Below are 69957 nucleotides of genomic sequence, written 5' to 3' on the forward strand. Positions count from 1 at the left end.
AGAACAGTGGGCCAGCTCAAAGGAGAACAATGTTGAACAGGGTTCCTTAGCCCACCTTTATACCCAGGGTACAAGGAGTGGGATAGGGGTCTTGTGGGTCATTTGCTGATTGGATGAGGCATGTATACTGGGAGGGGGAAGAATAGGGCAAATACCTTCTCCCTATGGGGTAGGAGAAGAGACAGATTATACAGTTTCATTAATAGTTACAACATGGGGGAGTGTCTGGTTTTTCTGTTCCTACATTCCAAGACCCTACTTGGTTTTATCTGCTCTTTCCTCCTTGGGTCTTCGCAGTTGGATGGCATCAGAGACTCAATGGACATGAGTTTGAGCAAGCTCTGGGAGATGGTGAAAGACAGATAAGCCTGGCGTGCTGCAGTCCACTGGGTCGCAAAGAGTCGGACACAACTGTGTGACTTAACAACAACAGGAAATGAGGTGGAGCCTGACTGCCGCCATCTTGGTCCGGTAACAGTTCCCTGCAACCCGCCAACGGAGCCATCCGGCCTTTCCGTCGATTTCCTGACAGCCCATTTAAAGATTATACCTCAACTGCCTGTTTGTGAATGATTTGGGCCATTCCTGGGTTTGGACGATTACGAGTGGGCTGGGCAGGCACGTACCGGCACTTCTGTTGGTGGGTTACAGGGTAGGATACCCCTTTAGAACCAAATCCTGAGACTTTCCCATAGAAAACGGGCGCGAGACACCGACCCCCCAAAAGCCGGGCCCCTCCCTGGTTTCAGGGACTCATTGCCCCACCTCATGGGTCGGGACCTCCTGTTTGTCACAGCCCCCAGCCGACGTGCCAGCAGGACGCCGGAAGTGGTCGCAGGCTGCTGACGTCCTACTGGTCCGCCTACCTGCGAAGTATTCTGGAAGAGCTGTCTCCTGTGGGGCAGAGTGACCTAGAGGGACGGGTGGTCTCTCGGCGATGCCGGCTGAGAAGGGCGATGTTTCTTTCCCCTACAGTGAGGGAAGGGGGTTTTGTGGGGATGAAGGAGCAGGAAGAAAGAAGCATCATCATGGCACCCAGTGCTGGGAAGATCAGCCAACTGCCCTCCTTAGCGCTTTCGGAGCCCTGGCCTCGGAGCCTGATTGGCCCGGTCGTCAGGAGATTTCTTGATTGACAGCTGAGAGCCCTGACAGAAGGACAATTCCTGAGGGCCATTGGTGGATCCGGGCCTTTGCCCAGTCCTGCGGTGCTTCCCCAACCTCCCGCTCTAGTTTAGGTCTCTGGTGCTAGAACCCTTGCGAGCACCCGCCCGGAGGGCCTCCCTCTTTAGTTGGGGGGCAGGCTTTGCATCTGCCGGCTTTCAATGTCAGTTGAAAACGAAAAGTGAGTAACTCGAGGGAATAAAAAATGCGACATCTGAGCAACAATAGCAGAGAACTGTATTCCATAGGGAACTATATTCAGTATCCTGGGACTAATCATAATGGAACAGAATGTTAAAAAAATGTGTATGTGTATCACTGAGTCACTTTGCAGTAGAGCAGTAATTAACACAACATTTTAAATAGTCTATATCCTGGTGGCTCAGACCATAAGGAATCTGCCTGCAATGTGGGAGATGGGGGTTTGATCCCTGGGTTGGGAAGATCTCCTGGAGGAGGAAATGGCAACCCACTCCAGTATTCTTGCCTGGACAAAACCATAGACAGAGGAGACTGGTGGGCTACAGTCCATGGGGTTGCAAAGAATCAGACACGACTTAGCAACTAACACTTTCACTTCATACAACTTAAAAAATTAAGAACAAAACAAAAAAGAAAAATAACAGTTACACCCCATTCCCCAACAATTACCAGGAGGACGGTATCCATTTCACACAGAACCAGAAACCCAGAGGGAGGGAAGGAAATCAGAATCTAAGAGAATTCCAGGCCGAAAGCATTTTCTGGTCCCTCAGTTATGAGGCTTGCCACCATCAGTCTGCATTCAGTAATACACCAGTTAACATTTGGACCCCAAATTGCCTCACAACCTCAGAATAACTAACCATCCTCCATATTCCCTTTGTAGATTAGTAGTCCTGAGGCAGCAGGCAGATGAACCCCCAGGGTAAAGCAATTGAAGATTCATTCCCTCTGGACTGAAACTCTAAGACAGGAATAGCAGGACAATTAAGAGAGGAGGCTGGGCCATGCCCAGACCACGTATCTCTCATTACCAAAATCCAGAGACCTCCCCAACCACAAGTGGGCAGAAAGCCTCAGGATTGCAGGCCAAAGGGGGAGCAATGTCAGGGAATACCCAGGTATGTTTGTGGTAGGATCCATTTTGGCTAAGAGAGATGTGTGCTCACATGGAAGGATCCTGAGACACACCAAATATAGACTGTGAACCAGGCAAATCAAAATTACTGGCCAAAGGAAAACTGGAAGAAATGTCCCATATAAGTGATTCAAACTGCCAAGAGGGTGCAACTCAGGGACTCTCCTTCTGAGTCTGCCCCTTGCCTATGCATGCATACTGTACTTTTTTTCCTCTTAGTAAACACTTTACTTGCTTCACTACTTTCTGTCTTTGTGGAAATTCTTTTCTGCAAAACCAAAGGGCCAGGGCACTTGTCCCTGATCACTGGTCAAGTGACTAGGATCTGGGGCTTTCACTGACGTGACACAGCCCAATCTCTGGTTGGGAACTCAAGCCTTACTCCAAGCCCTTGCAGGCTGAGGTCACTCAAGATCAGTCTTATGACTTCATATATCAGAATCTGAATTACAAGGGGGGAAATTAAGTATTCATAACCACAAGTTTATGATGATGCTTTCAAGTTTCATGTCTTAGGACTTCCCTGGTGGTTCAGTGGCTAAGACTCCATGCCCCCAATGCAGGGGGCCTGGGTTCCATCCCTGGTCAGGGAACTGGATCCCGCATGCCACAACTAAAGAATCCACATGTTGCAGTGAAGATCTTGTGTGCCACAAGACCCAGTGCAGCCAAATAAATATATTAAAAAATAAAGTTTTATGTCATAAACTTTCCTCAATAAAAGGTTATTAATAGGAGGGGGAGAAAGGATAAATAGGCAGAGCATAGAGAAATTTTAAGGCAGTAGAAATATATGATATTATAATCATGAATATACATCATTATATGTTTGTCCAAACACTCAGAATATAGAACAAGAGTGAACCCTCAAGTAAAGTGAGCACTTGGGGTGATTATGATGTGTCAGTGTTGCTTCACCCTTGGTAGAAAGTGTACCATCTGATGAGTGATGTTGATAATGCGGGAGGAAATGCATGTGTGGGCTCCCAGGTGGCTTAGTGGTAAAGAATCCACCTGCCAATGCAGGAGACGGAGGAGATGTGGGTTTGATTCCTGGGTTGGGAAGATCCCCTGGAAGAGGAAATGGCAACCCACACTCCATTATTCTTGCCCCGGAAATCCCATGGTCAGAGAAGCCTGGTGGGCTACAGTCCATGGGGTCACAAAGAGTTGACCATGACTGAGCCACTGAGCATGCAATGCATGTGTAGAGGCAGGAAGTGTATGGGAAATCTAGACTCCCAAACTGCAATTTTTCAAAAGTCATTAAAAAGAAAAGGTTTTTAACACTTAATTTGTGCCAAAAATGGTAAGGTAGAGAAAGACAGTTCCTGCCCTCAAGAACCTGCCAGTTGGACTTCCCTGCTGGTCCAGTGGTTAAGAATCCACCCGCCAATGTGGGAAGGGAAATGGGTTTGATCCCTGATCCAGGAAAATTCCACATGCCATGGAGCAACTAAGCCTGTGAGTCACAACTATTGAGCTCAAGGTCTAGAGCCTGTGAGCTGCAACTACAGAGCCCATGTGCCTCGACTACTGAAGACCATGCGCCTAGGGCCCGTGCTCCTGATATTCTGCAGTTAGCTGTTACTGTCCACAGTTGTGTCTTTCACATTTAGATCTACAATCTGTGGCGCCCTGTACCAGGTGCGAGGTCTTGTACCAAGGCCACAGATGCAGAACTCCACACCAAGGTCATCTCCGGAACTGAGTAAGTCCCACTGTAACCATTGCCAAGAACCCCCTAGTCTTTACTGGCCACCTCCCTGACCCCATATTAGGTAAAAATACCCACCCAGGTACTCACCTTATAGTGCCTTAACCAATCACCTAATGCAGGAATCCTTCCTAATGCACCTAATCCTTCCAGAGGAATTTTTCTCTTGAGACTATAAAAATTGGCTACAAACCCATGAAAGGGGCTTCCCAAGCCCAGTGGTAAAAAATCCGCCTGCCAATGCAGGAGACGCAGGAGATGCAGGTTCAATCCCTGGGTTGGGAAGATACCTTGGAGGAGGAAAGGGCACCCCACTTCAGTATTCTTGCCTGGAAAATTCCATGGACAGAGAAGCCTGGTGGGCTACAGTCCTTGGGGTCCCCTAGAGTTGGACATGACTAAGCACTACTAACCCATGAAAAGGGTCTTCTCTCCCAGATCTGTCAGGATGCTGGCCCGCTGTTCTAACAGGTCTCCTGCTCTAATAAACTCTATTCTCCTGTCATTCTGCCTCATGTCTGGAAATTATTTTCCAACCCTTGCACAGACCATGACACAACCCATTTTGGATTTATTTTCTTGCATGAAGTAGGGGTTCATCCCCCAACCCTGACAACCACATTCAACAGATCAAGCTCTTTTTCTTGCTAAGAACTTTCCTATTGCATTACTGTGACTCTTTTGTGAGAAAACACGTGACTACATAGCCTAGGGTCTGTTTCTGGCCTCTCTCTTCTTTCCCACTGATCTTTTTATTTATCTTTCAGTCAATATCACACGGCTTTAATCACTAAGCCTTTATACTACCTAGCATACATTCTCAAGACTTCCCAGGTGGCGCTAGTGGTAAAGAATACACCTGCCAATGCGAGAGATGCAAGAGAGACGACGACTCCATCCCTGGTCGGGAAGATCCCCTGGAGAAGGAACTGGCAACCCGCTCCAGTATTCTTGCCTGGAGAATCCCAAGGACAGAGGAGCCTGGCCGCGCTACAGTCCATAGGGTCGCGAAGAGTCGGACACGAGTAAGCCGACTGAGCACACACATTCCCCAACTCTGTGTTCCCTGCCCTCCCTTCTCCCCACGTCAGCAGAGTGCACGAAACTCACACCGTGACTTTCTTAATTTCCCCTCCGGAATGTGGAAGTAGGGCACGTACATCACAGGACAATGTTCAGACCGCCCCATCCCGCAGCTCCTCCCTGTGGCTTGAGGGGCGCACGTGCAGTCTCACGGCCGTGATTGGACGGAGCCGTACTACTGGGCGAGGGAAAAATACGTCACTGGCGGGCTGTTGGCGCTGACGCGTCATGGTCTCCGCAGCAACCAGGTAGGGCTGCAAGCCGGGGAACTTCGGTGGCTACTGGGGTCCCGCTGTGAACTGAGGCGCGCGGCGGATCCCGGTTAGAGCGCGTCCCGCCCTCTTGAGGGGAACGAAGCGGTGTGGAGGCTGAGAGAACCCGGAGGGGCGCCCGCGCCGGAGTTCGGGCTCGGCTGGTTTTTGGTGCAGAGCCGCGCCTTCGCTACTCTGAGTCTCGGTTTGAAAGTGAAAGTCGCACAGTCCGACTCTTTGCGACCCCATGGACTATACAGTCCACGGAATTCTCCAGGCCTGAATACTAGGGTGGGTAGCCTTTCCCTTCTCCAAGGGATCTTCCCAACCCAGGGATCAAACCCAGGCCTCCCGCATTGCAGGTGGCTTCTTTACCACTGAGCCGCAAAGGAGCCTCGATTGGCGCGGCCACAAGTGGGTGTAGGCGGGCGGCTGATCCAGTTTCCCAGGTTTCCCCGATTCCGCGCCAGGCATGGCCGAGGCTTGAGGCACCTGGCCCGTGCAGAGTTAGGGCAGCAGGTACCCTTGTGCAGAGGCAGAGCGGGGTGGTGCCTGCTGCGCGCCCGCGGGACGGCCACGGCGTCTTTGGCTTTTCCGGCCCTTTCTCTGCCGTCCCCAAGTTGTGCGGCTTGGACTTGTGTTCTGATGTGCAGAATGTCCACCCACGAGTTTGTCGAGAAGCGTGATGAGATTGCACGTGGACGGTACACGATCCAGGAAGTGCTTTTGATATCTCCAACCCGTGTGTGTGGAAAACAAAGAAAAGTCAGTTTTTCGATCTAAGGGAGGACGGAAACAAAGTTAAATGGGGTGTACTGAGGAAAGTGGAATGCCACAGGAAGGGTGAAGCTGGTGACCCTGGGCTGTAGAACTGGAGGACACCAGAGCAAAGGGACATTTTGTCGTTAAGGCCTGGAGTTTCCTACTAGGAAGGAATGGCAGTTGTCCTAAAAGCGAAAGCCGATTGTTCCAACTATATGTGACACAGAACAGGCTCAACAAATGGTACCGGTAGAACCCTATTTTTAGTTTGCTTTGCTATAGTAGTTTGAGTTGACAAGTTACTTTTGAAATAACTTTTGACCTTCATATACACATGTGTTTAGTGAGCATAATATTTGGTTCTCTTAATGGAATTACCAGGAAGTGCTTTTCACATCTTCCAACCTGTGTGTGGGGAAAACAGAGAAAGTCAGTTGTTAGAAAAGTGGCAGATAGAAAAAAGGATGCTCAGCGTGGTGATACAGGGATTGCTAAGTCGTGTCCGACTCTTCGTGACCCCATGAAGTGCAGCCGGCCAGGTTCCTCTGTCCATGGAATTTCCCAGGCAAGAATACTGGAGTGGGTTTCCATTTCCTTCTCCAGGGGTTCTTATGGACACAGGGATAGAACACATTTTGCCTCCTGCATGGCAGGTGGATTCTTTTCCATTGACCAGTAGGGAAGCTGTGATTCAGGGATAGAATTAGCAAAAATGATCTAATTCTTAAGAAGGATAGGCAGGGAACTAACTTTTTGAGAGCCTACCAGAATGGCTGTGTGCATATCTCTTACTCCTAAAGCAGGAGAGTGTAGTGAGTGGCATGACTGTACTTCCAGACCGTTTTGGGTGCTGAGAGCACCCAGAGCCAATAAATGAGGGAAGCAGGCTTTTAAAGTTAGGCTTCTGGACTTCCCTGGTGGTCCAGTGGTTAAGAATCCACCTGCCAATGTAGGAGACTTGGGTTTAATCCCTGGTCCAGGAAGATTCCACGTGCTGCAGAGCATCTAAGTCTGTGAGCCACAATTAAGCCCCTTCACCACAGCTGCTGAGCCCGAGTTTCTAGAGCCCATGTGCCCTAACTGGAGAGGCCACCGAAATGAGAAACCCACATAACACAACTAGAGAGTAGCCCCTGCTTGCGGCAACTAGAGGAAGTCTGCACACAGCAACAAAGACCCAGCACAGTCAAAAATAAATAAATAAAAATAATTAAAAAATAAGACTAGGCTTCTATATAAAACATACTCATTCCAGTATAGGCATTGCTTTTGAAGAGGTCTTTGCTCAAGAATTTATATTTAAAGGTAATCTGAATTGTTGCCGTGATATATCTTACCAACCAGATGGAGGTCCCCAACTTTTTCCTAAGGTAATGAGGCTTCCATTTTCTCCTGTGGCTTATGTTGGGTGGGAGTGAGATGGAAGGAAGGGGTAGGGTTGTGATTAGGCTTTGGTAAGGGGTGACCAGTGACACTGAGTGCTTCTTCTCGCTGGGATTCTCTTGGTGGCATTTTGCTATGCCCTGAAGCAACATGGTGAGATTTCCAGATTAACTGAAGTATATGTCATCCTAATAGGGCTTGCTTTAAAGGAAGGCATCCTAAAAATGGGTATACATGGAAATAGAGGACCATTTAGTTGAATCATTTTTCTTTGCAACATATGGAGATTCTTTGGGATTGTATATTTTATTCCAGTTCAGTTCAGTCACTCAGTTGTGTCCAACTCTTTGTGACCCCATGGACTGCAGCATGCCAGACTTCCGTGTTCATCACTAACTCCTGGAGCTTACTCAAACTCATGTCCATCGAGTCGGTGATGCCATCCAACCATCTCATCCTCTGTTGTCCCCTTCTCCTGCCATCAATCTCTCCCAGCATCAGGGTCTTTTCCAATAAGTCAGTTCTTCGCATCAGGTGGCCAGAGTTTCAGCTTCAGCATCAGTCCTTCCAATGAATATTCAGGACTGATATCCTTTAGGGTGGACTGGTTGGATCTCCTTGCAGTCCAAGGGACTCTCAAGAGTCTTCAACACCACAGTTCAAAAGCATCAATTCTTTGGCACTCAACTTTCTTTACGATTCAACTCTCACATCCATACATGACTACTGGAAAAACCGTAGCTTTGACTAGATGAACCTTTGTTGGCAGAATAACGTCTCTGCTCTTTAATATGCTGTCAGGTTGGTCATAGCTTTTCTTCAGGGAGCAAGCATCTTTAATTTCATGGCTGCAGTCACCATCTGCAGTGATTTTGGAGCCCAAGAAAATAAAGTCTGTCACTGTTTCCATTGTTTCCCCATCTATTTGCCATGAAGTGATGGGACCAGATGCCATGATCTTAGATTTCTGAATGTTGAGTTTTAAGTGAACATTTTCACTGCCCTCTTTCACTTTCATCAAGAGGCTCTTTAGTCCTTCTTCGCTTTCTGCCATAAGGGTGGTGTCATCTGCATATCTGAGGTTATTGATATTTCTCCCAGCAATCTTGATTCCAGCTTGTGCTTCATCCAGCCCAGCATTTTGCGTAATGTACTCTGCATATAAGTTAAATAAGCACAGTGACAGTATATAGCCTTGACATACTCCTTTCCCAATTCAGAATCAGTCCATTGTTCCATGTCCAGTTCTAACTGTTGCTTCTTGACCTGCATACAGATTTCTCAGAAGGCAGGTCAGGTGGTCTGGTATTCCCATCTCTTTCAGAACTTTCCACAGTTTCCTGTGATCCACAAAGTCAAAGGCTTTGGTGTAGTCAATAAAGCAGAAGTAGATGTTTTACTGGAACTTTCTTGCTTTGTTTGATGATCCAATGGATGCTGGCAATTTGATTTCTGGTTCCTCTCCCTTTTCTAAATCCAGCTTGAACATCTAGAAGTTCATGGTTCATGTACTGTTGAAGACTGGCTTGGAGAATTTTGAAAATTACTTTGCTGGCGTGTGAGTACAGTTGTGCGGTAGTTTGAATATCCTTTGGCATTGCCTTTCTTTAGGATTGGAATGAAAACACCTTTTCCAGTCCTGTGGCCACTGCTGAGTTTTCCAAATTTGCTGGCATGTTGAGTGCAGCACTTTAACAGCATCATCTTTATTCCAGTACATTAATTAATAGGGTGGGTGGGGTTTTTTTTAATTGTAAAAAACACAGACTCTGGGGAAAAAAAAAACATTTAAACCATCAGCAAGGATCTTTGTTGTGGTTTTTTCCTAGGTTGTAGATTGATTAGGGATCTGGTAGAGACACTAAAACAATATTGTTATGTACTAATGTGTAGCATATACCATGCCATGTGGTCAAAAAGAAAGTACATTTTTAGTTCCGTTTTTACAGATGAAGAAATTGAGACTTGGGGAAGTTAAATGGTGTGTCCAAAGAAGGAAGATCTAAGCGAGGACGGAAACAAAGTTAAATGGGGAGTACTGGGAGATGTAGAATGCCACAGGAAGGGGGAAGCAGGTGACCCTGGGTTGCTGGAGGACACTAGAGCGAAGGGCCATTTTGTCATTAAGGTATGGAGTTTCCTGCTAGAAAGGAAGAGCAGTTGTACTAAAGGCGAAAACCTGTTGTTCTAACTACATGTCCTGGACTGAAGTCAGCACTGCTGGACCAAGGTCCTTTAGGTTTTGAAGCCCAGGTTTGGAATTTCCTTCCCTGAAATAATGGATTCCTCATGTGCTCTGCTTTGAGAGAACCTGAGGCTATGCACAGAGTCCAGGAAGTAAATATGTGATCACCTTACATCCTCCAAGACACTTGGTTCTATACTGTTGCTATTTAGTTGCTAAGTTGTATTGGACTGTTTTCAAGCCCATGGACTATAGTTCCTCAGATCTATTTCATGATTCTTTTAGATGATACATTCCTGTAGTATCACCTAAAAATATTTTTTTATTCTGTAACTTCTCTGGTGGTCCAGTGGCTGGCTCTGCACTTCCAATGCAGGGGCCCCAGGTTTGACCCCTAGTCAGGGAACTAGATCGCACATGCTGCAACCAAGTTCTCACACTGCAACTAAGGATTCTGCATGCAGCAATGGAAGATCAAAGATCCTGTGAGCTGCAACTAATACCTGGTGCAGCCAAATAAATAAAAATAAAGAAATATTCAAAAAGTATTTTTTATTCAGACTTGCAGCTATATGTTTGCATTAGGGAGCTATATTTGTGCCTGAGTCTAGAGCATGGAATGTGTCTTTCCTACCACATACATTCCTCTTTTTCTCCATTTTCTAAGAAAATAATAATAGTTAATAGTCACTGAGAGTCTTAGCACTATGCTAAGCAGTTATTGGATTATTCAATCCCTACAGTAATCCTGTAAAATAGGAACATTTATCTTCATTTATAATGGAAGAAGTGAACTCAGGAATGGGAAGAAATTTATCCCTGAGATAGTAAGGGCAGGGTCAGTTTCATGTCACTCCAAAAGCTAGTGCTTATCTATATATTTCATTCTTCCCTTCACTCACAGATATTTAAGGAACACCTGGTTTGTACCAGCAGGTGCTGTATATTGGGGATACACTGATGGCCAAAGCAGACACAGCACCTGTCCTCAAGTAGCAACTTGGGTTGAAGCAGCAACTCATCAGCAATGAGTCTAGCACGGGATACAGACCGGAAATAGAAAATGACCAACTAAATATTGACAATGGTGGTGGTACCCACCGTGGGGACAGTAGAGGGGGCTGTGAGGATATATAATGGAGCCACTGGCAGCAGGTGAGATGAGGAAGGAGAGGGTCAGCTTTCCTGAGCAGGTAGTATTCAGCTGAGACCTTAAGGACAGACTTGCAGTTCAGTTGAGCAAAGAGTGAAGAGAAGGAGGACCCACGTGAGACCCCAAGGGTCGGAGGGGCCATGTCTGGTCCTTATGGGCCAGTGGTAGAGAGTGCTTCCAAGGCAGACGCGGATGCAGGTTGGAACTCACTTGAGCAATGCTACGCCCCAGGGTGTATTTTCTTCCCTGGTAGCTCAGCTGGTAAAGAATCTGCCTGCAATGCAGGAGACCTGGGTTCGATTTCTGGGTCAGGAACATCTGTTGGAGAAGGGAAAGGCTACTCACTCCAGTGTTCTGGCCTGGAGAATTCCATGGACTGTATAGTCCATGGGGTCGCAAAGAGTTGGACATGACTGAGTGACTTTCACTTTCACTTTCATATAAACAACTCCACAGACCATGTCATATTCCAGCTCCTGGTCTCCTCCTTCAGACATAGTTAGGCCTCTGGTTGCCTTGGCTGGGGACGAGTCTCCAGAGGGGCAGAGACCTCAGTGTCAGTAACTTTTGTGGCAAAACTGAATAAACAGGTATGCCAGTGTTGTATTTCATCCTGTTTGTCTCTGGTTTGCAAAATTATTTAACATTTTTTAGTCTCACGATGGTCCGGGGCCTATGTTAGCTACCTAGGGTACAAACATATATTTATTTGCCTTCTATTTAAGATGCTACAGTTATTCTATCAATATTATTCTTCAGATGTGTTTATTTACCATCTGCTGTGTGCTGGCATTGTGCTAGGGACATAGCATAAGCAAACAGACATGGTCTCTGTCCTCCTGGAGTTCCCATTTGGGGCTGGAGGACAGAGAGGGAGGGGGAGTGAGTCAGGGAGATGGGGCTGGACAGGTAGGTAGGGGTCAGACCTTGCAGGCCTCACAGGTCATGACAGTTGTCCAGGGCTTCTGCTCAGAATGGTGGGAGGCCATTGAAGAATCTCAGTCAGGAGAATATAACCAGCAGGTGTATTTATGAAAGATCACTCTAGCTCCTCCTTTGGTGGAGGTAGAAGTCATGGGTGTGAGAGCTATTTAAAAGGTAGGATCAGTGGTAATAGGTTCACTCTGGGCTGAGAAAGAAGAGGGAAGTTAAGGGCTGATTTGTTTTCTGACCCATGTGCCTGAGATCAGAACCCAGAGGAAGGACATAAATTCAGTTTTGAGTAAGATGTCTTTGCAGTAATCTAGGTGGAGTGTCACAGCGTGTGGAATTTTAGCTCCCCAACCAGGGATGGACCCTGTATCCCCTGCAATGGAAACGTGAAGTCCTAACCCCTGGGCTGCCAATGAAGTTAAGTCCCCACCTTTTCCTTATTGAGAGAGCTGTCAAGGTGGGACCAATGAAGTGGTCTAGTGAGAATACAGTTTCTCTACATTTATGTTGAGGAAAGATAAAAATAAAATTTCCAGCCAACTTGGAAAATACTCTCCACAAATGTGGAGAAGGAAGAATTTTATTGTTGAACAGGCACTAACCAAAAGTGGGATACAATATAGGTAGTCTGCTAATGAGACTACAAAACAGAGAAAACAAACCCTTAACATTTATAGACCATTGCATACATAGTCTCAAGATTAATGACAGTTTGTCTCCTTGTTAAAAGATGAGACAGCACCATTTGCTGTTTGTGCTTTCATCCTAAATTCACCTGGTGATTGGGGTGGCCATCTGTGCTATTTCTCTGAAGGAAAAGTAAAACATCCTTAATTTCTTATTTATTTATTTGGCTGCACTGGGTCTTCATTGCTGTGCATGGACTTTCTCTAGTTGTGGCGAGCTAGAGCTGCTCTCCAGTTGCGGCGCACTGGCTTCAGTAGTTGCGGCTCGTGGGCTCTAGTGCACAGGATTAGCAGTTGTGGCGCATGGGCCCAGTTGCTGCGTGGCATGTGGAATCTTCCCAGACCAGGGATCAAACCTGTGTCCACTACATGGGCAGGTGGCTTCTCAGCCACTGGACCATCAGGGAAGTTCATTTCTGGGAGAGGCTGAAACTAATTAGGAGAAGTTTGGTGACATGGGCCTCAGTATCAGTGACTCCATTTTGAGCATATTTTCTTGTTTTAACACCAGTTCTTCTTTAACACCAGTCTCAAAGCATGAGACCTTTGGTAGGTAATGTTATGATTTTATGCGGAAATAAACCCTGCATCTGTCTCTGGAAGCTTGTAAATATGGGGATGGAAAATGATATTGAATGGCATGTAAATTCTGCTCGGAAGCTAAGGAAATTCAGTGGCCTCTCTTTGAGATTCTACCTGAGCTGTCCCTCCCGTCTTCTGAAGTTCAGGGTAACCTGAGACTTGGCTCCTAAACTGCTTACTGGAGGTTCAGATCTGTTGATGGCAGCTGAAGTGATTGAGTATTGCTTACCAGTAGTTTGAATTCATTTGCTGTAATCAGCTCTTTTTTTTGGCTGTGCCATATCCCAGTTCTCTCATCAGGGATTGAACCTGCACCCCTGCAGTGGAAGTGCAGAGTCCCAACCACTGGACCGCCAGGAAAGTCCTCAATAAGTAATTTTTAAAATTATGGTACTTAATTTTTTTCAGACAGTGTTTCTCAAATGGTCACTCTTCAAAAAGTTTGTTTAGAATTTTTTTTTTTTAGATACAACTTTGCAGGAAAATATCTGTTATATTAATTGGTGTGTTGCATGTTGTAGAATATTGTATTGTGTAGAAGGGTCTCAATTAATGAAAAAAGAGAAGCTTGATTCATTGTTCATTGGTGAATGAAAAGAGATAAGGAAATTTTAACTACAGTTGACCCTTGAACAACATGGGTTTGAATTGCAAAATCCATAGGTTTAGTATAGGCAAGTTATTAAACAAACAGTAAAAAAAAAAAAAAGACAAAAAACACCAGCAACTATACCAGTCTCCAAAAGGGAAAATCAGAATGTAGAGTTGCTGCAATGTAGTATCAGAATGACAGTGATGTAGTAGTATCAGTTGTATCAATGTAGTATCAGTTGTTCAAAAAAAAGTTATAAGACATGAAAAAACAAGAAAGTGTGACTTGAGCTCAGGGTGTAAAAGCATTCTATGGAAGCTGACCCTGAGTTGGCCCAGATGTTGGACTTAGAGGACAGAGACTCCAAAACAGCTCTTACAAATATGTTCAGATAACTAAAGGAAACCATGTTTAAAGAGTTAAAGGGAAGTATGATGACACTGATCCTACAGACACATAATCTGAATTAAGAGAGCATATAGAAGAGAACCAGGTACCAACTCTGGAGCTGAAAGGCACAATAACTGAAATGAAGAATGCTTTAGAGGGACTCAGTAGCAGATTTGAGATGGCAGTCAGACTTGAGAAAGATCAGTAGAAATCATCCAATCTAAAGAGCAGAACAAAGGTGGAAGGCAAATTAAGAGAGCTGCAGATGTCCACAGGACATCAAAGGTACCAAGCTTTGGGAGTCCCAGAAGAAGAGGAGAGAGAGAATGGGGTAGGAAAAAAGTATTGAAGAAATAATGTCCTAATATCTCCAAATCTGATGAAAAATGTTGTCATTAGTTTCCTATTGTTGCTGTAATAAGTTACCACAAACACAGCGGCTTAAAACCCCACAAAGCTATTATATTATGGTCTTGGTGGTCAGAAGTCCTAAAATCAAGGTGTCAGCAGGCCATGTTCCTTCTGTAGGCTCTGGAAGACTGTCCACTTGCCTCCCCCCTTCTCCAGGCCACCAGCGTCCCTTGGCCCAGGGCCTCCTCACATCACTTCAGCCTCTTGTTGCTCAGCAGTTGTCATATCTACTTTATGACTCAGCCCTCTTCCCTTCCTTGTGTGAGGATTCCTGTAATTATACTGGGCCAGATATATTCAGGATAATCTCCCCATCTCAAGGTACTTAATTTCACTACATCTGAAAGTCCCTTTCACTGTGTCAGTCAGGTCACATACTCATTGGTTCTAGAGGTCTGTATGTGGAATCACCCCATCTTTAGGGTGTATTATTCAGATTACTATACACATTAATATACACATCCAAGAAGCCCATGTTAAATATAAAGATGCATATAGATGGAGAGTGAAGGGATAGACAGAGCCATGCCAGCACTAATGAAACAGGACTAGCTATGTTAATTTTAGAGCAGACTTCTGAGTAAGGACAGTGATCAGGAATGAAGAAGGAGATGGCATAATGATAAAGGGGTCAGTACTCTAAGATGACGTGACATTCATGAATGTGTGTGCACCTAACATCAAAGTGTCAAACTACATGAGGCAAAAACCAATAGGACTCCAAAGAGAAATAGATGAATTAGTGTCACCGGAGACCTCAGTACCACTTATTGGAAATGGACAGATCCAGTGGGCAGAAAAGCAGTAAGGACGTCTTCCAACTCAATAGTACCATCAGTCACCTGGGTATCACTGACATCTCTAGTCTGCTTCATCCCACAACAGTACATCACATATTCTTCTGAAGCTGGGCCATGTTCTGGGCCATAAAAACACACCTTAACAGATTTAAAAGAATAGAAAACAGACTCTCCGCTCTGAGATCACAATGGGACTAAAGTAGAAATCAGTAACAGAAAACTGGAAAATCCCCAGATACTTGCAGATTAAATAATGCATGTCTAAATAACACATGTCAACAAAGAAATCTTTAGAGAAACTTAAAAATATTTTGAACTCAGGGAGTTCCCTGGCAGTCCAGTGGTTAGGCCTTCGTGCTTTTACTGCCGTGTCCCGGTTTCAGTCCCTGGTTGGGGAACTGAGATCCCACAAGCTGCACAGAGTGGTAAAATTTGGGAGGGGGGAACTAAATAGAAATGAAAACACAGCTTATACACAATGTGGAGGAAGTAGTGAAAGCAGTACTTAGACAGAACATGTATTAAACAAGAAGATCTGAATCAGCACTTTAAACTTCCACTTTAGGAAACTAGCAAAAGAAGAGCAACTTAAATCCAAAGTAAGCAGACGAAAAATAATAGAAACTAGAATGGGCCTGGGACAGTCAGGGGACTTGCTCTGCAGTAACCTGGCCTCAGGTACCATCGAAGGTCCGAATCAAGGCCCACCCACCTTGCTGCCCATGAAGATGCCATTGCCACTTGACATTGGCCAGTTTGTTCCTCTTGGTGTTCTATTTGGTGGTATTTTTTTAGCTAGTTTTACTTTGCGAGGTTGATACTTAGAGTGTAGCTAATTATTCACTTTTCTAACCTTATTTTAGCAAAGCTGAGCATGAAGGAGAAATTATAGAAATGCTCGAAGAGAAACACACAGCAAATTCCCATATACCCTCTGCCCAGTGTCAATCCCGGTGTCAAAGGCATCGGCATTTTGTTACACTGGGAGCAAAGAAACTTAAATCTTGCATTTCCTGGTTCATAAATTTGATTTTAAAATGTGTTTGCTTTCACCTTATTCTGTGGCTAAGCTTATTAATGCTAACATGACCAGAAAAATTTTGTTATTTAACAGTATATATTGACTTTCTGGTTTAAATGCAGTTTAAAAAGATAGCCTTTTTGTTGTTACATACTCTAACAGTAAATGTGGTGAAAGCATAAAAGACATTTTTGATTTTAAGGTTGTGTGTGTTTTTTTTCTTTTAATATAAGCTCTGGAATTTGCCAAGTAATTTTTTCCAAGCCTGAAAAGGCTCTGGGTGAGAAATATGGGGGGAAATCTGTGTGGGGAAAAGTAAACCTGGCAACAGTGTTTGTTGAGATAAACAGCTTGACTGATGGCTGCTGTGGCCCTGACCTTTGGCAACAGGGCTGTCCTTGGGGAGTGATTGGTGGGATGCTGGAAATAGTGACAGGGCCCCGGCAAGGCTATTTTTAAGTGAAAGCTTAGCCGCTGGCTCTGGAAAACCCTCTCTGGTTACTCTGCTTCTTTAGTCCTTCCAGGATGGAGGGTCCTTTCCATATTTTTCTGGCATTAAAGTGAGGATGCTCTAAGTGGAAGCATTATAAAAACTGCCTCCAAGTAAAGGGCCTTTCATAGTTACATTTCACAATTATGTTTTCAGTTCTAAAAATAACTTGGAGTTGGAAATCGGAGTGAACCATCATCCTAAGTAAATTGTCTAAGAGAGAACAGTGGGCCAAGGCAAATCTATCCAAGTCCATGAGGAAATTAATTTGTTAGAATTTTTAAATCATCTGATTCCAGCCACGAACCAACTTGAAATTAGACAGCATTTAATGTTTTATCCTTTATGAGTGACATACTTAAATATTTTTTATTGTAATAAAATATACATAATTTAAATTTACATTGTTAACCATTTTTCAAGGTCTAGTTCAGAGGTGCTAAATAAGTTTATAATGTACCACTATCCCCACCATCTGTCTCCAGAATTCTTTTCATCTTGTAAAATGGAAACTTTGTACCCATTAAAACACAGCTCCCCATTTCCTTCCCTGCCCCCAGCACCTGGCAACCCCCAATTTTCTGCCGCTAAGGATTTGACTACTCTAAGTAGCTCATGTAAGTGAACTCATAGTATTTGCTTTTGTGTCTGGCTTATTTCACTTAGCATAAACGTCTATAAGATTCATCCATGTTATAGCATGTGTCAGAATTCAGCTTTTCAAGCTGAATTGTGTGTATATATCCTATTGTATTCATGTATCACATTTTGCTTGGGTAGTCTCTGTTTTATCTGTTGTGAATAATACTGCTGTGAACATGGGGGCACAGGTATTTTTTCAAGACCCTGCTTTCAGTTCTTTTGCATGTGTATCCAGCAGTAGAATTGCTGGATCATATAATTCTATTTTTAATTTTTTTGAGGAACCTCCGTAGTATTTTTTCCAGTGGCCATACCATTTTACATTCTCACCCACGGTGCATAAGGTTCTAATTTCTCCATATCCTCCCACTTTGCATTTTCTGGTTTTTTGATAGTGGTCATTCTAATGGGTGTGAGGTGGTGTCTCACTGTATTCATAGTTATTATTTGCATTTTACTAATGACTAGTGATATTGAGCATCTTTTCATATACTTACTGGCTGTTTTTATATCTTCTTTAGAGAAATGTCTATTCAAGTCCTTTGCCCATTTTTGAATCAGGTTGTTTTGTTTCGAAGTTTAGGAGTTCTCCATATTAGATATTTGCTCTCCTATCAGATATATGATTTGAAAATATTTTCTGCCACCCCGTGGGTTACCTTTTTACTCTGTGAATAGTGTCTTTTAATGCACAACACATAAATTTTCATGAACCAGTGTATCTAGTTTTTCTTTTGTTACCTCTGCCTTTGGAGTCTTATCCAGGAAATCATTACCAAGTGCAATGTAAAATCAGCTTTTGCCTGTTTTCTTCTAAGAAATATGCTTTAGGTCTTACATTGAGGTCTCTGATCCATCTTGGGTTTATTTTTGTAAAAGGGTCCAATTTTGAACTTTTGCATGTGGATATACAGGGTTTTTTTGTTTTTTTTTTTAATTTTTTGTTTTTGGCTGTGCCACACAGCATGAAGAGGGCATGAGATTGAGCTCGTGCTGCCTGCAGTAGAAGCATGGAGTCTTAACCACTGGGCCACCAGGGAAGTCCTTGGATATCCGGTTTTCTCAGCATCATTTGCTTAAGACTGTCCTTTCCCCATTGATTTGTCTTGACATTCCTATCAAAAATTATTTGACCATGTATGCAAAAGTTTATTTCTGGCCTGTCTATTCCATTGGTCTATGTCTGTCTTTGTGCCAACACACTGCTTTGATCACTCTAGCTCTGTAGTTAGTTTTGATATTAGAAAGTGGTTCTTCCACCTTTTTTGCTCTTTTCCAAGATTCTTTTGACTGTTCGGTTCCTTTGAGTCTCCATGTGAATTCTAGGATGAGTTCTCTTTCTGCAAAAGACATAGTAAGGATTTTGATAGGGACTGAATTGCATCTGCAGATTGTTTTGATTAGGATTGACATTTTAATAGTAATAAGTGTCCCACTTCATGCACATGGGATATGTTTCCATTTATTTATGTCTTGTTTAATTTCTTTCAGCAATATATTGTAGTTTTCATTGTATAAGTCTTCACCTCCCTGATGTATTCTTAAGTATTTCATTCTTTTAGTGTTATAGTAAGTGAAATTATTTTTGTAAATTTTTTCAGACTATTCATTTTTCATGTATACAGCTTTGTGTGTGTGTGTGTGTGTGTTGACTTTGTGTTCTGCTGGTGAATTGATTTATTCTAACACATTTTATTTTACTTAAAATTTTTATGTATTTATCTGGCTGCACAGGTCTTAGTTATGGCATGTGGGATCTTTAGTTGTGGCAATGTTGTAGCCACGCGTTCTGGGAAACAAACTCACTCAGAAAGACAATGCAGATAGTGGAATGCAGTTTATTACACCGGCGAGTCCGAGGCAGAGTCTCCTCTTAGCCAAGGACCCTGACCAATTTTTGTGAAAACCTTATATACCTTAAGTGTACATGCTCAAACCTACCTTCCCAAATTCTCTGAAACTAGTCTGAACAAAGGAAAAGAAAGATACAATCAAAGTTAACCCGTGATTTGTATGTCTTAAACCTGTGATTCATATGCCTTAAGCCAAGCAGGACTCCATCTTGGGCCGGACTGTGGACTTTGAACTATATGCCCAGTATCTATGGAAATGACATACCAACTGGAAAACCAGACCCCCGGGATGGAAGAGCCCCAGGGCTCGTACCTAGATTCTCCATAGCCTAAAAGAATACCCTAATTATCTGTGTAACCGAACAGAATCATACATTCTATTATGCTAGTTGGGATATGACCACAGGCCTTTCAAGATGGAGCCTGTTCTGTCTGTTTCTTCCTTCAGCAAGTGAGACTTTTTAGTTGCAATATGTAGGAAGATGACACAGTAGAAGGATGTGCGCTGCTCTTCTCCTGCGAAAACTCAAAATTACAACTTGCTGCTGAACACCCATCGACAGGAGAATGTTGGATTCCACCCAAAAAAGATATTTCTCATCCAAGGGCAAAGGAGAAGCCCCAATAAGATGGTAGGAGGAGTGAAATCACATTTAGAATCAAACCCCATACTCCCCAGAGACACTCAGAGGTCTCAAACAAAAAACCTTGGGTGCAAAAAAAAAAAAAAAAACCTTGGGTGCACCAGGACCCAGAGACCCCACAGAGACTAAGCCAGACCTGCATCTGAGTCTCTCTTGTGGAGGCATGGGTCAGCAGTGGGCTGTTGCGGGGACAGGGGCTCTGGCTGCAGCAGACCTGGGAGGCACCGCATGTGACATAAATCCTTTAGGAGGAGGTGGCCATTAGCCACCCCATAGAGCCACTGAGCAGATGACCCACAAACTGGAGAACAATTATATGAAAGAAGTTCTTGCACTGCTGCGAGAGTTCCAGGACCCACAACAGATTCACCAACCTATGGATCAAGCAAAGGGACTGAGTACCTCCAAGGAATTTGACTTTGGAGGCCAATGGGATTTGATTACAGAACTTCCACAGGACTGGGGAAACAGACTCTTGGAGGGCACAAACAAAACCTTGTGCACACCAGGACCCAGGAGAAAGGAGCAGTGACCCACAAGAGACCCACAAGAGAAAGAACAGCATGTATATTATCTATGGTGAAACAGATCACCAGCCCAGGTGGGATGCATGAGACAAGTGCTTGGGCCTGGTGCACTGGGAAGACCCAGAGGAATCGGGTGGAGAGGGAGGTGGGAGGGGGGATCGGGATGGGGAATACGTGTAACTCTATGGCTGATTCATATCAATGTATGACAAAAGCCACTGAAATGTGAAGTAATTAGCCTCCAACTAATTAAAAAAAAAAAATTTAAAAAAAAAAAAAAGAGAGAGACTGAACCAGACTTGCCTGTGAGCATCCAGGAGTCTCTGGCAGAGGCGTGGGTCAACAGTGGCCTGCCATGGGGTCAGGGGCACTGAAGACAACAGTGCTGGCATAAGTCCTTTTGACCTCAGGCCAAACAACAGGAAAGGAACACAACTCCGCCCATCAACAGAAAATTGGATTAAAGGTTTATTGACCATGGTCCCGCCTATCACAATAAGACCCAGATTCCCCCACAGCCAGTCCCTCCCATCAGGAAGCTTCCTCAAGCCTCTTATCCTTATCCATCAGAGGGCAGACAGAATGAAAACCACAATCACAGAAAACTAACCAGACTCATCACATGGATCACAGCCTTGTCTAACTCAAAGAGACTATGAGCCATGCCCTGTAGGGTCCACCCAAGACAGACGGGTCATGATAGAGAGTTCTGACAAAATATGGTCCTCTGGAGAGGGGAATGACAAACCACTTTAGCATTCTTGCCTTCAGAACCCCATGAACAGTATGAAAAGACAAAAAGATGACACTGAAAAATGACCTCCCCAGGTCGGTAGGTGCCCAATATGTTACTGGAAAAGAGTGAAAAATAGCCCAAGAAGAAATGAAGAGGCCATGCCAAGGTAGAAACAATGCCCAGTTGTGGATGTATCTGGTGGTGAAAGTAAAGTCTGATGCTGTAAAGAACAATGTTGCATAGGAACCTGGAATGTTAGGTCCATGAATCAAGGTAAATTGGAGGTGATCAAACGGAGGTGATAAGAGTAAACATCAACATTTTAGGAATCAGTGAACTAAAATGGACCAGAATGGGTGAATTTAATTCAGATGACCATTATATCTACTACTGTGGACAAGAATCCCTTAGAAGAAATGGAGTAGCCCTCATAGTCAATAAGAGAGTCTGAAATGCAGTATGTTGGTGTGGTCTCAAAAATGACAGAATGATCTTTGTTCATTTCCAAGACAAACCATTCAATATCACAGCAATCCAAGTCTATGCCCCAACCACTAATGCTGAAGAAGCTGAAGTTGAATGGTTCTATGATGACCTACAAGACCTTCTAGAACTCACACCAAAAAAAGATGCCTTTTTCATCATAGGGGACTGGAATACAAAAGCAGGAAATCAAGAGATACCTGGAGTAACAGGCAAGTTTGGCCTTGGAGTACAAAATGAAGCAGGGCAGAGAATAACAGAGTTTTGCCAAGAGGGCTTATTGGTCATAGCAAACAACCTCTTTCAACAACACAAGAGATGACCCTACACATGGATAATACTTGGGCCACCTGATGTGAAGAACTGACTCATTGGAAAAGACCCTGATGCTGGGAAAGATTGAAGGCAGGAGGAGAAGGGGACGACAGAGGATGAGATGGTTGGATGGCATCACTGACTTGATGGACATGAGTTTGAGTAAGCTCCGGGAGTTGGTGAGGGACAGGGAAGCCTGGTGTGCTGCGGTCCATATGGTCACAGAGTCAGACACGACTGAGCGAGTGTACTGATGTAGGATCTAGCTCTCTGAACAGGAGTCGAATCCGGGCCCCCTGCATCAGAACATGGAGTCTTAGCCACTGGACCACCAGGGAAGTCCTCTATTCTAACACATTTTATAACACATGTTTTTTTGTGTGGATTGTAGTCTTTAGGGTTTTCCACAAACAAGATCATCTCATCTGCAAACAAATAATTTTACTTCATTCTTTCTAATTTAAATGCCTTTTATTTCTTTCTCCTGCCTAATTGTTCTGGCTAGAATTTTCAGTACTATGTTGAATAGAGGTGGTGAAAGTCAGCATCCTTGCTTTGTTCCTGATCTTAGAAGAGAAGCTTTCATTCTTTTATCATTGAGTCTGATGCTTGATGGAGGTTTTTTAGTATATGACTCTTAATTGTGTTGAGTAGTTTCCTTCTATTCCTATTTATTGAGTGCTTGCATCATGAAAGGGTGTTAAGTTTTATCAGATGCTTTTTCTGCATCAATTGAGAGGATCATGTGTTTTTATTTCCTTAAGTTGATGCAGTGTATTACATTGCTTACCTTCATACGTTGAACCAATCTTACATCCCAGGAATAAACCCCACGTGGTTGGGATGTATAATCCTTTTACTATGCTGCTAAATTCGGTTTGTTAGGGTTTTTTTGTTGAGGAAACTTTTGTGTCACTGTTCAAAAGGGATATTGGTCTGTAGTTTTCTTACAGTGTTTTTTCTTGCTCATCTCACGGAATGAGTTAGAAAGTGTTCTCTCCTAAAACGCGGGAGTTGCAGCTGGCAGCTGCCCTGGGGTAGGCTGTGTGCCGTGTGGCCAGCACGCCTGTTTGAGTGGTTTTGACTTTGAATCAAAGCTTCAGGTGAGGCTTGTCCTCTAGACAGGCCACCTTATCACAAGTCCAGTCATTTAATTTTTGTTTCTTTTTTTATCGTCGGTCTGTCTGTCTGGGCTGTGAGCTCCATGAGGTCAGAACCTGTGTCTCACCGGTCCATTGCCCTACAGCCCTGGCCCGCCCAGCTCCTGGTGCAAATGGCAGCCCATGTGCCATAGATGAATGGGTAGGCCAGAGCCATCCCGGAGCTGAGCCGAGAGGCTCTGCACATGACATGTGGATGGAAAGTAGAGAGCTTGGCCTTTTTGCTGAACGCCCTTCAAGGTGGCTGCCTTGAAGGCGTGCAGTTCCTATCTGAAATCCTCTCTGAAAGTGCTTTTTTTCAGTCACTTTATGAGTCAGCAGGATGTTAGTGTTTACAGAGTGTTTCCCATGTGGTTTCTCATTGGAATAGTCAGCCCCATTTTGTAAGTTAGCACAACTTAGTTGCAGAGAGTAAATCTGCTCGTGTGTCAAGGACACAACAGGTGAACTTGAACTCCCCTCCCCAGTGCCAGCTTGGTACTTTTTCTGCTTTATCCCTGCGGTGAGCACCTTGTGTGGTTTCTGTTGGGGTGATGGTGCAGGTCTGGTGTGTGTTCTAGGAAGAGGGCAAGGTCACGTGGGTATCTTCTAGTAATACTAAATTCATTTTATAAAAGCACATTAGAAACCAAAATTGTTTTTAGTGACACGGTGTCTAGGCAGCTATCGTCGTGTTGTTTTTAAAAACTGAAGGAAGACTTTGGCCGTGATAAACAGTTAGCCTCCAGCATCCTGTCCTTGTGTCAGCAGTGCACCCTGCAGGGTCCGGAGCTGTGTTTGGCACCCTTCTTCCCACCTTCCCTGACGGGCTGTGGGCAGTCCGCGCTCAGCATCTTACTGGAGAGCAGTGCCCACTTCAGCGTGGTTGCTTTTCCAGGACGGGACACCCCGGAGCTGGTCTGAAATACTCCCAGGCCTTCCTCTTGGTTCTGTCTTCACTAATGCTGGCCTGCACTCCTTTAAACTGGGGGCCCTAAGGCTGGCATCTCAAAATACACCCCACAGGCCACTCGTCCGTGGCTCATTCCAGCATTCCAGGGAGGGCCTGCTGACCTGAAGGTATCCTCTGGCCTCCGGTCTGAGTCACTCGGCCTCAGGTCAAAAGACCAGAGAAGATTCGGTGTCAGGACCTGCCACTGGTGAAGCGCCTGCCGCCTGAGGTAGGTGCTATCTTGTCTTTCCTGTCAAAGATGGCCTTAGCTGCTGCTTCTCGTACGCTTAGGACCACAAAAGAGTGGCTTCACTCTGTTCTTACTTTCTGAAATTAGATATGTATTTTCAGATATGGGTCACAAGCATGACCTGTAGCTTAGGTCACCTTTAGCAGAACAGCTGTGTGGAATTAAATGTGGGCTGTGGGAACGGGAGCCTGACTCCTGTTGCTGCCAGGCCCCTCCTTGCCGTGTGGCCTCAGTGTCCTGCCGCCCGGTTGGAACCCCTCTCTACCCTTTCGCCCCATTTTCCTGTTCTTAACATGACAAATTATTTCATGACTGACCCTTACAGACCTGAACTCATCATTATCTTTGACTTTGGAGGGTTCTCAGATCCCTGCCTTTGATTTTCAGATGTGACTGTTAATGGTTTAATTTCTGCGTGTGGTTTTTGAGTGGATTCTGACAACCTGTTTTTATTGAAGTTTCAGTTTATTTTATTTTTGCAATTGAGAAAAGAAAGGGATCTTAGGAGCAGATTCCATCTGTGAAATGCAGTGTAGGATTTTGACTAAAAAGGATGGAAAATGGAACAGATGGCATAGGAGGTGACAAGTCTCCTTCAAGTTGATTCCTCAGAGTTCCAGATTGAGGTTCTGAAAGCGTGTCTAAAGGGTCTCACTAGAGAGCAGGAGAGCAGTGCACACCCACAGCCTTCCTGCCGCCTGTGAAGGGGCTTTTCCACCTTCATATGCTTGACTTGGGCCTGAAAACACCAGCCGATCCTGGGCTCCTGACTTGTCCTGGAGAGAGTGAGTGTGGCTCTCCTTTGCTTCCAGTCCAGGGGACACCTGGCTGGTGTGTGCCCCGCCTCCTCTCTCTCCGCGTGCTTCCCATCCTGTCTGACTGCACCTTGTGCTATAAGCTCATCTCCAAATGCTGGGACTCGTGGGCAAGATTTTTTTCCCCATGCCCCCCCCCCTCTTTTTTTTAACCCCCAGTCTTGTATTCCATTTCTATCTACAACTAGCAGTTAAGCATTTTGATTTAAAATGCAAAACATATAAGCATGTTATGTGCCATGTTAACCCCCGCCTCCCGCCCCGTCGCCAATACATACCCTTTGGTTTATATAGAGGATTTCTTTCCTGATCAGGAAATATGGCCAGCCGAGCCTCAGTTCTTTTCTGACCTTTTGCTCAGAGAAGGCCCAGACACCGTACCAAGGCCGCGAGGCTGAGTTACTTCTCTGTCTCGCTCTCTTGGCCGTCGACACCAGTGGGAGTGAGACAGAAAGGAGTTGGCACAGCTGCCTCTGAGAGTCTGGGAGACCCAGGGGCCCATTGATGTGGCTGTGTGCACTGCAGAGCAGAATGAAAGTTGGGAAATCTTTAAGAATTTGAGAAACTCCCAGAAAGAGGTGAGATTGTCAATGTTTGCAGCTTCACCTATTCAGGGAAGTGATGCTGAAATTGAACCTGACTCTAAAATAAGTGGCTTGCTCTGGGGTGTCCCTTTTCCCACCATCGTCCTGAGCTACTGGGCAGAGTTGGTGCTGGTTTCTGGTTTACTTTACATTCTGATTTCGAGAACTTGCCAGACTGAAGGCAGGTGCGCTCTCCTTACAGAAAGTGGGCTGAGAATGGACCCCCTTAACCTGGTGCTGTATTTGCCTCGGGCAGAGTGGTCCCCGGGGCCAGAAGACCCAGGCTGGCGTGCAATGTTGTGTCAGGTGCTCAAGGAGCACCAGATGTGTCCAAGACGGTGTGTGGTTTCTCTTCTCTTTATGTCAGAGATGCTGACGTGGGCTTTGAACAGGTGCATGGAGCTGCGTTTGTGTCAGTGGTGTGCTTTGCTGGGTGAGTTTATCTTCACCCTGCTCCTCCCTGGCTGTGAGAAAGGGGTAGACGGGACATTGCAGTCCTTGTCTGCTTTCTCCTTGCTGTGTCAGCCTCCGTGACTGCTCCGGCAGCCACATTTTCTCTTTTTGTTTCTAAACTTTGATTTGGTGTTGTGTTAACTTCTGCTGTACAACAGAGTGACTCAGTTATATATATACTTCTTCCTATTCTTTTCCATCATGGTTTATCACAGGATATTGAACATAGTTTCTTGTGCCATACAAGTAGGACCTTGTTGCTAATTCATTCTATATATAGTAGTTTGCATCTGCTATTCCCAAACTCCCAACCCTCCCCTCCTCAACCCTTTCTCCCCCTCGGCAACCACAAGTCTGTTCTTTATGTATCAGTCATTTCTGTGTTATAGATGTGTTTGTTTGTGTCGTGTTTTAGATTCTACATAAGTGATATCATATGGTATTTGTCTTTCTCTTTCTGACTTGCTTCACTTAGTATGATAATCTCTAAGTCCATCCATGTTGTTGCAAATAGCATTATTTCATTCTTTATGTGGCTGAATAATATTCCATTGTGTGTGTGTTTGTGTGTTGTATGTATGTTGGGGTCCTTTAATGGACCGGAACCTGGTGGTCCGGAGTCGACAATGAGAAAGTGAAAGAAGGAAAGAGGCTAATATTCCCTGGGTTACACAGCAGGCCTCCACACTCCAGGGAATCAGCCAGAAAGAGAGATAGAGAGAGAGAGAGAGAGAAGGACATGGGGACCCAAGTCTCTGGTGGAACAAGGGTGCTTTATTGAATTCTGTGTGAGTATATATACCGTAATACAAAGTAGCTTCTTCAGATAAAGATGAAGAGACCAGACTTTACAAGTTACCAAGGAAGCAAGGAGGAATAGAGGCCATAAGGCCAAAAGACAATCCATATCAAAAGAGGGTTGTAAATAATCCCTTTCACCAAATGGAAAAGCTAATGAAGGACATCCTATGCAAGCATCCCATCTCTCTGATCTCAGTCCTGGGAGCAGCTTGCCAGCTCCTCTTGCCCCTAACAGGGACTGATAAGGAACAGAGGGCTCAAGAGAGATAGGAAACAGCACACAGGAATCCTACTGTTAAACATTCCCTGATAATTCCCCCTATTTTATTATATTTGTAAAAAAGGTCCTGACCATTTGAGTTTGTTTAGTTTTAACAATTTTTGCAGAAAGGCAATGGTAAACAACAAATATAATTGTCAAGACAATCGCCAGAGTTACAGTTCCAGACCCAATGCTATGGATGATGCTTTGAAACCATCCTCGTGGGTCTAGCCCAGATAATTGATCAACTAGTTGTTCAGCTAAAATTTCCAGATTAGTGCATGAGGGCAGACTTTTAGAGAAGGTATCAAAGATTTCTTTTTGCAATAATTGTACATTCGGAGAGGCATTATCATGTATATTTTGTAAATGAAATTTGATTTGCTCCCAGTTATAGGCAGTATGATTGAATTGAACAGGAGTAACAGACTGGTTCCAAATAGGAAAAGGAGTACGTCAAGGCTGTATATTGTCACCCTGCTTATTTAACTTTTATGCAGAGTACATCATGAGAAATGCTGAGCTGGAAGAAGCACAAGCTGGAATCAAGATTGCTGGGAGAAATATCAATAACCTCAGATATGCAGATGACACCTCAGATATAGCAGAAAGTGAAGAGGAACTAAAAAGCCTCTTGATGAAAGTGAAAGAGGAGAGTGAAAAATTTTGCTTAAAGCTCAACATTCAGAAAACTAAGATCATGGCATCTGGTCCCATCACCTCATGGGAAATAGACGGGGAGACAGTGGAAACAGTGTCAGACTTTATTTTTTGGGGATCCAAAATCACTGCAGATGGTGACTGCAGCCATGAAGTTAAAAGACGCTTACTCCTTGGAAGGCAAGTTATGACCAACCTAGATAGCATATTAAAAAGCAGAGACATTACTTTGCCAACAAAGGTCCGTCTAGTCAAGGCTATGGTTTTTCCAGTGGTCATGTATGGATGTGAGAGTTGGACTGTGAAGAAAGCTGAGTGCTGAAGAATTGATGCTTTTGAATTGTGGTGTTGGAGAAGACTCTTGGGAGTCCCTTGGAATGCAAGGAGATCCAACCAGTCCATCCTAAAGGAGATCAGTCCTGGGTGTTCATTGGAAGGACTGATGCTGAAGCTGAAACTCCAAAACTTTGGCCACCTGATGCAAAGAGCTGACTCATTGGAAAAGACCCTGATGCTGGGAAAGATTGAAGGCAGGAGGAGAAGGGGACGACAGAGGATGAGATGGTTGGATGGAATCACTGACTCAATGGACATGGGTTTGGGTAGACTCCGGGAGTTGGTAATGGACAGGGAGGCCTGGCGTGCTGCAGTTCACAGGGTCGCAAAGAGTAGGACATGACTGAGCGACTGAACTGAACTGACTGAACACAAAATTGAGTAGAATTCCAATCACATTTTAGTATCACTTGTTTTTGTACATCTATTAATTGATCTCCAGCCCATTTGATGGCTGTTTTTAGTTCCTGTATTTCATCTTGAATATCCTCATCTATCTGAGCCTGAGTGACCCACATAGTATAAGCATCTTTAGTACAATTTTGGGTAAAATTATGTGTTTGAATTGAGGTTTGTAAAGCAACGCCAGAGACGGCAGCAGTAGTGCAAATAGCTATTAATCCCCAAATGCCAAGAATCAGCCATCCAATGAATCATTTAGATTGTTGAGTGATTTAGTAAGTAACTGGGAAGCAAGCCCGGCCATGGGACCTTCTTCCCAGGGCCATTGGAGATTTACTGGTAACCACAAATTACATCAAGATTGAAGAATCAAAAGGGATTTATTTCTTAAGGAAATAGAAGAGTTAAGACAGGTATACAATTTGCAATTTATACAAGTTACAGAACATAAAGTTTTATTAAATTGTAAGTTTCCTATAGCTAAAACAAAAGGAAGGAGAATACGAGCTTGTCTGAAATACGATTGATTATAGCGAAAGAAATAATTACTATGACTACGACTGATCCCTGTGAAATGTCCGGTCCAAGTTCCAAGTTCTTCAGTGCTCGCAGCAAGTTGCCATATGTCCCATTGTTGAGGCCCAGTTTGTTTATTGAGGACGATCCGAGGACGAGGGGGTGCCATTCCACCGTCAAGTCAGCCAAGCAGTCCTTTGTCATGGTAATGTTCCATTGTAGTGTTAGTAACTTTCCAAGCGACTTGAGTAGAATAATCACATAGTGCTGTTAATGTCATCTGAGCAGTTCGACAACCACATACCATGGGGTCCCTAATAGACAATGGTGTGACTAGCCACAAATATTAGTTTTTCTGATTTGGCTTGATATTTGTCCCAACGAACAGGAGTATATTTAAAGTTCTTATAAGTAAACCCTTCACATAATATTCTTTGTTCTTTTCCTAGAGTCTCAGTAGTGTTGACATGGTTTTCAGAAAAAGAAAGAGTGGTAAATAATCCAAGCAATGTCCAAAAGTCTTCTTTTGGAGGCAGGACGAAAGCCCAAGCCCAAGTTTGTCGGCTGACAAACTTTTTATGCATAATTTTATGCATAATTCCCCTGGGCCCAGGCACAATGGAAGGACTTCACAGCCTAAAGAAATGTTAATTAGTTTTCCCTCCTCCCCAGGGTGTGAGGGCCCCTTCATGTTCCAGGGAGGGGGCATATGGGTGGAGTCATTGTTTGATACAGTGGGTCCTTTCTCTGTCCATTCTAAGACCTGCAGTAAGGGGGGTTGGGTAAGTAAGCCCAATAAGTGTGATTAGTTATTACAGCTTGAGCGGGGGAAAGCACAAGCATTGCCCCCAAAAGATTTTCAGGACTCCGAGGCATTCCCTGTTGAGAAACCAGATTTTCAGCTTTATTAGTAAGGGTTTTTATTTGTCCCCAAGAGGGGAGATCATAAGGTTTGATGCTGCTGAGGGCAGTGCTTCCTGGAGATCTTCAGAGCTGACATGGCCCATATTGGAATTTCTTCCTCCTGGAGTTTTTGTTGTTTTGTCTCCATTTTGAATGCTGGGGGCCCCCTTGGGTCGAATCTTCCAAAGAGGAAGCCATGTGAGTTTGTTGGATCCATCTGGGGAAATACAAGCATACCCTTTTCCCTCTAAGATTAATTTTCCAGATTTCCATTGTTTATTGAACCCGTCTTGATACCAAATGGGCAGAGGAAGAGAAGTGTCCTTCAATTCCTTGAAATGTTTTTCTGCTCTTGTTAAGATATCTTCTTGTGGTACGTTTAAAAAATTTAAAGCTGTATTAACAATAGTTATAGGTTTGGAGAATATCTTATGTTGGAATCTAGTAAAGTCTGCTTTAGATAAGACAGTAGTGTTCCTGTGTATTCCCCCTTTTAAAATTTTTTTATTTGCAATTTTAGTGTGTGATGTGCTCTTTCGACTATGCCTTGTGCCTGTGGATTATAAGGAGAACCTGTGATGTGTTTAATAGAAAATGATTGTAAAAATTGTTTAAAGTATCTAGAAATATAGGCAGGGCCATTGTCTGTTTCAGTAGAGCTAGGTGTTCCCATTACAGCAAAACAAGCTAATAAGTGAGTTATAATGTGTTGTGTAGCCTCACCGCAAAGAGGTGTGGCCCAGATAAAAGAAGAATTTGTGTCGATACAGACATATAGGAAAGAAGATGGAGAAAGTTCAGGGCAATGAGTTACATCCATTTGCCATAGTTCATTAGGTTGCAAACCGTGAGGATTAATACCTTATGCAACGGGTTGAAGATGCAGGGGTCTGCAAGTAGAGCAATTATTAATAATTTCTTTAGCCTGGCGGTATGGGATTTTCCATAGCTGGTATAGGGAGCCAGCATTGTTGTGTAACAGAACATGCTGTTCCTCTGGAGTAGCAAAGGAAACCAGTTTATCAGCCTGCTTATTATCATGAGTCATGGGGCCAGGGAGGCAAGAATGTGCTCGAATATGTGTAATATAAATGGGAGAATTGCAATTTCTAATAACAGCTTGTAGTTCAAAAAAGAGTTGTTGAATAATAGTTTGATTGGAGTTTATGGTGGAGGAGCATTTGGAGCAGCCAGGGCAGGGCTTGTAGGAAAATTCTGAAATATTTTATGTTGTTCTAATTAGGCCTTTTGTAAAGTTTCATCATCTAATTCATATTCATGTAATAAGTGTCCTGTCTGTTGTCGAATATTGGGAGGGCTAGAAATGCCTTGAAATGGCAGAATTACAGCTTTAATGAGAGTCAACAGGGGCCAGAAATCAATTGGAATATTTTTTCCCCATCTGGTGGCTCGTTCAACATTCTCTTTGACCCGGTGCCAAATTTCTAAATCAAAACTGCCTTCATCAGGGAACCAGGGATTATGTTCAACCATTGTTTGAAGGCAAACCTCTATTTGCTGGCATGAAACCAAAAGTCCCTGAACTTTAAATAAATGATGAAGTAAAGTAGAAAAGTGATGGGGCCTTCCAGCTGTTTGACCCATGTCCTTGTACTTACCAACCTCAATAGGCCCTGAGTCACTCCGTCCAAAGTACCGTGCATACCAGGTCCCTGTTCAGGCGCCATTTGTTGGGGTCCGAACCTGGTGGTCCAGAGTCGACAATGAGAAAGTGAAAGAAGGAAAGAGGCTAATACTCCCTGGGTTACACAGCAGGCCTCCACGCTCCAGGGAATCAGCCAGAAAGAGAGATAGAGATAGAGAGAGAAAGGACACAGGGACCCAAGTCTCTGGTGGAACAAGGGTGCTTTATTGAATTCTGTGTGAGTATATATACCTTAATACAAAGTAGCTTCTTCAGATAAAGATGAAGAGACCAGACTTTACAAGTTACCAAGGAAGCAAGGAGGAATAGAGGCCATAAGGCCAAAAGACAATCCATATCAAAAGAGGGTTGTAAATAATCCCTTTCACCAAATGGAAAAGCTAATGAAGGACATCCTATGCAAGCATCCCATCTCTCTGATCTCAGTCCTGGGAGCAGCTTGCCAGCTCCTCTTGCCCCTGACAGGGACTGATAAGGAACAGAGGGCTCAAGAGAGATAGGAAACAGCACACAGGAATCCTACTGTTAAACATTCCCTGACATATGTATACACACTACATCTTCTGTATCCATTCATCTGTTGATGGACATTTAGGTTATTTCCATGTCTTGGCTATTGTAAATAGTGCTGCTCTGAACGTAATGATGATCTTTCTGAATTATAGTTTTGTGTGGGTGTATGCCCAGGAGTGGGATTGCTGGATCACATGGCAGCTCTAGTTTTAGTTTTTTGAGGAACCTCCATACTGTTTTCCATACAGGCTGCACTAACTTACATTCCCACCAACAGTATAAGAGGGCTCCCTATTCGCCAGACCCTCTCCAATGTTTGCTTTTAATCGTGGCCCTTCTGACTGGAGAGAGTTGGCCCCTCACTGTGGTTTTCATTGGCATTTCTCTAATGATTAATGGTGATGAGCGTCTTTCCATGGGCCTGTTACCCATGGACGTCTTCTTTGGAGAAATGTCTATTTAGGTCTTCTGCCCATTTTTCGATTGGGTTGTTTGTTTAGTTGTGTGAGCTGTTTATATATTTTGGAAATTAAGCCTTGTTGGTCACATCATTTGCAAATATTTTCTCCCAGTCTTTTTTTTTTTTTAAGTCTTTTCATTTTGTTTGTGGTTTCCTTTGCTTTGCAAAAGCTTGTAAGTTTGATTAGGTCCCATTTGTTTATTTTTGCTTTTATTTTTATCTCTTTGGGAGACTAACCTAAGAAAACATTGGTACCATTTATGTCAGAGAATGTTTTGCCTGTGTTTTCTTCAAGGTGTTTTATGGTGTCCTGTCTTATATTTGAGCCTCCCTGATAGTTCACTTGGTAAAGAATCCACCTGCAATGCAGGAGACCCCAGTTCTATTCCTGGGTCAGGAAGATCCATTGGAGAAGGGATAGGCTACCCACTTCAGTATTCTTGGGCTACCCTTGTGGCTCAGCTGGTAAAGAATCAACCTGCAATGTGGGAAACGTGGGTTCAGTCCCTGGGTTGAGAAGATCCCCTGGAGAAAGGAAAGGCTACCAATTCCAGTATTCTGGCCTGGAGAATTCCATGGACAGTCCATGGGTTCACAAAGAGCCAGACACATCTTATATTTAAGTCTGTAAGTCATTTTGAGTTTATTTTTGTGTATGGTATGAGGGGTGTGTTCTAACTTCATTGATTTACATGTGGCTGTTCAGCTTTTCCAGCACCACTCACTGAACATACTTTTTTCCGCTGTATTGTATGTTATTGCCTCCTGTGTTGAAGATTAATTGTCCATAGGTCTTTTTTTTTTTTTAACTTTTACTTGCATTTATTTTTTGTGGCATTTATTCCCAAGCCATATGTTTTTGTTTCTTCAGTTTCTTCTGGGATATCTTTTTCTTCTGTGCAACCTCCTCTTCTGGTTTAGGAGCAACCTGTTCTTTTTCAGTAAGGATCATCTTAATGTGGCAGGGAGAGCTCATGTAGGGGTTGATCTGACTGTGAGCTCTGTAAGTCCTATGCCACCTCTTGGGGGCTTTGTTCACCTGGATGTGCCCAATGAGCAGAGAATCTACATCTAAGCTCTTAAGTTCAGCATTACTCTCTGCATTTTTCAGCATGTGCAGTAGAAATTCAGCACTCTTTTTGGGCCACCGACCCTGTGTCCAGCCCCACTGTTTGGCCTGTGCACACCTTCCCAATTCCACCGATATAACAACGGAATGGCACACATTGCTTCTTTGAAGTGACATCCTTCAGATACTTGGTGCCTTTTTGGATATTCATACCCTTTATGGCCTGGGCAGTTTTACAAATGTTCTTACAGTGAACACGAAGATTTGAACCTCTTGATTTGCATGATTTAGTGGGGTTTGCTGGGTCGAGTGAATAGTGCACCATTTTTAGGGGTCCTCTCAGGGTGCTTACTGGGAAAATGTCTGTAGGTCTTTGAATTTATTTCTGGGCTCTCTGTTCTTTTCCTGTGATCCATGTGTCTGTTTCTGTGCCAATACCATGCTGTTTCGATGACTGTAGCTTTGTAGTATTTTCTGAAGGCTGGAAGGTTTATGCCTCCTGCTGTGTTCTTTTTCTTCAGGACTGCTTTGGCAATTCTGGGTCTTTAATGGTTCCATATAAAATTTGGGATTATTTGTTTTAGTTCTGTGAAAAATGTCATAGGTAAACTGATAGGGGTCACATTAAGTCTGTATGTTACTTTGGGTAGCATGGCCATTTTAACAGTATTCTTCCAATTGGAGAACATAGGATATCTTCCCATTTCTTTGAATTACCTTCTGTTTCCTTTATTAATGTTTTATAGTTCTCAGCATATAAGTCTTCTACCTCCTTGGTCAGGTTTATTCCTGAGTATTTTATTTTATTTGTTTCATGCTATTTTTAAAGGGATTGCTTGTTCATTTCTGGTATTTCATTGTTAGTGTAAAGTGATGCAACCAATTTCTGTATGTTATGTTTTAGTATTATTTATTTATTTCTAAATTTTTGGCTGTGCTGGGTCTTCATTGTTGTACAGGCTTTTGTCTAGTTGCAGTGAGCTGGGACTGCTGTCTAGTTGTGGTATGTGAGCTTCTCATTGCAGTGGCTTCTCTCTTGTGGAGCAGAGGCTCTAGGGAGCTTGGGTTTCAGTAGCTAGGGCACATGGGCTCAGTAGTTGCAGCACCTGGGCTCTAGAACACAGGCTCAGTAGTTGTGGCACATGGACTTAGTTGCTCCATGGCATGTGGAATCTTCCTGGACCAGGGATCGAACCTGTGTCCCCTGTATTGGCAGGCAGATTCCTATCCACTGTACCACTAGGGAAGTCTGGGATATGGGATTCTGTCTCTTTCTTCCTATTTGTTACTTTAATTAAACCAGGAAGTTTATGAGGCATAACAATTAAAATTATAACAATATTTGATGAGTTTCCTTTATTTCATAAACCAGAGACCCCTTCAGACAACCTTGGAGATCTGATTGCTGTGAAACTGATTCCTGGGCTTTCAGTTAGTGATGGGTCATGATGCTGCTGGTGGTGCAAGCTGTGTTTACTGAGCTCTTACCCTGGGCCAGGGACCCACATACTTCTGTGTGTTAATTCATCCTTCACAACAGACCTGTTTTACAGACCTCGCTTTACAAACTCGGGTGCCAAGACCCCAGCAGAGTGGCCCCCACCCAGGCTGGGAAGAGGCTGAAGCAGGTTGTGCGCCCAGCCAGCAGGGTGAGGGCTCGTCTTTGAGCCCCTGTGCTGCCACCGCCATGTCTGTGTTCTCCAGACAGTCTCGGAAACCTCTGAATTTGGGAGGCAACACAGCTGTGTGTTGGTGCTTGCTGCTTCACTTTTAGCCTTCAGTGAAGCCTGACATGGGCAGGCTCCACAGGGCTGTGGTCTCCAGAAAGCTGAGCCTGTTGTCCTTCCATAGCAGTGTCCCTACCTTCTGGGCTTCCTGGGCAGTGGCTGGGCCTGGGTCATTTGAGCCAAGCAGCGTGCTTCTTCTTGGGACCTACTTGGTATGAGGATCTGGGGTGGCCATGGGGATAAAGCTCTTCCCGCATAGCCATCCTGCTGGGTTGAAGTGTACCCAGAGTCTTCAGGGCTGGGCCCTGTGAAGGCCCCAGGCAGCACCCACAGATCCACGGGTGCCAGAGGCGCTCCTACCTGCACTGAACCTCCCTGAGAACTTCCTAGGTGCCAAACAAAGGACCTTTAGGTCCTTGCCTTGCTTCTGGGCCTGAACGTTCAGTTGAGGCTAGGCATTGGTGCCAGTAGTACCCAGGTAAAGAGCTAGGTGCTTTGGAAGCCACTTGGATTGCCAGGACATTCATGTGTGGGCTTGGCACAGTGGCAGGTGAGAGGGGAATATGTCCCCTTAGCAGACAGTAGCCAGGGTGTTTCAGAAGTAGATTAAGTGGAGGTTGATACGAAAGAGTCGTTTTTGCAGATGTTTGTCCACGGATGTTAATTTTTTGTGCTGATTAAGATTTTAGCTGTATGGGAAAGGCAGGTGAAAAGTTAATCTGAACACTGAACTAGCTTTGTTGAAAGTTCCGACTGGAACAGAGCCCTGTAGCTTAGATCAGGATGGCCCTCGCAAACCTGGACGTCAGGGTCAGGGCAGCACAGGCACACACAGGTGGGCCTATGAGGGTTCCATGTGTTCCTGCCTTCGAGGCACCACAGAGTGGGTGCTGTCATGGGAGGAGGGGAAACACATCCTTATACATGTGGGGCTGAGCGCTGAAGAATTGATGCTTTTGAACTGTGGTGTTAGAGAAGACTCTTGAGAGTCCCTTGGACTGCACAGAGATCAAACCAGTCAATCCTAAAGGAAATCAGTCCTGAATATTCATTGCAAGGACTGATGCTGAAGCTGAAACTCCAAAACTTTGGTCACCTGATATGAAGAACTGACTCATTGGAAAAGACCCTGATGCTGGGAAAGATTGAAGGCAGGAGGAGAAGGGGACGACAGAGGACGAGATGGTTGGATGGCATCACTGACTCGATGGACATGAGTTTGAGCAAGATCCGGGAGTTGATGATGGACAGGGAAGCCTGGCATGTTGCAGTCCTTGGAGTTGCAAAGAGTCAGACACGACTGAGCGACTGAACTGAACTGAGGGCTTGGGATTGGGCAAGGGCTTTGTGAAATCATTCGGTCCGACGAATGATTGAAGTCCCTTCTGATTTGCAACCCTTCTTCCCCGAGCCCCTAATCTCATGCTTCTGGAGGGCCTGGGGCCACCTTCTCTGGGCGGCATGCATGGTACTGCTCCCCTCAGCTCCTCCTCAACGTGCCTTTAGCCCCATGTCTCCACTCTGGGCATGGGGGTGTGGGGAGTGGGGGGTAAGTTGTGGAAGGAGTGGACATTTCCTAAGTGTAGACCGTGCACAGCTGTTTGCCCACTGCCATGGCCTCCCGATTTTTGGGGGGACATGGCTCACCAGTGACACTGGGCAGGCCTCCGCTCCAGGCCTGAGTCTGCGCCTGCATCGCAGAGGGTGCTCACCATGCTGTGAGTCCCTTGGGGCACCCTGAGGCCCATGGCCACTGAGGACACCGTCCAGGGGATGTCTCTTCTGAGAGGAGTGTAAGGATCGTATGACTTCCTTTTTCCTTTTTTACAGAAAAACTTTTTCTCATTTCACAAATACGGGGAATTGGAAATAATATTGGGTGGTATCAATTTCCCCAAAACAGGTTTCTGAGGGAGACTCCGGTGAGTGCTGATGCGCTCCAGGAGCGGGTCCTCAGCCACCCAGCTCAGCCTGCGATGCCTGCTTGTGTCCCTACAGAGAGGAAGATGGTTCTACCATGCTGAACGGTCCACACGGGGTGCAGGGCCTGGGGAGATCCTGCCGGGCTCAGAACTGAGGCCCAGACATGGGACCTGGGGTCTGTGTCAGACTCAGGGGCGGAGCATGGCCAAGTCCCTGGCGTCCAGCTTGTCACTAATTTATGTACTTTGTTCTTCCAGGAAGAGTCTGCTGAGGGCACGGGTCATGGACTTCATCACCTCCACGGCCATTCTGCCCCTGCTCCTGGGCTGCGTGGGCCTCTTCAGCCTCTTCAAGCTGCTTCAGTGGCTGCGCATGAGGGCCTACGTCCGGAACGCCGTGGTGGTCATCACTGGCGCCACGTCGGGCCTGGGCCGAGGTGGGTCGTGGGGCAGTGCTGTGGGGGAGGGGCTGGGGGCGTGGGTGCAGACACATGATGTTGGCCGGCAACTGGGCAGCGAGGGCCGGGAGGAAAAGGCCGTGGGAGCACCAGGGCTGGAGGTGGCAGCCAGGGAGAAGGCCACGTGTGTGTCCGGGGCGGCCTCAGTGCTGGTCAGTGTGGAGACGGGCATCTGTATGTGGTGGCACCCAGCTTCCTAGTTGTTGTTCAGTCGCTCCATCGTGTCCGACTCTTTGCGACCCTAAAGAGGTCCCCAGAGATGGACTGCAGCACGCCAGGCTTCCCTGTCCTTCACCGTCTCCCGGAGTTTGCTCAAACTCATGTCCGTTGAATTGAAGAATGTTTTTGCTTCTTTGAGGGTCTTTACTAGGTTCATCCGCATCTCTGGTTTAAGGCTCTGGGGTCACCTTCTCCTCACTGCTCTTCACGGGACCTCCAGCTGTATCCGGGCAGATCAGGACAGCATCAATGAGGCATCAGCTGTTCCTCAGCCAGTCTCCAGCTGGGCTCGGTTCTAGTCTGGTTCTAGACCCACATGGAGCTTCTGGGTCCCAGGCTGCCCTCAGCAGAGCGTACCAGTGCAGGTGTGTCAGAATCTGCACGTGTGCCACGCCACCCTACATACTCCCCACACTGGTGCTCAGCTCCGTGGAATGAAGCCAAGAGGCACCCTGCAGTGGGGTACACCTAGCACCTTTGTGTCTCCCACCACATGCTGGGACAGATAACGAGAGGCAGGGTCCTCCCCTCGGGGAGCCCAGGTCCTGCAGAGAGGAGGGACTTCTGCCCGTGTGTACCCCATGTGTTCCCCACAGCTGGCAGGCGCAGCACCCAGGTGTGTACTGGCTCAGGCTCATCTCCCGAGTCCTCCACACACTCAGGGAAGGCGTGACTCCTGGGATCTGTAGGCAGAAACCCAAAGCCAAACGCAAGCCTGGGTCTCCTCTTCCTGGGGAGGCAGCGAGGTGGGCAGGAAGGGCCCAGAGTAGCAGGGCCGTGCGGGGGCTACGGGAACATGGAGGAGCAGATGAGGACTGGACTGCAGGTGGCCAGGGGGCCTGCAGGCTTCGGGGAGCAGGGGTCTGTGCGTGCGCCAGCATGGTGTTCAGGTGAGGTCTTGGGGGTGACCTGAGGTCTGTCATCAGATCTCCCGGCCTCAAGCCACAGCCGAGCCTCTGACCTTACTCAGCTCTAAATATAGATTCTTAGCGGCCACTGCTTTGCAGCAGACAGAAGCGGTTTTTTTAGCGTCCTTGAAGAGCGTCTGAGGGTTGGCTTTGCGGGAGAGGCAGCTGCGGGGCCAGCCTGCACGTGTGTAGGGGAGAGGCTGTCCTCTCTTCATCCCGTTTCCTCGTGCAGCACTGGGGCCTGTGTGTCTTTGTGTGTCTGTGCTCTTCCTGCTGTTTCCTGGGTCCCATCAGAGGTCCAGGAGGCCGTGTGTCTCTTCCCCTCTGGCCTTAGTACAGACACCCCTTGGCCACTGCCCATGGGTTGTGGTGAGGAGACCTCGCCCACCCTCGTGGCTCTGCCCACGTCGGCCACCCTGGAGGCCTGGCAGACATGCCGGGTGCTCAGACGGCCCTCCGTGTTCCTCCTGCTGTGTCTCCCGGCTTGTCTTGTGGATCAGCAGGACACCGGGTGAAGGGACACATCTTGGCTCCACAGCTGTGAGCAGCTGGTGGGTTATAAGCCAACAGGGCTAGAGGCCTGGGGACTGGTTGGCAGCCGAGATAAATGTGCTCCTTCTCCCTCCACCCTTCTCTGTATCAGCTTTGTCAGGAAATGAAAATGGCATCTCCCCAGTCTGTTGTTTGCATCCCTATCACTCCTGTACAAGCTCTAATTTCCTCCCTTTGTTTCGCTGTGAAGTGGATGACAGTCTCCAGAGCCATGTGGACCCCCATGTCCCCCACCTTAGGTCTTGGTGGCAGCTCACAGAATGTCCACCATGGCGGTCAGGTCAGGATGAAATGGGATAAGGAAGCCAGCAGGGCTTTGGGAAGGGTAGGAAACTGGCCTCAGGAACGCTGAGGGTCTCTGTGAGAGCACCCCCCACCCCTGCCCCACTGCACCCAAGGAGACTCAGCTGGGCTGTGACTCAAGCAGCCCACCCGGGGCCAGAGCAGGGGCTTGACTCAGTCTGGGTTTGAGCCCTTGGTCAGGATGGGCTTCAGGGGAGTGAGTGAGACTGCAGGAGGAGCTGGGTCTGGAAAGAGGGCATTGTCACCCGGAACCTCCTCCCTCCTTTCCTGAGGGACGCTGGCATTACGCCCTCACTTTGGCCAGGGAAGGATGTCGCCTGGACCCCAGAGCCTCCTCCAACCCTGGATCCGTGCCCCTGCTATGAGCCCAAGCACCAAGACTCCACTTGACCGCTAGGCCTGAGACTTAGTCTGATACCTAGGGTGGCTGCATGGTCAGCTGGGGCCATGGGGGCTGCACAGACCTGCTCGTGGGCACCTGAGCGAGGCCAGGCCTCCAGTGAGGACAGGCTGTGGCCCTTTAAACCCCACATTTCCATTTTTGCCAACATCGTTTTTTAATTTAGTTTTTGGCCTTGCAGCATGGCATGGGGGATCTTAATTCCCCAACCAGGGATTGAACGATCGCCCCCTGCAGTGGAAGTGGGGAGTCCTAATAAACTGGACCACCAGGGATGTCCCTTGAGCAGTCTAAAAAGGCGGCTTAGAAACACACTTAGCCCTGGCTGGCACTTTCTGTCTGCCTGAGGCTGCCGTGATGCACTCAGTCCTCGCAAGAGGGAAGTGGGGATGAGGAGGCCTCTCAGGGAGACTGAGTCCATCACAGGAAGTCTCACTCATGTCCGTCCTCTTGACCTCGGGGCTTTGAGCTTCGTGGCAGTCACCGCTCGGCCGTGTTTGGGGCATCACTCCTTGCTCCCACCACCCTTCCCATTGTGGTCTTGGGGTTCCCAGGTGACCCTGGCCAGCCTAGTCCTGGTGATTCTGCCCCGACCATGCCCAATCTGGCCCTTCCCTCGAATTCTGACACCAGAGCTTGGAGGAAACAGGTCAGAGGCCCCCTTGTGTGGCTGGGGAGTGATGTCTGTGGGAACCCAGAGTTGTCTGCAGCCCCACCCACTCTGTGGAGAGGCTGGGGGATGAAGTGGGGAAGGGACTTGCCAGCATTCAGAGAGCTGGGCTCTTGCTGCCTGGGACCCTGGGCAGCCCACTCCTGTCCCCCCATCTGGACCGTTCAGCTCCTTCTCTGAATTCCTGAGCTGCCTGGAACCTTCCTGACAAGCCCGCTTTTTGCTTTGCCACTAAAGAATGCTGATGAAGACAGGTGCCCAGGTAGTTTTGGACTCTGCCCTGCCTTGGTCTTAGTTGTCACCTGGATGCTCTAGTGACTCAGAGGTGCCTGGTCTCATCCCCCTGCCCCCCATCATTTTAAAATGATGTCGCTCTTATTGTCCCCCTGCTGTTCTTTAACCTTCTTGCAAGGCTGTCAGCCTCCCCACTTTCTGTCCTCACTGTGTGGAGAGGAAATGGCAACCCACTGTGGTATTCTTGCCTGGAGAATCCCATGGACAGAGGAGCCTGGCAGTTCATCGGGTTGCAAAGAGTTGGACACAACTGAGCAACGTAGTGTGCAGAGAGCATGTGTGTCTACGAGCCCTTGGGCCTGGGCAATCTCGGGAGGAACAGCCCTACAGGCTTAGGTCTGGGGGGTCTCCCCACCCCCTCACTAGAGTCCTGTGTGTCCACAGAAGCGCCCCTGGCAGACCTGTGCCTGTTGTATTGAGGTGACAGTGAACCACAGGCCTCGGGGACGGGGGCGATTCTGGTGCTGCTGTTGGGCACGTCCCTTGCCTCACGGAGCTTGTTCACTGTGACAGCGGGGATCCTGCTCACAGCGGGGGTCAGAGCTGAAGACTGTGTTGGGAAATCCTGAGCCTGGTACCCGATAGTCTGTCTCTAGCCTCCCTCCTGCCCGTGGATGTGTCACAGCCCTGAACGTGGCTCTGCGAGGGCCCTGACTCCCAGCCCCACACCCCTCCACAGCGGGGCTAGTACCGATGCTTGGGGAAGAAACGGCCCGCAGTTTGAGGCTGGGGAGCTGGGAACTGAGCTGACAGGGCCGAGGGCCTGGGTCTCCCCAGACGACAGGCTGCTTTCTTGTTCCCTAGAATGTGCCAGAGTTTTTCATGCTGCCGGCGCTAGGCTGGTGCTCTGTGGCCGGAACGCCGAGGCCCTGGAGGAGCTCAGCCAAGAACTTGCTGCTTCCCGGGCTCCGGAGGTGAGTGAGCCTGGGGGACTTGCCTGGGGAAGAGGTGCAGCCCGTCCTCTGCAGGTCTTCATAGCAGACTGGGCTCAGACCCACCACTCTGTACCACTGCGTGCTTAGAGAGGTCTCTCTATGAGTTCTCCCCATCCCCCCCAGTACCTATTCATCTCTTTTTGGTGGTGGGAGGTTGGCAATGACTTTTAACATTTTATTTGTGGGGGAATACACATATTTATCATTTTAACCTCTTACAGGCTTACAGTTCAGTGATAGTAAGTGCAATTTAGCATGTTTGTAATGATCACCTGTCTGTCCCCAACAAAAATTGTGTTCCCACTTAAACAATCCACTTTTTCCTCTGCTTTCCAGTCCCTGGAAATGTCTATTCTACTTTCTGTGAATTTGCTTGTTCTAGATACCTCATATAAATGAAAATATTTGTTTTTCTATGACTAGCTATTTCTCTAAGCGTACTGTCTTCAGGGTTCATCCACGTTACAGCATGTGTCTGAACTTCTTTCCTCTTTTGATGGACTGGTATTCCGTTGTGTATACAGATGCTCCACACTTGGTCTGTCCATTTTCTTGATGTACTGCAAGGCATCTCCACCTGTGGGCTACTGTGAATGATGCTGATGTGGACACAGGTGGACATGTATCTGCTCCAGTCCCTGCTTTCAGCTGTTTTGGACATCCCTGGGAGTGGAATGGCAGGGTTTGTGGTAGATTTAGTTTAACCTTTTGAGGAACTGCAAACTGTTTTCCACTTGCAGCTGCACCAAGTTACAGTCCCACCAGCACTGCACAGGGGTTCTGACTTCACATCCGTGCCAGCACTTTGGCTGTTTTCTGCTTCTTAATTATACTGTCCTAGGAGATATAAGTAGAATCTCATTGTGCTTTTGACTTGCATTTCCCTAATTACAGGTGGTGCTGAGCATCTTTTCATGTGCTTATTTATATATCTTAATTGGAGAAATGTCAATTGAAGTCCTTTTCCTGATTTGTAATCAAGTTGTTTGTTGTTGAGGAGTTCTATGTATACTCTAGATATTGAGTGTATGTGCTCAGTCATGTCTGACTCTTTGTGATGCCATGGACTGTAGCCCGCCAGGCTCCTCTATCCATGGAATTTTCCAGGCAAGAATACTGGAGTGGGTTGCTATTTCCTTCATGGGATCTTCCTGACTTAGGGATCAAAACTGAGTCTCCTGTCTCCTGCACTGGCAGGCGGGTTCTTAACCCTTGGACCACCAGAGAAGCTCTGGAGGCCATGTTTGTACATGGTGATAGGTAAGATTCCAGCTTCATTCTTTCGCATGTGGATATCTAGTTTGCCCAGAGTTCCTTTCCCTCTTGAATGGCCTTGGCAACTTTGTCAAAAATCTTAAATTTAAGGGTTTATTTCTGGGCACTTTATTCTGTTCCACTGATCTATATGCCTGTCCTTATGTCAGTACCATACTGTTTTAATCTGCATAGTTCAGTAGTAAGTTTCAAAGACTGAAAGTGTGAATCTTCCAACTTTTCTTGTCTCCAAAATTGTTCTGCTATTCCTGAATAGCTATTGCACTTCTATATGGATTTTAGGACTTTTTTTTTCCTGACAAAAATGGCATTGAGATTTTGATAGGAATTGTGTTGAGTCTAGATCACTTTGGGTAGTACTGTCACTTTAACAATGTTAAGTCTTCCGATCCATGAACATGGGATGTCTTTCCATGTGTTTAAATTTTCATTTTTATCATGTGTCTTACTGCCTTCCATGTACAAATCTTTCAACCTCTTTAGTTAGATTTATTCCTAAGGATTTAATTCTCTTAGCTGCTATTATAAATGGTCTTGCTTGCCTAATTTCTTGTTCAGATTATTCATTGTTGGTATGTAGAAACACAGCTGGGTGTTTTGTATTGATCTTGTATCCTGCAGCCATGACAATATGTAGGTCAGCCATCAGAACACCATCCACCATTGGAATACAGCCCCAGTGTTTGGGAGACAGGGTCTGCCTTGGCTCCTGGAAGCTGCATGAGAAATGTGGGTTGCCTTTCTCACTGCTTCTCACCACAGGGGAGTGGTCACCACGGAGCTAATGACTGAAATCAGGCAACATTTTCTATACTTTGCTGGATGAGCAGGCCCCCTGGAAGCTGCAAGCATTCAAAGAGTTTGACCTCAGAGCTGAGTCGCTGCCATTGAGCTGTCCAAGGAGAGAGCAACTCCTGAGGTCCTCTCCGACTCCACACCCCTCCCTCATCTGCTTAGGTTCAGGGCATCCTCTGAGTGCTTCCTCCTCCCATGTCCACTAGTCGTTTTCTTCTCGTGACATTCTTTATGGCTATAGTGTGTCCGTCTTCCCCATGAGACCGTATACTTTAGGACAGAAACATGTCTGCCTTGCTTTTGCTGTGTCTCCAGCATTGGGCACATAGGAATGTATAAAATTGTTTTGTGAACAAAGAATAAACTGACTTGGCCTGAGAGGCAAAGCAGCTCTGTAACGTGGGACAGTGTACAGCGTCCTGCTGGCCCAGGGCGGAGGGGGCCCTGTTCACCTCGTCTGTGACCCCTGCCCACAGCGCTGCCCAGGTCAGGTGTGAGCATGACGGGTAGGCTCCCCGAGGCCACATTCTTCAGGGAAGTGCTGCAGCCTGTCCTTCACACTAGGCCACCCCCACGATGAGGAGCCAGGCCAAACCGTCACTCTGAAGGTACGTTTGGCTTCTGTTGCACTTGACCAGGTGCAGACACACAAGCCTTATACGGTGACCTTCGACCTCGCAGACCCTGGAGCCATAGCAGGGGCTGCCTCCGAGATCCTGCAGTGCTTTGGCCACGTGGACGTGCTCATCAATAATGCCGGGATCAGCTACCGAGGTGCCATTGTGGACACCAGCCCAGACGTGGATAAGAGAGTGATGGAGACAAACTACTTTGGTCCAGTAGCTCTGACAAAGGGTAAGTTCTTGGGTCAGAAGGGAGAAGTGCCTGGGCAGGTTGGCATTGTTTTCATTTCCTGTGGTTCCTTCTTCCTGGACCTGCTGTCTTATCCACTCCACCCTGGGGTCAGTGCTGTCCTTGCAACTCGGGGTTGGCTTTTCTGGGCCTAGGCCTGCGTTGTGTTGCCTCCATATCCTTCCACCGTGTTTGGCGACCTACCAGGTGCAGGCAGGGCACGGCAGAGGCATTCTGACGTCCTACCCCGGTTCTCACAGCAGTGCACAGGGGGCTGAGCACTCTCAGACATGGCCCTCCCCGGGCTCTCCATGTGAGCGATGGTGACCTCTGCCCTCTCCCCACAGCGCTCCTGCCTGCCATGATCAGAAGGCGCCAGGGCCACGTGGTTGCGATCAGCAGCATCCAGGGCAAGATCAGCCTGCCCTTCCGATCCGCGTGTGAGTGCTTCCTCCTCCCATCAGGTGTTCTTGCCCAGACTCCTCCTGCCCGCACCTCTGTTGTTGTTTACTCCTGTTGTGAAGGCAGCAGGCTCCCTGTCCAGAATTCAGACATGAGGGACACTCAGCATAGAGCATGTGGGGACCTGAGAGGCGTGTGCCCCTGAGCAGAAGCTGGGCTCAGTCCCAGCTCTGCTCCTCACACCACGTGTGACTATGTGCCAGGCCCCCTCCCAGTGCCACCACCACCATCAGCCCACAGGTGCTGCCCCTCTGTTTGATTACTGCACACGCCTCCAGAGTTCGGCGTGTGATAAGATGTGCAGTGCTGGGGCCCTCATATGTAGTTCTGTGCTTCCATTTTCCCGCTTGACAGTATCTTCCCACTCAGCTCCCTACTTGCTGAATGGATGGGCGTCACACAACTCAGGGGTTGTCTCGGTGCCTGAGGGGACTGCCTTCCTCAGTGGCCAGCAGCAGGGATGTGCTGCGTGCTGTGTCCTTCAGTGTTTTTATCTCTGGGCACTCACTCGCTGTGAGAGGGTTTCAATAAGATTAGTTCCAGAAAGTGTAAATGCTGCCAGCTTAACCTCAGTTTAGACTCACCTCCCAGTGTGCACAGCTGTGCCAGGATGGTGGGACTGCACCATCACGGCGCACCAGCAGGCAGATTCTACTTTTGTTTAAAAACGTTAGTGGTAATGTCACAAACTGTCCTGGTAACTGCGTTCTTTGGTCCACTGTCCGCAAGGAAACACTGTTGTAAACAAGCCCCTCACCCCCAGATGCCTGAGGCAGTGGAGGGGAGAGGGCGTGTGGAGGGGAGGGGCAGAGCCTGGAGAGGAGGGCCACATGCCACACTCAACTGGACGGGGAGCCCATCAGAACTGGATGCAGCCCAGCACTCCTTCTGGTGCAAGTGTGTGTCCAGGGCCAGCTGTGGGGCTCGTGAGCCCACACCAGCTCCCTCACCCCCGCGGCCACACTCAGGACGACCTGAGACACCCGGGGATGCCGTGTCCACACTTGTCCTGGGCTGGTGGGTGGTTTTAGTCACTGGCAGAGGATGGCTTCCTTAGGAAATGTGTGGGCGTCACAGCTGACAGCAGGGGCCACACCAGGGATTCAGGCTGGGGGTGCACGGTGCTCTTTGCACTGAGTTGTTTCTAGACGTCACTGGATTTGGTCTTTCTGAGTTTTAGCCTCCTCTTGGCTGCGACTGCGTAGGTCACACTTGGTCTGGAAGCTTCATAACCCCCAGGCTGGACAAGGTGGTGCCTCCTGGGCACACTCCTTCGACAACCCACAGGCAGCAGGCTCCCCAGTCGTGAGGTGGGAGGGGCTTCATCCCCTCGGGGCTGTTGTGATGCCAGGTGGGAGGATCCAGGAGGTGAGCACGCAGAGCTCTGGGGACTCTTCCACACATGAGGCTGCCCCGTGTGGAGCTGACAGATAGACGTGAGGGGGCCTGGCATGGGTTTGCACACATGCTGCCATGCAGGCAGGGAGCATCCCTGGACATTCTCAGCAGCGAAACGTGAAACAATGCTGAGCCCGTTCTGTGGCTGTGACCCCAAGTCACACGGCAGCCACCCAGCCAGCCTTCCACAGCATGAGTAACATGGACCATAGGAGCAATGTGGCCATGTCCTCATCTGTGCAGGGACCTGGCTGACATGAGGCACCAGCAGCCTGGCCCCTCTGAGGAACTGCGCTGGGAGGTGTGAGGAGGACTTTCGCTTTCTTACTTTAGTTCCTTTTGAACTATCTGAATGTTTTACACAGTAGACTTTTTTAACTTTTAGTTTAGATTAAATTCACACTTAGAACTTGCAGGAGCAAGAATGCCCACGAACTTTTGACCACATGTGCTGTGTCGTGTTCTGTGAGAGTACGTGTATGTAAGATGCACAGGGTAGTCCCAGCACCAGAGTGGGAAACCTGATGCCCTCCTGTTCAGGATCCTGACCAGCATCATCCTACCCTCCCTGGTCACCGACCTTTGCAGACGCGGCCTCCAAACACGCAACCCAGGCCTTCTTTGACTGTCTGCGGGCTGAGGTGGAGCAGCATGACATCGAGGTGACGGTCATCAGCCCTGGCTACATCCACACCAATCTCTCCCTTAACGCAGTCACAGCCGACGGATCCAAGTATGGAGGTGAGGCCCCAGGGTGCATTCCTCTGTGAAAGCTCCCTGATGATTTTGCAGTTTTCATTGACAGTATCAGTTTAAACCACTTGATGTTGTGAAGTTGGTCATGTATACTGATGACCGACCTCAGCACCAACCATCTCTACCCTGAACCCTGCAGGCTGGAAAGTTGTGGGAACAGGCCCACAACAGGGCTGAGGGGAGCCCCTGCTGAGATGCTGACAAGACTCCAGCTAGCCCTGTTGTTAGTGCTAAAGTGACCAGGCCAGGTCTCTTCCCATGAGGTTCCCCTGCAGTGTTGGGGGGACAAGATTTCAGGGGTAGGCAGAGGCCAAAGACAGCACAGAGCTGACCTGAAGTCACCATTAGTGGCCCAATCGGCAAGGTCTCAGTGTGCAGGTGGGGCCAACCAGGACCAGCTGGCGGACCCACATGAGCTGCCTTCCTGCCCTTGCTTGGGGCCTGCCTCCTGGAACGTGCTCCTGGGAGTATGCTGGGTGTTCACCAGGGGCCTCCTGGCCAAGCCTGAACCAAGACCACCCATGCCCACGGCAGCAGCCCCCTCACTCAGCAAGGCAGCAGGAGCCATACAGAAGCACGGGGCTGGATAAGTTCGTATGCATTTATTCCTAGAAGAATGGCCACACCCCATGACATGCAGCATCTAGTTCCCTGACCAGGGATTGCACCCTTGCCTCCAGTATTGGAAGTATAGTCTTAACCACTGCACCACCAGGGAAGTCTCAAGGATCTTTTTAAAAAATTCCCTCTGTGGCATTCAAAAATGAGCAGCCACCAGAAACCTGCTGTTCTGTGTTGATGGTGGAGAGGAAGCCGGGCAGCGCGGCTGTGGCTGTGGGTGGCCTCCCCTCTGCCCGCTGCTCCTGCTTTGTGGGCACCATTCGCCAGTGACAAGGGAAAAGTAACATCCCGTGCCCCTGCATTGACCTCTGGCTGACAAAACAAACCAAGGCTTCCTTCCTGCCCGTCACCCACACACCCGAGACACAGGGGCCCTGCCACCTGCCTCACTCCTCACTCCAGCCAGCGTACTCTGCAGCCCTTCCACCCACCTGACCCCTGCATGGCCCACTGCTCTGGCACAGCACCCTTAGTCACTGGATGCCCCAACTGGCTGAAATGCCCCAGGTCAGGGAGTGAGGGAGCATCTGCTGGGCACCCCCAGGCTGTGGACCACAGTTCTGAGCTGTCCACCACCCTCCTCGGGCTGCAGGGACGGTCGCTGCACCTGCTGCCCAAGCCCCTGGGAGAGCTCCCTGGGGGACCCAGTGTCAAGTTGGCTCAGGTCCTACTTGGGGCTGCTGCCCCCAAGCTCAGTGAGTTTCCTGTTTCATTTCAGTGATGGATGAGACCACGGCCCAGGGCCGAAGTCCTGTGCAGGTGGCCCAAGACGTCCTGGCTGCTCTGGGGAAGAAGAAGAAGGATGTGGTGCTGGCCGACCTGATGCCTTCCCTGGCTGTTTACCTTCGAACTCTGGCTCCTGGGCTCTTCTTTAGACTCATGGCCTCCCGGGCCAGGAAGGAGCGGAAGTCCAAGCACAGCTAGTGCCCGTCCTGGTGGGCAGGTGGGGCAGTCGCTGCTCCATGGGGACTGTGTTGGACTTCTGCATCCCGGGTGGGGAAGGAGGGAGACACACTCCCCCTGCAGGCCCCTGGCCAGGCCTGCTGGCAAGGGACGGGAACTAGGAGGACATCTGGGAACCAGGAGGGGTGAGGACAGCTTCCTCCAGGTGGAGGGTCTAAACCCTGGGACATGAAATAAAGGAAGGAGCCTGGGAGCTGTGGTCCCTGAGGGCAGGCAGAACCACGCCTCTTTCGTACCTCAGCCTCTGCATCTTAGGGTCAGAAGACACCCTTATGTCACCTGAACCTGGTTCTCAGGGAGGAGGCAGCAGCCTTCGCACTGTTTACAGGGCCCCCAGTGTCTTGGTCAGCGCAGCAAATGGTCAGCATGTGACTGGCCTCCCTGTTCAGTGCGTTGGGGCTGCCCTCCTGCACCAGGCTTGTTTCAGTGACAGCTTCTGCTCAGCTGCCCTGAGCTGGCCGCTGTTTGTCTGCCTCTGGCCACCTCCCCCGAATGTGGTCTACAGGCAGAGCCAGGCTCCCTTTCCAGATCTGGCCCCCACCCTGTTCCCACCCCACAGGCTCAGGGGGGTGGTGGGCACTGCACAGTGGACACGAGGCCTAAGTCACTGCCAGGTTACCTGTGGACCATATGCCACCCAGCTGCAGACTAGCATTCCCAGGCCTCTGGAATTAAGTCAGAGTTTCTCTAACTGTTCTAAAATCTTTGGCTCTCCCCCCGTAAACAAATGGCCCCGCTGCCCCACGCACCCTGATGCCTCCCCTGCACCCCTTCTCACTCTGGTATCTGACCTTCCCAAAAGACCCTCTGAAACTCCAGGTATCACTCACACATGTGCCCTCAGGGGGGCCCGAGCAGAGTCTTGGGCTGGCAGGGCCCCCTCTTTGGTGGAAGACGAGGGGAGTCTTCCCTCAGCCTGGGGCAGCAGGTTGAACTCAGGGTCCACAGCAGGACAGCCTCGATGCTTAAAAAAAAACACAGGCATTAGTTTGTGTTCTCCTACTTCAGAACCTGGACAAGAGACCCCAGGCCCCAGCTCTCTGGGCAAACTCAGCAGAGACCCAGAGACTGGCAGGCCTGGCCTTGCCCCGCCCCACCCCTGAGCAGTGCTCCTTGAACCAAGGCCCAGATGAGACATGAGGCTCCTCTGGGAGGGGCTGGGCCTGCCTGGTGAGAGGCTTATTCTTGCTGCAAGTGGTGCCCACTCCTGCTGCCTGCACGCTCCCACCAGGGCCGTCACGAGAGAGCAGACACCTGGAGCTGAAATTCTTATCATTTTAATGGTCACTAGCCTCTGGCTGGCTCTGGATGGTACAGTTAAACGACACACTTAACGACCCCCAAGCGCGTCCACACCCCCTCCGGAGCCTCGCTTCCATCACTCCTGCTGCCCAGTGGGACTTCCACAGCTGCAGGCCCCATGGCGGCGGAAATCCACATCCTAGTGTGACGAGCTGAGAAAACCCTTGGTGCACTTGTCACCTGTTATCTCTCTACAATAACAGCCGCGACGCCAGATGCCTCCCCGGCCGGCCGCTCACGGCGCAGCGCGGCTCGGTCATACGGCGCAGAGCTCGTAGATCTTCTTGGCACAGTACACCAGGGCCGCCAGCGCTATCGTGTTGTGCAGTCTCTTTCTGTGCAAGTCGTCCTTCCGGACCAGCACCACCGGGGTGGACGAGGTGAGTGTGTGCAGGGGCAGGCGCGACAGTCTGTAGGCGTCGTACTCCACCTGGTACTTGCAGCAGGGGTCAAACTGCCAGGAGATGCCGTAGAGGGTGCAGCAGGCCAGGCTCAGCACGCCTGCGGGCAGGGAGATGTAGTGGGAGTAATCCAGGGGCAGCGCCAGCGGGGTGAAGAGGCAGGCGGTGCCCGCCAGCACGGTGGTCTTGTGCAGGCAGTTGCCCACAGTGATCCAGCGGGCCGTCTCGTCCCCGATGCGGGTGGGCTCGATCACGATGTACTTGTACTGGGCTTCCAGGGCCTGCTCCAGCTCGTACTCAAACTGATCTTGGGCGTTCTCCCCGTTGTAGATCTCGTGCACAATGTAACAGTCTGTGGCTGACAGGCTCACCCTTAGGAAGGAGAGATGAGGAGAAAAAGGAGACAGTTAGGCACTGGTGGCTGCTCTGGGGCCCGGAGATACAGAGACAAGCCTCCCACTACCCCGTGCATACCCAAAGGCCACTGGGAGCAGGGCTCAGAGCTTCCCAGTCAGCAACCATGCACATCAGGACCAGGGAAGGCGTGTGAAGTGAGGTCACTCCAGAATCTCCATGGTCAGTGTTTCCTTTGAAGCGGGAAACAGTTATGTGTTCAGGGCAGCAGTGGCCGGACTGTCGGGCAGAGCTCTGGGAGGATGAAGGGGTGATGGGGAGCTGGCTGCTGGTGCCCTTCTGGTCATGCTCCCAGGGGGTTTGGTGGGAAAAGCTACCCAAGCAAACAAGTGAGCAAACTCAGGAGGCAGAGCTTCCTTCCAGATGGATGAACAGTGGGCCTGATGTTCTCCTGAGGCTACAGGGGAGAGGGTGAGGAGGCGCCACCGGGGTCCGGGACTTAGGCAGAGGGGCTCTTTATCCTGGAATAGTTAACTGTAACTAAGTTGGGCTCGGGGAAGCCCCCTAATTAAGTCACAGGCCCTAATTAAACTGTGTGGGTGGGAAGAAGCCATCCCCTGGGGATGGGACACCCGCAGGCCCTGGCTACAGTGTCCAGTTAGCAGGGCAGCCTTTCTAGGCAGTTAATGAGCTGAACCACTGAAATCAATAAACCTGGAAGAGACGGTCTTCCTCTGGGGCATTGCTGGAGTCTCCCCATTTGGTTTTTTAACTCAGGAAGGAGATAGGCTCCAGGTGGGACTCAGCTCCTTAGCAGACAAGCAAACCTTTGAGGCATGACCTCAGTCTCAGAGGAGCCATCCTGGCCTGGGATCTCCTTTGTGCTCTCAAGTTCATAATCAAGACAGGCAGCCAGGCAGCGGGAGAGGAGCTCGGGGAGGGCAGGGTGGGGTTTGTGCACTGTGCTGACCCACAGAGGGGGTTCTGGGGGTGAGGCCTTGCTGTCGGAATCCAAGTGGAGCTTTCTGGCCACTGAGTCCCTCTGGAGCATTGAGAGCAAGACACAGGGACAAGGTCGGGATTACAGAGCATTCTCGCCCAAACCCTGATCTACCTGAGTGCAGCGCCCTGCTTGCCTGGCAGACTGTGGCCACCCCAAGTGCAGTGACAAGACAGGCCCAGCAGGAAAGCATCAGTTGACCAGACTGCTCCATTCTGGGGGCATGTCAGTAGGCAGGCCCCACCCTCACCTGATGGCTCACCCAGCCCTTCCCAGCTCCCTGGCCTTCACCTCTCTGGCTGAGCTAGCACCCACCCTGGAGGAAGGCTTCCCTGGCTCCTCCCACAGACATGGTGGGCAAGGCCATCCCCACTGACTGGTGCATGTGGCACAGGTGTCTCCAGGCTCCTGGCTCAGCCCAGACAGGACAGGGACAGTCAGGACGGCCCAGCTGAGGCGGTGTGGACCAGGTGATCACCCGCTGTGGCCGCCTGGAGTCCCTAGGTCTTACTGTGGACTCCTGTCCATCACCACAAACCAACCCTCCCAGGGGCCCTCTCACACAGCAAGCTGGGAGCCAGCCCGGCGGGCATGCCACCGTGGGCTCACCACTACTTCTGCTTCAGAAGCCAAACCACTGTACCCTCAGGAGAGGACAGACTGCAACACCCAGAGAAACAGGTCCAGTGCAGGCATGGGGACAAATGCAAGATCCACACAGACCCACAAGAGCCACTCACTCAGAGGACCCACTCTGTGGTCAGCGCCCACGCCCTCAGCTGGGGTGCCCTCACACCCTGCCTAGACCCCCAGATCCAGGCCCCCAGCTGGCAGAGACTATTGCTTCAGAAGCCAGGGGCCATGGCCACCAACCCTGGCTACCCCAGCGCCCACTGTAGGTAGCCTGCTGTGTTTCTGGGTCAAAAGTAACCCAACTAAGGAAAGAACCCAATTAGAGGGTTACCTTGAACCATCTCAGCATCACCAGTCAACTTGAACCCTGTACAAAAAGCAAATTAAAACCAATAACAATAGCTAACTGGGATCTTTTGAGCCTTACTAAGGAACTATATTTTTGCATTTTGTTGAAGGTGAGAAATGAACAGTAAGAGAACATAGTAAAAGGAGCCCATATTAAAAAACAAAACTGAGAGCAGGCTGATAATGGAAAAGTCTTCAAAGTAAAGTGAAAAAGTATAGAACAGTGTCTGTAGCCTGCCATCTTCAGTGCATTTCTGTATAAGAGTTATGTTTGCTTCTACATGCACAGAATGCTTCTGAGCAGATATAAGACCTGAGAGTTATGACTGTCCCTGGGGAGGGAACAGAGTGGCTCCAGAAAGAAAAGGAGCCAATTTTACTAACTGATTCGGAGCTCTTTGAATCCAGTAGGTTTTGTGGAACTAACGGGACTGGCCAGTGCACAGCATGGCCTGCCAGGCTCCTGCCGCTGCGGGGTCAGGGACTGGTCAACTTGCTTCCATCCAGTCAGTCTCCCCTCTCCTCATCTGAATCAGCCCCGGCAGCACCCAGGAAAGTCATCAGAGGCACCCTGGGGCCCCCACAAAGAACCCATAGGACAGACTCCACACCATCACAAAGCCAGTCTCAAAGGAACCTGGGATTACAGGAACCTCAGGCATGGAACCCCCAAAGTCTGGAGACTCCTCCCAAAGTCAGGGTTGCACAAGAATGTTCAAAGCAGTACTGTCTGGTGAGAGCAGAAGACCCTTTACAAGAGCAGAGAAAGACAGACAGACAGACAGACAGACAGACACACACACACACACATTGTCATGGAGATGATGGAGGGTTCAGGAGTAAGGTGGTTGCTGTCTGCAGGGAGGGACGCGTGGCCAGGGAAATGCTAACACAGTTTATTGATCTTTTCTAAATTATGGTAAAATACATTAATAGGAAATTTACTCTCTTAATCAGTTTAAGTATATAGTTCAGTAAGGTTAAGTACACTCACACTGTTGGGCAACCAATCTCCAGAACATTTTTGTCCTGCAAAACTAAAACTCTGCCCCCATTAAACCACAACTCCCAGGCTGCCCTTCTGCGGCCTCTCCATGAATCTGACTGCTCCAGGGCCTCGTATAGGTGGAACCACATGATACTTTTTTTGGCAGCTGGCTTATTCCACTTGGCATAATATCTCACGGCTCATCCACACTGCAGCATGTGTCAGGATTTCCTTCCCTTTTTCCTTGTATGTAGAGACCACATTCTGTTACTAATCTATGGTTGACGGGTAGTTTCACCTTCTAGCTGCCGTGAACATAGGTGTAAAAATATGTCTGAGTCCCTGCTTTTAATTATTTTGGATATATATTTAGATATGGAATTGCTGGATCATATGGTAGCTCTATTTTTAATTTTCTGAGAAACTTTCCACACTGCCACAGTGGCGGCACCAATTTACACTCCCACCAACAGTGCACAAGAGTTCCCTTTTCTCTGCATCCCTGCCAACACTTTTGTTTTCTGTTTTTTTTCAATAGTAGCCGTACAGTGGGTGTGAAGTGGCATCTCATGGTAGTTCTGACTTGTGCTTCCTACATGACAGCTTTTATTGAAATAGGTTCACCCACTTACACTGCACAAGTCAGTGGCTTGACAATGTCACTGAGTTAACACACAATCAGTTTTAGAGTGTCTTCCTCATCTCAAAGAGTAACCCCGCTGCTCCCCATCCCCCACGACCCCTGTTCCTGGCAATCACCAGCTGACTTCCCGACTCCATACCTGCCTCTTCTGGGCATTTGGCACGAAGGCATCACAGGGCACATGTGCTGGGGCTGCTTTCTTCCTTCAGCCTCATGCCTCCAGGGCCCCACATGTGATAGCAAGTTTGTAACTTTTCACATGTTAGAGAGATACTTTTGATGGATCTAACATATAATTTTTATAATTCCAAGATAAGATACCTGCTGAAAAGCATTAAAAATGCTATGTATGAGACAGGTCAATCATGGCCTTTCTTTGGATGGTGGCCCAACAGGTAACTTTAAGGAACCCCTCCGGCTCCAGCAACTTCCTGGGCCCCACGAAGAGGCCTGCACTCCCAGGGCCAAGGTGGTCTCAGTCTTGTGGTCCGTGTCCCTGTTCCACTAAAGTGGGCACTGGCCCTGCAACCCACCATCTTTTTTGGTCATGCTGAAACCAGGTGAACCGAACCAGGGCAGGGACCTGCTTCAGGGACCTTTTTTGGAGCGGCCCTGGGCTCCTGTACTCAGCTCAAACACAGAAGGAGGTGACGCAAAGCTCCTTGAGGTCTGTGACAGTCTTCATCACAGTCACCCTCTGCCCCCACCCTGGGCCTGAAAGTGTCAGGTTCCCAACAGACTTAGAGGAAGTACTTTGGAAGGGAGTGACAAGAGGGCTTCCTGGGTGGTCCAGTGATTAAGAATCTACCTTGTAATGCAAGGTCCTGGTCTGGGAGGATCCCACATGCTGTGGGGCATCAACTACTGAGCCTGCGCTGGAACCTGTGTTCCACAGCAAGAGATGCCACCACAATGAGAAGACCACAAGAAGCAACTAGAGAAAGCCAGCGTGCAGCAATGAAGACCCGGCACAGCAAAAAAAAAAAAAAAAAAAAGGAGTGACAAGAGGAGAAAATTACAGTAATTAGAGCACCTGTGGCTGAAAACCTGTTAAATTGTTGTAAAAATTAAAATAATATATTGTTAAAAACTACTAACGAAGTTGCTTCCCACCCAGGAAGTATGGCATCACGTGACCACACCAGGTGGTGGCCTTTACCAACCCTCCCCCCCCCCCGACCCCGAGGTCTAGGAAAACCCACATTTGGCAAATGCCAAATCACTTCCTCGGAAGCCAAGGAAATCAGTAAAATCCTATGCTGTGGACTCAAAGCCCAGTTAGGGACTTCCCAGGTGGTCGGTCCACTGGTTAAGAATCCACCTCCCAATACAGGGTACACAGGTTCAAATCCTGGTTCGGGAAGATCCCACATATTGGGATTGTTGATGGGAATGTAAATTGGAGCAGCCACTGTGGCAAATGTGTAGAAGTTGCTCAAAAAATAAAGCTACCATATGATCCAGCAATCCCGCTTCTAGGTATAGATCCAAAATAATTAAAAGCAGGACTCAAACTCAAACATATTTTTGCACTCATGTTCACAGCAGAATCAATCACAACAGTTACAAGGGGCAAGGAAGCCAATGAGCTGCAGCGACTGAGCCCATGTGCCTCAACTAGAGAGAGGTAGGCCCACATAACTCAAGGAAAGAGTCTGCGTTCCACAACCAAGACCTGATGCAGTCAAAAATAAATACTTAAAAAAAAAAAGGGGGGGGCGCGGACGGACTTCTCTAGTAGTCCAGTGGTTAAGACTTCGCCTTCCAATGCAGGCGATCTGGATTTGATCCCTGGTCGGGGAACTAAGATCCCACATGCCTCCTGGCCAAGAAAACAAAACAAAACATAAAACAGAAGCAATTTTGTAATAAATTCAATACAGACTTTAAAACAGTACAGACCAACAGCTTCTACTGGAAGCCTGGGGATTCTCTTAAAAAAAAAAAAAAATTAACACAACATTGTAAATCAACTATACTTCAATAAAACAAACTTTAAAAACATGCAAGCGGCTCTCATTCTTTATTTCCATCCCTCTCTTATCCTGGTCTAGACCAGAGCTGACCTTTCTGTTCTCTATCTGCACCATCCAGTATATGAGCCACAAGCCATGGCTGGCTACTGAGCACTTGCAATGTGAGTACTTTGGTTGAGGAGCTGAAGTTTTCACTTTAATTTAGATTTAATTGTTGTAAATGACAAGTGGGCACTGAATTAACACAGCTCTAGACTCAAGAATCAGGTAAAGCGAGAACCCACACACTGTGCCTTCTAAACTGGACAGCCACTAACACACAGATGACAGCAGTAACTCCTGCCAACTGTCGGGCACCAAGCAGGGCCTTCAAGCCCAAAGCAGGCTTTGGAGTTTGCAGCCACAGGCAAATCTGGAAAGCCTGCCCAAAGCATTGCTCTGCTCCAGCCAATGCCCCAAACCAGACCATGTTTCCTAGAGTGTCAGCATAAACCAGATTCCAACCAAGGGTGTGTGACAATTTGGGAAAGTGGTCTTACAGTGTGGAGCTGAAATCTGAGTCAGCACAAATGTGACATGGAACAAAGTCATTTAAGAGCACCATAAACAGCCTACTGTAGTCACGGAGCCTCTAGTCTGCCTGGGCTTCAGTCTATGCTGGGGGCACTTAATCCGCCTGCCCCACCCCAAAGTCCTCCCACCCACTGAGCAGGAATGGAGGTGTGCCTGGGCGGGTTAGGTTTCCACCCTCTGCTCAGTGTGGGCTCAGGGAAACCAGGCCCCGGCAAACGCTCCCCCAGCAGAGCAAACGGGTCCCGCAGCCACACCACGTTATCTAGGAGAAGGGCAGATGGTTCCACCCAAACCACAAAACTAGACGCCCCATTCCTGGCTGACACACAACATGTGCATGTACAAGCAGAGCCTGCTGTTCAGGTGGAAGGGTGTAGTGGGAACACTTAAGCAGACCAGGAATGTAACTGCAATGAGTCAAGCTGTCAGGTAGGAATGATGAGCACCTGCCCTGACCAAAGAGAGCCAATGAGAGCTTTCCAAGGGGACTTTAATGTGAAGTCTTTCCATTTACAAGCACTGATAACTCACTCAAAATTCTCTTTAAAACTGAGGGTCACAGTCAAGGACTAGATTCAGCCTTTGGGATCTTGGTTTGCAAACTCAATTTTGAATTAACACTTGTCTTAAACCAAGGAGAAAAAAAACCCCACATCTAATTTCTTAGATCAGTAAAGGCTTCTGTTTTGCCGGCGTGGCCCTGTATGAGGTCTGGGTCTCCTCATTTGGCCCTTTGTTGTTTCTATCCAGTATGGAGATCAACTCCTTAACTTTTTATGGAAGGATCTACTAAATGCCAGGTGGAAGTAGGAAAAACAAAAGTACCTGCTGGCCATTTACTGCTGCTTCAAGGAAGAGGAAGTGCAGAAGAGACAAGGTTGGATAACTCTGAGCTCAAGAATAAGATGCAAGCTAGAGGGTTCTATCAACACAACTAACCTCAGTTGGTAAAGAATCTGCGTGCAATGCAAGAGACCCGGGTTCTATCCCTGGATCGGGAAGACCCCCTGGAGAAGGAAATGGCAACCTACTCCAGTATTCTTGCCTGGAAAATCCCATGGACAAAGGGGCCTGGCAGGCTACAGTTCATGGGGTCTCAAGAGTGGGACGCGACTTAGCGACCTAAACCACAACCAAACAGAAGGCGACCGCAAAGAGTAGGTGGTGCAAACGATCAATGAAAAAGAACACAGAGTAATTGGGAGAAAAGGCGCCGGCGGGGGGGGGGGGGGGGGAGATAACTTTTCTGTTTAACAATCCTCATTGGGGGAAAAAAAAACAACACGGAGATCCTGCTGATTTCTGCCGCACCAGCCCGCTCGTAACTGAAGGGTCAGGACAGTACAAAGCGGGTGACTCCACCAGTACATCTCCTTTCCCAAACTTCTGGTGTCTGAACAGCTTCTACTAAGCTGAAACTGTTTTCCAGAAGCAAAAACTGTAAATTCAACACGAAACACGAGAACGACTCCAATCTCATCTAGAAATGAGTCCTTCCCATCCAGATCCACCTTGCAAGAACCAAGCCCCCGGTTCCCTACTCACGCACATTCGTTAGGAAAGGTCACTGCAAAGGACTTCCACAGCAGGGGCGCTCACGGAGACGCCTCCAAAGTCCCGAGGATCACCCCCGGGGGAAAGCGGTCAGCTCCCCGGCCGGAGCGACAACGCGGAAAGCCGAGGCCCCTCGGTAACCGTGCGGGCCGTCCCGTCCGCCCCGCACCGGCTCCCTGAGAAAGCTTCCCCTTCCTTCTCCGTCCCGGGAACCACTCCTCGCTGCGGCTTGGAGAACACCACGCGCGCGGCCAGGCGGGCGGGGGCTCCGGCGCCGCTCTGCTCGTGGCATGCAGGCGGGTCCCGCCGCGGCCCAGCAGTGCCCCGCCAGCCATCACCCCTCCCCGAGCCGCCCGCTGAGACCGCGTCGGCCGGAACTGAGACCCCGCGCGCCCGGGGGCGGACCGGGGCGAACCCCGGGGCGGAGGCGGGGACGGCGCTGCAGTCCAAAGAGCCCCGCCGGTTTCCCGCCCTAAACCGCTCGCGGGGAGCAGCCTGCGCCTCACCTCTCTCGAGCGCCGCCACCGCCGCTGCCCGGGCCGAGACGCCTCCTTCCCCACGCGGCCATCTTGGAGACTCTCCGCTCGCGAACGCCTCGCGCCGGGCGGCCTCGCGACACCGCGCGGGCGGGAGGGAGATGTAGTCCGGCTGCCTTCCCGGACGGCGCGCAAGGCGGGGGTCCGGCCCCGCGAGACTACAAAATCCACAACGCACCGCGCTCCGGAAGCCCGCCCCGCGGCCGCCTGGGAACGCGGGCTCAGACAGGCGGCGCTGAGGGTCCATTTCCGGACTAGACTTCACCCGGTAGCCTGTGCTTCCAGAGCTTCGACCGCTGAGGTCACCAAAGGGCCACTGCCACTCATCCTCCAAATACTCAGGAGGCAAAAGAGACGAGGTGCCCGCCGCCGCGGAGTCCCTGCTGCCAGACTGTTGGCCCAGTGGGTCTGGAAGCGAAGAAGTGGGAGAATGTAAAGTGCGATGGCTGCAGAGAGAGATGGCCGCGCACACGTCCCACCCTCGTCCGGCCACGGTAGCGAGGGCACCAGCCCCACTCTTGGGCGTCTTCGAAGGCGGTTGCTGGCTCCTCACCACGCTGGCGGGAGCCCTGCCTGGACGCTGCCGAGTCGGGAGGGCGCACCGAGCCCAGTGACTCCTGCCCGTTGTCTCTTCCGAGCGGGGGGCTGATCTGGGGGCCCCTCGCAGCTCTGGAACGTGTAGTCCCTCTTCCGACCGACAGCCTTGCTAGACATCTTAATTAGACCTATGAGCATTTAAGCAACTCTCCTGTCGAAATTTGCTCCGAGTTCAGAGACAGGAGAACCACGGCGCCTGCTCTCAGCCTTCAGGGCTGGCAGAACCTGCTGACCCAGGGCCGGAGGGCTCTTTGGTGTAGGTGCGGCTCCTGTCCTTGAGGATTCCCCAGGATTTCCTTCCGGTTCACAATCTACAATAGTCTTAAATGTCAAATCCTCTTACAAGCCGTCAGTACCTACAAGATGCAACTCAGGCTCCTTAGCGCAACCCAGAAGCCCCTCCGAAATATAGAGATTGCTCCCTGCTCCAGCTTCGACTACCTCCCTTTCCTGCTTAAAGCTGGCCAGGTTAGCAGATTCAGAGAGTGCGAGTTGAACCACAGAAGGTCCATACTGTGCCTAAAATGCCTTTCTCTCCCCACCAACCGCCCCTCAGCAGTACCTGCTCTTCCGTTGGGTCACAGTTCCACCTCCAGATGCCAGCACTACTAAAGACAGATGAACGGTGACCACATTGCCTTGTGGTTAGTCTGTTTTCTCTAGTTTGCTGATTCAGAGCATTTCCTGGGGTTCTAGAACAGCTGGGTTTGAAGTGTGGCTCTCCATCTGGGACTGCGTATTTAACCGCTGTTTCTTTGCCTCCTGGTTTGTAACCTAGGAGTGATACTAGCTAGCACCTCCTAAGAGGACCAATGTGAGTATTACATAAGGTGACATCTGAGGAACTCAGCACACAGGTAACAATCAACTGACTTAACTCAGGACAGGCCCTGTTCTAAAAATTGGAGTGACTTTTATCTTCACAACAGTCCCATAAAAGTGATACTGTTATTATCAACATTCTCATTTTGCAAATGAGAAGAACCTACCCGATTGACTCTCTGACCTCATGTGCCAGGATTTGAGCCCAGGCTGTCTGGTTGCTGAGATTTTGCTCCTTCTGGTACCTCTCAGGAAGAGTCAGGCTGCGATCTCATGCACAGAGGAAAGTGCTCAGAAGCTGTGGACCTGGGATCCTCTCCCTGCACTTGCACTTAACTTCTAATAGGCCATTTGCCTCAGCCTGCTAATTTGAGCAGAGACCCCTCAGAACGTCACCTCTTTATCACTGCTAATGCACAGATACCCAGAAGCATCACAGGCAGATTGACTCCCTCAGCATATAGTAACAGCTCCCCCTGAGGGCACAATCTGAATGGCTGGAGTTGGAATTCCTGTAGGCCCCCAGGGACCACGGACTGCTGGCAAAGAGTTAGCCTGCAGGGCAGATGGGTTCTAGCTGGTCTGGCGCTCAGAAATCATGTGCCACTTCCCTTACCACCCTCTTCTTAATTTTTTTTTTTCATTATTCATTTTTTAAAGGATGTATTTCTTTATATATAACTGGAAAAGGTAAGTTTTCATTCCAGTCCCAAAGAAAAGCAATGCCAAAGAATGTTCAAACTACCACACAAGTGCACTTATCTCACATGCTAGCAAAGTAATGCTCAAAATTCTCCAAGCTAGGCTTCAACAGTACATGAACAGAGAAATTCCAGATGTTCAAGCTGGACTTCAAAAAGGCAGAGAAACCAGAGATCAAATTGCCAATATCCCTTTGATCACAGAAAAAGCAAGAGCATTCCAGAGAAATATCTGCTTCATGGACTATGCTAAAGCCTTTGACTGTGTGGATCACACAAACTGGAAAATTCTTCAAGTGATGGGAATACCAGACCACCTTACCTGCCCCCTGAGAAATCTGTATACAGGTCAAGAAGCAATAGATAGAACCATACATGGAACAACAGACTGATTACAAATTGGGAAAGGAGTACATCAAGGCTATACATTGTCACCCTGCTTATTTAACTTCTATGCAGAGTACATCAATGGAAATGCTGGGCTGGATGATGCACCAGCTGGAATCAGGATTGCCGGGAGAAATATCAATAATCTCAGATATGCAGATAATACCACCCTTATGGAAGAAAGCGAGGAGGAACTAAAGAGCCAGTTGATGAAGGTTAAAGAAGACTGAAAAAACTGGCTTAAAACTCATCATTTGAAAAATGAAGATCATGGCATCTGGTCCCATCACTTCATGGCAAATAGATGGGGAAATGAAACAGTGAGAGGCTTTATTTCTTGGGCTCCAAAATCACTGCAGATGGTGAGTGAAATTAAAAGATGTTTGCTCTTTGGTGACAAACCTAGACAACGTTTTAAAAAGCAGAGACAAAACAAACAAACAAACAAACAAACAAAAAAACAACCAAACAACAACAACAAAAAAGCAGAGACATTACTTTGCTAACAAAGGTCCGTCTATTCAAAGCTATGGTTTTTCCAGTAGTCATGTATGGATGTGAGTTGGACCACAAAGAAGGCTGAGCGCCAAAGAAGTGATGCTTTTGAACTGTGGTGTTGGAGAAGACTCTTGAGTGTCCCTTGGACTACAAAGAGATTGAACCAGTCTATCATAAAGGAAATCAGTCCTGAATATTCATTGGAAGGACTGATGCTGAAGCTCCAATACTTTGACCACCTGATGCGGCTCATTGGAAAAGACCCTGATGCTGGGAAAGATTGAAGTCAGGAGGAGAAGAGGATGACAGAGGATGAGATGGTTGGATGGCATCACCAACTCGATGGACATAACTTTGAGCAAGCTCCGGGAGATGGTCAAGGACAGGGAAGCCTGGCGTGCTGCAGTTCATAGGGTCACAGAGTCTCAGACATGACTGAGCGACTGAATAACAACAATAATATATACATACACATATATAATTTTGTTTATTTTTGGATGTGCTGGGTCTTCATTGCTGTGAGGACTTTTTCTAGTTGTGGTGAGTGGCAGCTACTCTCTAGTTGCAGTGCAGGCTTCTCATTGCGATGGCCTCTCGTTGCAGAGCATAGGCTATAGGGCACATGGGCTTCAGTAGTTGTGGTTCTTGGGCTCTAGTGTCACATGGACTTTGCTGCTCCGCGGCATGTGGGATCTTCCTGGATCAAGGATCGAACCTGTGTCTCCTGCGTTGGTGGCAGATTCTTTACCAGTGAGCCATTCATTCTTATAAGTAATTGTCTTGTGCACACTCAGTGCCAGGTATTCCTAGGCACCAGAGTCACAGCATTTAGTAAGACAATTACTTCCTGGTTTGGGACTTGCCTGGTGGTCCAGTGGTTAATACTCCGCAATTCTAATGCAGGGTTTTGATCCCTGGTCAGGGAACTAAGATTCCTCATGCCCTGCAGTTGGTCTGTTTCCAGTCCAATGGGATTAACAACGAAGTAACTATTTCCAGAGTGATAATAAATTAAGCAGAATGATTTAATAGATGACTTGGAGGTTACAGGTGGCTAGGGGTCTTTTTCAAGAGATGGCATCTGCATGGGGCCTGCAGGAGGAGTGTGCAGGAAGAGCTGGGGACAGAGTATTGTGACCCAGTACTGAGACCAGGGTGACAGGAGAGATACTGGGTTTGCCTTTGGTTAGTCATTTCCTCTCTGAATATCATCTTTCTCAACTGAAAATGGAGTAGTCAGTGTCTAATTAGGGAAAAAAATCCACCCTAGGTATCTCAAACAGAATGGATTTAATACAGGGCATTGTTTGTGGAAGTGTTGGACAGGCCAACTGAACCACTATCTTGAACACCTGAAACTTATTTAATTGTATAGTAACTATACATATATATATGTGTGTGTCTGTGTGTGTATAATTCAGTTAACAAAACAAAATTGCTTTCTTTTACCCAGAGACCGAGAACTGTGTGTGCTGGTCTCTCCTGCCATGTAACTCTGGGTGTTGAACCACCCAGGTTCACCTTGCCAACCAGGCTGTCTTGAGGGCACCCTGCCTCATGCTATGAGCAAAGAGCCCTCCCCAAGTCCAGATCCCAGCGGGGTTGTGCTGTCTTCTTCCCATCCAGGCCTCAGAACGCAGGCTCCTTGTTTGTATGCCTGGAACCTGTCCCCAGCCTCCTCCACAGCAGGTCCCATCCCACCTGTGCCACAGATAAGACACAGTCAGCTCTGGGGATGGCAGTTCTGTAGGCTAGAGGGGCCTCGGGCCCCTGAACTACTGCTTGGAGGAAAGCCTGCTGACACGTACATGGGCAGGAAAGTAAGCAGACTCCTGAGAGGTGGCTGCAGGGGCACCAGAGGGGGAGGGCCAGTCAAGCAGGGCCTGTAGCACCCAACACCCACCCCAGAGCCACCTGGCTGCTGGCTCCTGCCCTTCCTTCTCCCACTGGGACTTCACTGAGCTTGTCCTGTCCCTGCCCTACCGTTTCATTCAGGTTTGGGGTGGAGAGTAACATGGGTTTTACTTCTAGACCCCAGGCTGCTGTAGGGCAGTTGCTGGGTGTATCCCTGGGTATTGGCCCACAAGGGCCCCACCACAGGACACAGACATTGGGGGGGGGGGCAGGAACTGGGTATGGGTCCTATTCTCCTCACCTTTCTGTAGCCTCCTGACCCCCCCACCCCCAGCTGCTATGGAAGCCAAGCTGGTCATGACCACAGAGGCCCCCTTGGGGACCTAGAGGAACATGCTCCATCCTGGGGTCCTCAGGCTCCAGACTCCATGCAGGAGGCTCTCCATCCCATGTATCCTAAGTGCTGCTGGCCCTGGCCTGCCTGAGTGCTCTGCCTCCCGCCCTGGGCAGAAGCCCTGAGAGGGTTCCTGGAGGAAGGGGGGCAGATGGAGCAGATGACACGACGGGACATTCTCCTCCTGGTCTCCCTGTCCAGCTGCTCCCAGCAAGGGGAGCCTGGTGCTGGAGGCATGACTGTGACCTCAGAGGGGCCCATACCTGGGAGGAGGTGCAGGCCCAGCCAGCAGACCCCCAGATCCTGATGCCACCTGCACCCCTCAGGGCCTCACTTCCCTGCCGGTGAGGATGCAGGAATCCAAAGCACCTTCCAGGCCTGCCCTCTGGCTCTTCCCTCACTCCTTAGGGCTTCCCACCCTGGGGAGCCTGGCTGCCCTGGGGGTGGAGCGGAGGCGAGGGAGGGGAGCACCCCTGCCCTTCCAGAAGCAGTCCTAGAGCCACACTGGGTCACACCTTTTATTGAAATGTCATGCACTCCGTCTGGAGACCAGCCCTGGCCCAGACGCCACCTACAGCAGGTCCTGAGTGGGAAAGGCACATGGGTGGCCGCCTGTCTCAACTGGGTGAGAGACCTACCGAATGGCCCTGGCAGGAGAGCACGCGACCATGGGGCCATCTGCTGGGGGCGTGGTGGGTCTCTGAGCTTTCCCGTTCCCTGCTGGCGGCACACAAACTGGCCCACGTGACCTGCCTCCTGAGTGAGGGTTCCCAAGTTTCCTGGGATGGGTGGGGTGGGAGGGCAAGGCTGAGACGTCAGTCGGGCTAGCACCGGCAATGTCAGGATTGGGAGTGCTGGTGGAGGGGACTGGGGTTCTGGTGGAGGGACTGCGGCACACCCACCCAATTGGGGGAGTTGGCTGTTGCTGCTGTCAAGGGCCGTAGTGAGAGCAGCGGCATTTTGTAAGGCAGCCCGAGGCAAGGGGGCCCAGGTCGCACCTGCAGAAACTGGGGACGAGCTGTCCCTGGCCCAGTGCCGCAGGGGCCCTGGGGACCCTGTACATCCCTGGTTCAAGTACTAAGTGCTGTGTGTGCCAGCCGGGCCAGAGTCACCGGCTGGGAGGACACAGGTGCAGGCTGGGGCATGGCGGGCCCCCTCGTGCCACCCAGCCCTCCGGTCCCTCCACATGCAACTTGCCCTGGGATCCCCTGTGCCACTGTTGCAGGACACCCTCCCACGGACAGCGCCTCCTGGAACCAGGTCACCTCACCCGGAAGGCCGCAAAGGCATCAGCACCAGCTCTCTGAGCTACTGGAGAGTTTTCATGACAAAGTCTGTGCTTGAACATGGGGAGTGTGGATGGGAGGGGGTGATGCTGGAGAGGGAAATGGCCCAGAGCCTGGGCTGCCCGACAGTCCACCCTCATGCCTACTACCTACGCTGCTCTTACACTGCACAAGGAGGGCACATGCGTGGCCTCAGAGGACCTTCCCCCAAAGCTCTTTGCAAACACAGCCAGGGGCACAGAGGGAAGGGGAGGGTGCCCTGCAACCTCTAAAGAATTCCTGGAGGCCAGAGGGGTGCTGGGAGGGGTGTGGGGGCCGAGGACAGTGACTCAGGGCTACCAGGCCTTTGGACACATGTAGATGGAGATATCCCCACTGCTGGGTGAGATGTCATACATAAGTGGGAGCACCCTGGAGAGGACTGCCAAGGTCAGACGGAGGGGTCACCGGGGCAAGCAGTCCACCCTAGCCAGTGGCCATGTCATCCCAGGGGTTCACTGTTAACTCACATCTCAGCCCCAGAGGGACACGACTCCTGAGCTGCCCTCTGGCCCCACAGGGAGCAGGCGTGAATTCGGCCCTTGTGGGAAGCAGGACACAGGAAGCTGTACTCTGGGCCTCAACCAGTTCCCAAAAGGAAGTCCCCAGAAAGGCAGGCCCCACAAAACAAAGGTGCTGGGCTGCTCCCCAAGCTGTTCCCAGGAAGGCAGCCTGGGAGGGGCCTCAGACTCCTGATGGGCCACAGGCTTGCAGGAAGGGAAGGATGCTCTGACGTGTGGCATTTGCACAGGAAATCCCTCCGAACAGCTTCTTCCTCTGGGTGGTGAGAATGGTCTGGGAAGAACAGCTTTCTCCCTCCCACCCCAGCTCCAAAGGGTCCTCTTTGAGAAAGCTTACCCACAATGAGGGGCAGGGACCCTAAGACACTCAGATGGAAAGGGGAGGGCGGGCACAGGGTGGGGTGGAGAGAGAGGACCACTATCCTGCATGGCGGGTTGCCAAGGAGACACCAGCCGCGTGCGCGCGCGCATGTGTGTATGTAAAGGAGAGACACCAGCCGTGTGTGTGTGTCTCTGTGTGTGTGTGTGTGTCTGTGTGTGTGCGGGCGCCCGCAAGCAGCTGAGCCTGGACTGGCACCCAGCCCATTCCTGGTCCTGTTCATCAGGGAGGGCTCCCGTGGTTGTAGCCATCTCCTGCACCAGGCACAGAGTCAGAGCAGGGGCAGCATGGGGGCCACCTCACCTGGCCCAATGGCCCTGGAAGTTGGCACACACAGTTCCTTATTGCTCCTCATCTGGGGAGCGGGCCCCCTGCTGCCCCTCACAGAGCACAGAGCAGCAGATGGGACCCGGCATGGCCAGAGGGACGCCCCTGTCCACACATTCTGGTCCCGACTGCAGGCCCTCACACCGTCTGCAGAGCGGGAACAGCCGGGCCCCGCTTCGCCATGGCAGCTGGACCATGGCCCATCCTTGGCCAGCCGCCTCCCAGGGCCACAGACGAGTGTCCTTACAAAAATAACTCTGAGTTCGTCCCCCGTGGGGACCAGGATTCCTGAGAGCACACGGAGGCCAGGGCGAAGCCTGGGGGTCCGATAGGCGGGCTCGAGCCCTGTGGAGCCAGGGCTATGGCTGCAGGCGCTCCAGGTACTGCGGTAGAGGGTTCTCCTTGACGAACTTCTGGATGTACCAGCACGTGACATGGGCTCTCAGGTCCTCCTCCACCACAAAGTCCAGAGCGGCCTGGCAGCCAGGCAGAGAGAAGAGTGGTCAGAGCCCCAGTCCCTCACACTCCAGGCTTTCCTTTGGGTCTGCGATGGAGGCAGAGGCGCTGGGAAACTGGGGCAGACTGATAAACTGCCTGAGGGACATGGCAGGGAAGTGAGGGGGCCAGGGTCAGATCTGCCCGGGAGAACCCTCTTCTCCACTCATTCTTCACCGGATGCCTCCTCCAGGAAGCCACCCCTGTGGGATGGATCAGGGCACCTGGAGCTCCCTCTGCTCCTGGCAGGGGTCGCTCACTGTTCACAGGGATCCCAAGGCCAGCAGTAGGAGTGGTCAGCCTGCAGTTGTTGACCCAGTGGGTCTGGAACCGCCTGATCACTCAGCACCCCACACCTGACCCCCGAGTTCAGCCTGAGACCCTCTGGTGACAGGATTCCAATCTCTTCTCCCATTCTGCAGATGAACTGGGGGCTGCAGGTAAGCGCCCTCATGCCCAGCAGATTCCCACCCTGCTCCTGTCACCCTGGGCTCCTCACTGGTAACAGGATGGCCCCACAGACCAGCACAGAGCTGCTCCTGAAAAGGGCAGAGGGGCAGTGGAGACAGGAGGGCAGCAGAGGGCAGGGCCCGAGCAGCTTTTAGGGGACTCAGGGCCACTCTCACCCTTGGCGCCAGGTTCGGCCCCCTGGAGAGTTCACTGGGCACCTACCATCCATGCACACTGGGTCCCAGCAGGGAGCTCCCCACGTAAGGCAGGTGTCTGGGTCCCTGGGGGCCCAGCCTGGGAGGTGGGGGCGTAGAGGTGAAAGGGGGTGGCGTTGCAGCCCATGGGTGGGTGCAGCCCATGGGTGGGTGACCCAGTGGCCACCACTGGGCCTGGTCTCCTCTGAGTTGGGTCAGCCTCCATGCCCTACCTTGGCCAGGTGCTTGGCGATGCCGCGCCCGCGGTAGGCGTCAGGGACCTCCGTGTGCTGTAGGTCCACGATCCGCTTGCCCACATACTCATAGAGCAGGACTGCCCGGTCGTGACATCCTGTGGGGAGGGGGTGGGCGGGTGAGGCCCTGAACCAGCAGGGAGGCCTGGGGGGAGGGTCAGGGGTTCAGTCCTAGGCTGCAGGGCTGGGTCTGGAATCACCTCTCCGAGCCTCAGTTCCTTATCCAGAAAGTATGGATGTAACAGAGCACTCCTCAGGAGAGTGTCTGGAGGGTTAGGGTGCTTAGAACAGTGCCCAGAACACACCGAGCCCCATGTGGGCCTTTTCTGCTATCATCAAGCTTAGCATTCCAGAGCTCCCGGTGCCCCCCAAGGCCCAGCTCTCTGCACACCCACTGGAGCACCTGCCCAATGCTACGGGAGCCCCAGGCCCAACACTGGATGGAGAGCGGGGCTCAGCAAGTTGCCAACTAGACCAGAGCCTGAACAGACCAGAGAGCTGGACCACCCGCTAGACCTTGGGGAAGGTCAGAAGCAGCAGAACCAGCATCCACAGGAAAGTAACCGGGCCCAGGAGGCACAGGAAACTGACCTTCACACCCTCTCAGGCCTGGTGCACCAGTCTGCCCCAGTCCCCTGCTGGAGAAACACTTAGCGGGAGTTCCAGCCTCTCAGCCAGCCTGTCTGTCCACCCAACCATGTTCTTACCCACCTCTCTGTCCCCTTGACAAAAGTTCACTAAGCCCATCCGTGGTACTTCTCGGGAGCTGGGGACATGGCCACGAACAAGCCAGGCCAAGGTGCTTGGGGTCCTTCTCGCACGTCTCTCAGACCCCAGTCTGAGCCTTTGGCAGGCCCGTGGGCAGAACTTTCAATATGTGCCTGGAATCTGACCACTGTTCACACGTCCACCGGCCCCTGTACCCCCTGTGGAAGCAGAGTCAGATCCCACCCATCCTCAGCTAAGTGGCCTCCTTGCAGCCCCTCAGGTCCACCCGCCTCAGCCAGCTGCTCCCTCTTCCTGTCATCTCCCCCAGAGTCCCCCAGGGCTGGGTCCTCACTATTTGAGGTTAGCCCACATGTCACCCCAGCATTTCAGGCCCTGGATCTGGGGGTCAGGCAAAAGCCTGAGCACCCATGTCCTCTCACATCCCATGTCAGCAAGATCCGTCCACGCTTCATTCAGCAAGCACCGAGGAACTGGGCTTTCTCCCCATCTGCTCACACTGCCTGCCCCCAGG

General features: G+C 49.3%; 3 protein-coding genes, 1 long non-coding RNA gene and 1 pseudogene across 7 annotated transcripts in view; 1 reads left to right on the top strand and 4 right to left on the bottom strand.

The window, feature by feature from the left end:
* Positions 1-360: 360 nt before the first annotated feature.
* LOC122694835 lies at positions 361-5201 on the bottom strand. Its single transcript, XR_006341247.1, has 3 exons — positions 5111-5201; positions 867-969; positions 361-419 (listed from the first exon to the last, which is right to left on the bottom strand). It is a non-coding gene; the product is annotated as an uncharacterized LOC122694835 (long non-coding RNA).
* Positions 5202-5215: 14 nt separating this feature from the next.
* DHRS7B (dehydrogenase/reductase 7B) lies at positions 5216-49430 on the top strand. 3 transcript variants are annotated; one of them, XM_043904096.1, is made up of 7 exons: positions 5216-5329; positions 37609-37787; positions 41959-42068; positions 44798-45014; positions 45359-45451; positions 47460-47612; positions 48967-49430. In XM_043904096.1, exons 1-7 carry the CDS (start codon positions 5310-5312, stop codon positions 49170-49172), a joined length of 978 nt encoding a protein of 325 aa, XP_043760031.1. In that variant the 5' UTR covers positions 5216-5309; the 3' UTR covers positions 49173-49430. The 3 variants fall into 3 exon arrangements, with proteins under 3 accessions (XP_043760031.1, XP_043760033.1, XP_043760032.1); XM_043904098.1 differs by lacking the exon at positions 5216-5329 and adding an exon at positions 5343-5623; XM_043904097.1 differs by lacking the exon at positions 5216-5329 and adding an exon at positions 24121-24240.
* On the bottom strand, positions 33471-34026 carry LOC122694833 (annotated as a pseudogene).
* A 1042-nt stretch (positions 49431-50472) lies between the features above and the next one.
* TMEM11 (transmembrane protein 11) lies at positions 50473-61645 on the bottom strand. 2 transcript variants are annotated; one of them, XM_043904100.1, is made up of 3 exons: positions 59490-61645; positions 51389-51501; positions 50473-51286 (listed from the first exon to the last, which is right to left on the bottom strand). In XM_043904100.1, the coding sequence occupies exons 1-3, from the start codon at positions 59764-59766 to the stop codon at positions 51212-51214; spliced, it is 465 nt and encodes a 154-aa protein (XP_043760035.1). In that variant the 5' UTR covers positions 59767-61645; the 3' UTR covers positions 50473-51211. The 2 variants fall into 2 exon arrangements, with proteins under 2 accessions (XP_043760035.1, XP_043760034.1); XM_043904099.1 differs by lacking the exon at positions 51389-51501 and having other exon boundaries at positions 59490-59726.
* A 3631-nt stretch (positions 61646-65276) lies between these two features.
* NATD1 (N-acetyltransferase domain containing 1) overlaps positions 65277-69957 on the bottom strand; it is a 7531-nt gene continuing 2850 nt past the window's right edge. The window contains exons 2-3 of the mRNA XM_043904101.1: positions 68697-68815; positions 65277-67800 (exon numbers count right to left, since the gene is read on the bottom strand). Coding sequence (XP_043760036.1) covers positions 67684-67800; positions 68697-68815 — 236 coding nt within the window. The 3' untranslated portion in view covers positions 65277-67683. The remainder of the gene's footprint in view (positions 67801-68696; positions 68816-69957) is intronic.

This window comes from Cervus elaphus, chromosome 5 (genome assembly GCF_910594005.1).
Source record: "Cervus elaphus chromosome 5, mCerEla1.1, whole genome shotgun sequence".
Lineage (NCBI taxonomy): Eukaryota > Metazoa > Chordata > Mammalia > Artiodactyla > Cervidae > Cervus > Cervus elaphus.

Bases quoted from the DNA above. Each gene is read 5' to 3' on its own strand.
- TMEM11 (XM_043904099.1), bottom strand. From the start codon at position 59,551: ATGGCCGCGTGGGGAAGGAGGCGTCTCGGCCCGGGCAGCGGCGGTGGC. The intron at 51,287-59,489 runs GTGAGGCGCAGG...CTCCTTCCTAAG, and splicing joins GGTGGCGGCGCTCGAGAGAG to GGTGAGCCTGTCAGCCACAG.
- DHRS7B (XM_043904096.1), top strand. From the start codon at position 5,310: ATGGTCTCCGCAGCAACCAG. The intron at 42,069-44,797 runs GTGAGTGAGCCT...GCACTTGACCAG, and splicing joins CTGCTTCCCGGGCTCCGGAG to GTGCAGACACACAAGCCTTA. The intron at 47,613-48,966 runs GTGAGGCCCCAG...GTTTCATTTCAG, and splicing joins CGACGGATCCAAGTATGGAG to TGATGGATGAGACCACGGCC.